Here is a 72,089-nt window from a genome sequence, read left to right as displayed (position 1 = left end):
CTTCTGATTTTAATATGCGATTCACTGCTCTCTTAATATTTTTAAGTTCCTGAGATGTGGGAAGATTTGATACTGTATTTTGCAAAGATTCAAGTGCCAATTTTACATTGTTTAATTCAGAAGCATCGGCCACATTTTGCATAGCATTTTGGAGCAGGGCTATATCTGCCTGAGAGGGTGTGGATTGTTGTAAAATTTCAAGCTTTGTTTGGATATCATCGATCAAGTGATGAAAATGAGATAGTTCAGATTCAGTGTTGAGGTTTTCAAGCTTTGTGATTTGTTGCTGGACACTAACAAGAGTATCTACAATCCCAGGCAGGCGAGTTTCTTGTACATTTGCCAAATCACTTTGCACTGCTGCTATGATACCTTCAAGATGGGTTATGGTACTTTGAATTTTTCCAAAATCTTCATATGTTTCAAGTTGCAGCTTAATGTTTGCTACACTCCGAGTTATTGCATTCAAAGCATCAGAAGATGGCAAGTTGTTCATAAAATTTTCAAGTGTCTCAATTTTTTCTTTAACCTCGGCTATGGCATTGTGCAGAGGGTCCAGATTAGGTATCTGGAGTGACTGAATCTGTTCTTTTAGAGTGGAAATGACTAGATCAAAATCTTCTTGTGATTTTATGCTTTTGACAATTGTTTGGAGCTGTGTCTGGACATTATTTATCTGCTCTTCCAATTGCTGTTTCAATTGCTCGGAGTTGGTGGCCTGGGTCTTAAATTTTGCTTGAAGAGCTGCAACAGCTTCTTCCAAACTTTGAAAATTATCTAATGTTGCCAGGTCAGTATATTTCTGAAGCAACAATTTGAGTTCAGAATCAATTTTAAGAAGAGGGTCCATGCATTGTGATTGTAAATTTGTAATTTCTAATTGAAGACTGGCATTGAGTGTGGTCTGTAAAGCTTGTAAATCACTTCTCAATTTCTTGACTCTGACATCAAGCATCAGAATCTCATCACTGTGATCTTCATGTCTTGTATGGCCAAATATATCATTAGGCATTTTCTTTTAGTAGTTATTTATTATAGAGTATCTGATTCTTAATTCTATAAAAAAGGGTATAAGCTTGTCATAAGATCCAGGGACCTCAATATATAAGCAGTCACCAGCAGAAACAGTATATACAGTGCCAGAAATCATGTTTGAGTGCTTAATTCTGTAAATATTTCTCCCTACTGAAATCTTGACATCACCCTCAGGGGTTGTAATAAATTGCAATTGCCCACCTACAGGTAATTGGTAATGATTTAAATTATTGTTAAATATGTACAATGTTTTACCTGTTTCATCATCAAGATCTGTAAGTATGCTGTTCAGATGAATAATTAACAAGCCACTCAGTTTAGACATTACAGATTGTAAATCAGGAGAGGGTTGTGGTGTGGGCAGGTCCATAATAGCCTGTTTTTTGAACCCAAATAAGTTCATAGGCATGTTTATTTATTTCAAATCATGCTCTGTAATTGGGCATTGTTTCCCACTTTTCAAATCACAATGCCCCCAAGGTAAAGTATGCATGCCACATGATAAAATGCATCTCTTATCATCATGTGGGTCCAGGGCCACTTTTGTTACAATATTGCTAGTCAGCAAGTGATTCTCACTCTGAATTCTATTTTCTGATGTTCTAATTGAATTCTGTGATTTGATGCAATTTTTATAATCTTCAAATACAAGCTCTTTTTCAACAGTAACTCTGCCAATGCCCTTGGCCTTTTTGACAACAGCGCCACTACATGTTTCAAAACTGTACATCTTGGCTCTTAACCCAGCAAATTCCACAATAACATCACCAAGTGTCTCATCTTTTAACTTGCCAGGCACCTTTTTGTTGTGGGGTTGAATTCTTGTATGTTCACTGGTATCAAAGTATTGAAACAATTCAGGCTGTGACATATCTTGATAAACATCTTCTGTTTGAATTTCAAGAATAAAACTATCCGTGTCCATGTACAATAATTTTACACGATCACCATAAAAAGGTTTCAGCACGTCATAATACAATATTAACATATGTAATTTGGACAATTCCAATATCACAGCCCCTACATAAATAGGTTTATCAAACTTGATTTTAGTTTTCATCATGTTGAAAAGTGCCATGTACTCATCATAAATTCTTCTGTAATTGAAGTTGGGCTTTGCAACCAATTTTTTGCTCAGGCTGGGGTCAGTAATTATTTTAACATCGGTATGTTTTCTGACATTTTCAATTGTTTTGCCATACACTGAATTCACCATCAATTTAAACAAGCTCTTATCAAATTGGCTCTTTGCAGATGTTCGAAGCTCCGTGTTTGTATCAATGTATGGTTTCAACCATTCTGAGTGCCTGAACCTCAAAACTTTTCCAACTTTGGTCACTTGAACACCATGTTTCATCAGGAACTGGAGGTTTTTATAATATATGACATAACCCTGTTTCGGCTCCAGGGTCATCGTGAGCTTCTTCTGTTTAGAACCAGGTGAGCACTGAACCTCGGGAATTGGGGGCAGATCAGAAAATTTATTGTGTAAATGATCTGGAAATATCAGTTCAGTCTCTAAGAAGAGGCCATATTCACTGTCATCAAAATCCTGAAGATCCTCAATATTGAAATCTTCTACCCACTCAAGCCCTGCATATGGCAGTTTATCCATCATAGCGTGACCATAGAGGTTGTTTGCATCTACATACGTTATATAATTTGATGGCCGTGCTGGATCATAATCAGGCATATACTTGTTATTTGCTCTGGCATATCTCTGGGAACATTGCACCATCCCCCCTCTTATACATTCCTCCATAAACAGATACTTTTCTTGATCGTGGATCAGATCCAATTGCATTTTAGTGTTCAAAAACATTGCAGCCCATGCTAGACCAGGGGCACTGTAAAAATACACTGGGTCCAGTCCATAATTTTGCATGGAAGATTTTCTGAATGCTTGCAATATATCAGCTGAGAGGGTGACATCAAGTTTCAAATAAGCCATGTGGTAATCACCAAATGTCTTGCATTTTAAATTGTTCCACATCAACTTGGCATGGTGATAATCTTCATCAGTGATTCCAGATCCTCTGATTTTGCTGTAAAATGCTTCTTGTGGTGGCAGGGAACACTCATCAAATTTAGAAAAATCTGTAACATAGTCATATGGATATACACCCTTCCGCCTAATTAATTTCAGGTCCTGATTTGGAAACAATACACGTGTGATTTTCAAGTCATCATCAGATAATTGAGAGGCCAGTGTAGCCAGGCTAGCAGGTAAAAATCTGTAAGAATCAAGAAATCTTATGTGAATAGGAACACCATCAACTTTAATTATCTTGCTAATAGATATATATTTTTCATCATTTTCAGCTAAAATATTTAAATTCTGCTTCTCAAACCCCTCGTACCTGATCAGATGATGGAAATCATAATTGGATGCTCCATGGCAGAATATGGGGACAAATCTTGGTCTCTTGATCTTAATATTACAGCTATTACACAGGGCCTGTTTATATCGACCATCTGTATGAGAATGGTGTTTCACCTTGATATTTGTATCTGAAAATTCACAATCACATACCGGGCATTTTTCTGCATTGTTGAAATCTTCAATCTGTTCCTCTGTTAAAGGCAACATAGGCTTTGATATTAATAAGATGTTAGATGCTATGTCACGGCACATATTTTCCATTCTATGTGCAAATTCTTTGATGGCATCTTCTCCCATGTATGAATCTATTTTAATAACAACACCATCCTGTACAACCACATAACAAAAGCTGGAAGGTTCATGTTGCTGGTATGGTGTAATTGATGATTCTTCTGGATCTGGGCTACAGAATGCAATAGGTTTGAGGTTCGATTCGAAATCACAGACAATATATGCTGGGTGTTCCAACAAGGCTTCATACTTTTTGAATTTGCAATTTTCACTTGGATTGGGCATCACCATATGAACAGGTTTATGGTTGCCACAGTATTTCAGATGCTCAATTAACTTGTTTTTTGCAATTTCTGCATTCACTTCCCGAACCCCCTTCACTATTTTTTGACCATCAAATACAGTCAAACATCTTCTGCACAACTTGAATATTGTATGAGTTTTGTCTAGTTGCGTTCTCACTAAAGCTTCAAGACTGTGTATCAGAGTGTAATGGTATGTATCATCCCCTTCAATTAAGAGCAGATCAATCGGAATAGCAGATTCATCATCAATTGTACTGATTCTGAGAGGTGCTATCGGACAATTGCCAGTGGAACAAATAAATACATTAATAGATAATTGTTTGCCATTGATGTGCTTGGCCCTTTTTTCAAATTTATCAATATTCTGAACTGACATTGGATATTCCAAACCCTCCATTACATCGTCAAAATCGTGCTCATGTTGTTTGTAATAAGTTATTCTCTCAGGATTCCTTGAAACTGGATACAAAGCAGCTAATATACACCACAAAAAGCATTTCTGGTCGGCATTTTTTATATTGACCACGGCTCTTTTGTTTTTGATATTAGCAGGCAAAGGCACATAAGTGGATCCTTGTAATGGAGTGAATTCAGAAATATTAACATATAACTTGTGTGATGAACCGCATAGGCTCCATCCTGACTCTTTTGCTGCAAATTCAGAGTGTTTAATATTCAATTGATCTATCAAATTGCTTATTATTTTGTCTGAATTTGCATTTGAATATACCGGTACAGTTTCTGTTATGTGGGGCTGTGTAAATTTTGTGCCGTTTGGTTTCTTATATTGTACAAACAATTTGAGGGAGAGCTTATAAGAGCCATTTTGTGCATTAAGAATTGCCTGCAGATCAGAATTTATACTGTTCAAGAAATTCTCAATGCCGCATCTTAGCTCTGATACAAACTGGTAATCCCTAAGTTGGGCATTAAAACTGCTACGGGTAGGTTCATGGCGTGGCTGTTTTGCTGCTCTGGCATTAACAGGTGCTTCGTGCTTTCTTTTCAGACCAGATGTAGATGGTTGAGAGGGCAATGCTGATGACTGTGCAGAGCAAGTATCTTTATGTTTATATGTGAAATATTCCATGTTATATTTTCTATTGCATTTGGGGCAAATTTTTGTGGGAGTTTTGTATTTGTCTGGATTACAAATTTTTTGATGTCTGGCCCAATTAGAGCTAAATATATTTTTATTGCATTGATTACAATATTTTTGATTCGGCATTTTTGCTGTTGTTTATTATATACAATTTCCTGGGTTTCAATTCAAAATTCTATACTGGATAAAAATATCAGTTGGGCTTCAGCACTGTACTTTGTGTGTATGTATGTGTGTATGTGTATTAATATTTTTGGCTTTGGTATTTATATACAATTTCTTGGGGTTCAAATCAAAGCTTTATGCTGGATCAGTTGGGGTTCAGCACTGTACTTTGTGTGTGTATGTATATATGACCTTACTTGTGTTATTCCGCCAATCCAGCAATGGTGAAGAATCTGCACTGTGCCCTGGCTTTTATAGTTTTACAGAGCCAATAGAAACACTGTGGGGGTACATTCAGAAACATGAGCTATTCTCTAACATTTTTGCCGAAGTACTTTCTTCTGAATGTATCCCGTTTTTCTGCTGAGCGTGCATGCAATCGAGATCGCAGCGCCTCCACGCTTAGGGGAGCGGAATTGTCTGGAACTAATTTGTAAAGGATCGCTGCTCCAAATATTGATCGACACGCCGGTGCTGGGCTCGAAATGAACTGATCGCTGTGCAGAAAGTATCGATCCCGCCGCTTTGGGGCCGTCATGCGCACATATTGTTCAAGTATTGATTTTATACCCTCTCGGCGCATGATTTTATATATGAACAGATTACAACAAAGAAACTGAATATAACAAATGCAAAATATCCTAGTTTCTATTCAATCCTTTTATCTGAATTGAAGAAACCAACAATTCACATATCCCCATACCGCCATATGCTTGTCCTATTATTTTACTAATAGGCAATGTTCTTGAGGAGTCCTAATAGGCAATGTTCTCAAAGAGGCCTAATAGAACAAGATACAGCGGTATGAGAAATATGTGAATTGAAAATATTTTAGTAATATACGACGTCTAAGAAAAGGAATATTCAGCTCCAAAGTACTTTGTCTAATGCTTGCTACCATTTCCCTATTACTGGCAAAAGAAGTTAAAAATGTTGACATAATGAAAAAAATAGACTTGTTCCCAAGTGTTCACCGAGTTCAGGCATTTGCACATAGATGGCTCTGTTGTCACGGAGCAATTCTAGAAGAATTGCATTGTTTTAATATTAGATAAACAAATTAAGCCTGGTATCCAAGAACTTAAACCAGAAATAAATATGTGTGTGTGTATGTGTGTGTGTGTATGTGTGGGTATGTGTGTGTGTATGTATGTGTGTGTATGTATGTGTGTGTATGTATGGGTGGCCTAGTTTTAGGTATGGCCCAAGAGGGGCATATTTTTAACAAATTTATAGACAACAATCTCACAGAAGTGCCTTTTGCAAGTATAAACAAATCAATCTGAGGAAGCTCTTCGTTTCTGAAAAATTCCCGAGGGCATTTTTACAAAAATCTTGAATTAGACAAGATTCCACACTTGCTCAAAAACTCATATGCTCATGTTAAGCAAGTTTTAAGTGTAGCAAAGCTGCTTGAGGGGATGCTCTTCCTTTCTCGCACTGTCCGTATTGTATTTACTACTACTGTGGGTGTGTACTTTGGACAGTAAACTGTAGAAATTAAAGCTGCTCGTCAGATTTCGTAACGTCAGCTGGCTTCATGCCTATCGTTCTGTGTACCGTATCATTATAGGTGTCGACGAGTTCCGGCAGGATGTCGACCCATTTGTAATTTCCCCGAAGCGTGAATCGTTTCCACATGTGTGTTTTCAAGGTTCGATTGAATCTTTCCACGATGCTGGCTTTGATGTGACTGAAGGTCGAATAATGTCGAATCTTGTGTTTTTGAATAAACTTTTGGAATACAGCGTTGTAAAATTCCTTCCCCTTGTCTGTTTGCAGAAACCGTGGTCGTCTGCCGCCGCTTTCGCGAAAAATTGTCTTGAATGCTTCCGTGACGCATGTTCCCGTTTTCGCCTTCAAAGGTAGAGCCCATGCGAATTTCGAAAACGTGTCTATGACGGTGAGGAGGTACTTGTTGCCCTTGTTCAATTTATGTACGTTTTTCAAATTGCCGCTACTCATCTCCACGAGGTCGCTTTGCCAGAGGTCGTCGATGCCCTTGGTTACCACAGCCAAACGTTCGTAGTTGCGGCGTGCAGGTTTATGCAATTCTTCGACGATGGCTTGCCTAGACATTTTTTTGTTTAGAGATTACGTTTTAAGAGAAGCACAAGCGTGATGGGATTCAAAGAGGGTGGCACCTCGCTCGTGTTTTGAATGATCAGCTTATCGCCGCCACTCACGTCGAAAACAGTGAGATCTTCGTCTTCGTGTATTTCATATATGTTGCGCGTTTCGTTCCAACGCGCCAGAGGAATGTTTCCCGCTTTCTGGACACCACGATTCGATATCAAGGTCATGGTGGGAACGCTAGCTTTTCTGCCGTGAGACCAGTACGAAAATTCGTTTATCTGAATCGTGCCATCGAGGAGAAACTTGTAGTACGGATGATAAGGATGCAACATGTACAGTTTGTTACCTTCGACGAACGTGGAGATTCTCTGTTGATTGGGAACGCTGTTGATTTCGATGGCTTGCAGAGAATGCAGTTTAGCGAATTTAGTGTCGACGCCGAGCAGATTACTGTGAACTTGTCCGAGTTTATTTTCGATGGGCAGCAAATGCTCGACTATGGTATCCGTTACGGCAGAAAAGGACGGTTTGATTTTCACTTCCACGTTCAACTGCTTGTAGTTTTCGTTGAGTTCTTGCAACTTGGCACCGAAAGAGGTGAGCGTCGATTCCTGCGTGGATTCCAGCACTCCAACTTGATCTCTGATGTTGACGACGATGTTCTGAAGGTTCTCGACTTGATTCAATTTCGAGCTCTTCTCGGTAAGATCGTTCACGATGCTTCGCATCTCTGTAAACTGCGTGTGAAGGTCGGCGACGCTCTGCGAAGTGGGCAGCGTCGACACCAGCGAACTAATTTCGTCTCGAATCTGTTCCACGTTCGCCGTTTCCGTTTCTAGTCGTTTCAGCATTCGAGATATGTTTCTTTTCAAAGCGTGCAATTCTTTGGAGGTGGGGAGATTGGCCACCCTACTCTCGAGATCGCTCAATGAACTTTTGATGTCGCTCGATTCGGATAGTGCCGTCACCGCCGTTTTCAATTTTTCCAAATCTTCGCTCGAAGGCACGCTCGTCCGTAACGATTCCAAGTCACCCTGTATGTTGTCGAGTACGTGATGAAAATGAGCGAGATTCGTTTCGACGTTCAAATTTTCTAAATATTCGATCTTCTGCTGAACCGTGCTTAACGTGTCTTGAATGCTCGTCAACGCTCTTGCTTCAGCGTGAATATTTTTAATTTCTTCGTTGATCAATTCCAGAGACGCCTGAAGCGTAGCGATGGTGGTTTGAATGTCTTCGAAATCTCGATACGCCTCCAATTGAATTTTTATGTTCGCGACGCTTTTACCGATGACCTGCAGTTCGTCCGACGATGGTAGGTTCGTTATGGTATCTTCCAAAGTCTGCAACTTGGATTTAATTTCTTCCAACGTGCTGGTGAATTCTTCTTGTAATTTGGAAACGACGACGTGCAAGCGTTCTACATCAATATCGTTCACCACGGTTTGAAGTTCGGAGAAATTCTTTTCTATTGCGGAAGTTCGTTCTTCGATTTCGAGTTTCAATTTTTCCAAATCTTCATTTTTCGATTGAAATTGCTGTAATTTGGCCAAATCATTTTGAAGCGAATCCACGCTCAACTGTATATTTTGAACGCTGTCGTAAGAAGGTACGTCGACATAATTTTTTATCAGCGTCTTCAGTTCGGAATCGATTTTCAGAATGGGGTCGAGACATTGCGTTTGGAGTGTGGCGATTTCCGACTCTAAACTTTTGTTTAAGGTCTCCTGCAAAGCAATCAAATCGCTCCTCAACTTCTTAACTCGAATGTCCAACATGAGAATCTCTTCTGCATGGTCTACACGCTTGGTGTTGCCGAAAATGTCGTTAGGCATTTTTTGGTTAACGGTTATTTATAATAGGATAGACGATTCGTAATTCTACGAAGAGAGGAATAAGTTTGTCATAATCTCCGAGGAGTTCCACGTAAAAATAATCTCCTGCGGAAACATCGTATGCCATGTTAGAAAGCATTTTGTCGTGCTTGATTCGAAAAATGTTCTTGCCGGTAGATATTTTGATTTCGCCTACGTTCTCCGGATTCACGGTGATCCGAAGTTTCCCCTCGATCGGAATTTCATAGAAATGTAAATTGTTATTAAAAACATAAAACATCTTGCCCACGTCCTCATCCAATTTCGTCCAAATGCTGTTGAGGTGAATAATCAACAGACCGTTGAGTTTAGTTAACGCGGAAGGTAAAAATTCATGATCTGTCGTCGTGCGGTGTACAGTCTCCATTGTTTGCTTTCGGAAACCAAAAAGATTCATGTTGGTTATTTAAGAAAAAATTGAGATCGCATCTAATATAAATAACACCACAAAAAATGTGTGCAATTTAGTAACTTCATCTTTTTTTTCTTAGCAAAAAAAATGGAGAAGAAGGAAGCGAAACGTGCATGCGACCAATGTGGGAAATATATATCCATTTCTAACTTGAGAAAACATCGGAAGGATATGCATGGCGAAGGATCAAGTAAGAGAGAGCTCGATCTTGACGATCAAGCGCCACGAAAGAAGCAGAAGAGTGCCGGCGAAAGTATTCGAAATATTTTAACCGAGGAGACTTTCCGATCTGAAGAAACATCTGATCTAAACAACTTTTTTCCCTCGGTCAAAAGCAAGTTAATTTCGTCTATCACCGAAGCTTTGTTGCAATGCTCGTTGAAAATCCACCTCATCGTTTCCGTCATTTACGAAAACATGAAAAAAGAGCGAGAAACTTTCCATCATTACACTGGTGTAAAGAGCCTCCACGCCGCCGATGTCGATGAGGTGGATGCCATTTGCAACCAGATGTTTGACGCTTTGTTGAACAAGCACGAGACTTTCGAACAACGTGGATCGGGTTGGACACTTTGCGGTTCGCCTCACACTTTAACTTTGAAGGTGGCACGATACAACCCGATGGGAGCATCCAGCTACATCGATTTGCCTCGGGAAATAGCCGCTAAGAAAGCCATCATCAACATTCAAAATGAAGATAACAGATGCTTTTTGTGGTGCATCATTGCCGATCATCACCCAGCCAATAATAACAAACATCGTTTATACCACTACAACAAGCCAGAATATCTCTCAGAATTTGAAAAACCTATGGCTGGCATTAATTACCCCGTAAATCTACGAGACATTAGTAAATTTGAGGCACAGTACAAGACAGATAAAAACAAAAGTATAGCAGTACACATCTTCGGATTAGACAAAAACAACGCCATCTACGTTCTCAGACATAGCAACATTAAAAGTAATCGCGTCATCAGATTACTTCTGATCGAAAATAATGATAATTATCATTATTGTCTAATTCAGAATCTTCCAAAATTAACAGGAAGTCAAATTACCACACATCAACATAAAATTCGAGTATGCGACAGATGTCTGAGTATATTCTACGGTCGAGGAAAAAAGAATGCTGATGAAGAACTCCAAGATCATCATGAAATGTGTAGTAAACATCGGGCTACGGCTATCAAAATGCCTTCTCATGACATGACATTTTCCAACTACAAGGCGTTACTCTGGCATCCCTTGGTGATATGCGCCGACTTTGAAAGTTTCCAACTTCCACTCGCCACATGCGAACCGAATCCCAGCGTATCGAGCACCACCGAAATTCTACATCACGAAGCCTGCGCTTTTGGATTGATGGTCAACAACACAGGCAATGTTATTTTACATCGTGGCAATGATGCTCCACAAAAATTCATTCAAACCTTGAAACGGATGGCCATACAATTCGCTCCTCTACTAAGAGAAGACAAAGCAATGGAGCCTCTCACCCAGGAAGAGAAGGAAGCATACGACCTTGCCTCTCAGTGTGGTGTGTGCGAAAGTAACTTCACCCTCGAAAATGTCAAAGTTCGCCACCACAATCATTATACGGGAAAATATGTGGCCCCCGTGTGTAACAACTGTAATCTTCAAATCAAAAAACCAAATTTTATTCCTGTATTCATTCACAATTTGGAGGGCTACGACGCCAAAATCTTCATAAAGGAGATGGGATGCGACGCTCAACCCATTAGCGTCATACCTCGCACCAACGAGAAATTCATTTCATTCAGCAAGATGGTGGACGTTGGAAATCGCAATCGCGTAGAAATTCGCTTCTTGGACTCCTACAACTTTCTGTCTTCGAGTTTGGCGACACTCGCGTCTCAACTCACCGACGATGATTTGGTCGCCACCAGGAAATGTTTCGGCGACCAACATTTAGCACTGTTGAGACGCAAGGGTGTTTACCCGTACGAATACATGACGGATGCTTCCAAATTCTCAGAAACATCGTTACCACCGAGAGAAGCATTCTACAGTCGCCTTAGCGACACCTGTTGCACCGAAGAGGACTACCATCATGCTCAGCTCGTGTGGTCTACATTCTCTTGTCAAACCATGGGCGACTATCACGATCTGTATCTGAAACTGGATGTTACGCTATTGAGCGACCGTTTTCATCTCCATCGCTCGAGAGGAATGGCAGCATATGGTTTGGACCCCGCTTTCAGCTACACCACACCGGGTTATTCTTGGCAGGCGATGTTAAAATCCACGAAGGTGGAGATAGAACTCATCAAAGACGTCAATCAACTTTTGTTTGTCGAAGAGGCAAAACGTGGTGGAATCGTCCAGTGTCCCCTTCGATACGTCAAGGCCAACAATCCATATGTCGCCGATTTCGATGCAAAAAAACCGACAAACTTCTTGGCATACTGGGACATGAACAACCTATATGGTTATGCCATGTCCGAGCCTCTGCCCATCGGAGAATACGAATGGATGAGCGAGCAGGAACTTCAAGATTGTTTGGAATGGAGCGAAGATCATGAAAATGGATGTTTTCTGAAAGTAGATTTGGAATATCCTGCATCGCTTCATCGAAAACACCATGGATTTGCGATGGCACCTGTGATGGAATCGGCTCCGGAGAAGAAGCTGATGCTCACCTTCAAGAGCAAGGAGAATTACGTGGTGCATTATCGTCTCCTACAATTCTACCTCCGGCATGGATTGGTTTTGAAGCGCGTGCACTCGGGATTGAAGTTTAGACAGACCAGGTGGCTAGCACCCTATATCGACGGCAACACTCAACGTCGAGCATCAGCTTCTTCTTCCGCAGACAAAGACCTATACAAATTGATGAACAACAGCATCTACGGCAAGAGCATGGAAGATGCGAGGAAAAAAAGAAATATCAACTTCGTCTCTGACCCGAAGAAAATAAACAAGCGCGTCGCTCAGCCCACGTACAAAAACTTCACGATACTGAGCGACACGTTGGTATTGATCGAACGTGCTCTCCACCTCATAACATTCAACAAACCAATCGCCGCGGGAGTCGCGATCCTCGAGTTGTCGAAGCTGGCCATGTACAAGTTTCACTACGACATCATGAAACCACGCTATGGAGAGGCCATCGAGGTGGCGTACACCGACACGGACAGCTTCGTGTACAACATCCACACCGATGATCTATACGAAGATCTGAAAAACATGAGCCAGCATTTCGACTTCTCGAACTATCCAAAAGATCACGCTCTCTTCGACGACAGCCAGAAAATGACGATCGGGAAGATGAAGGATGAAGTCAACGGCCGCATCATCACAGAGTTTGCGGGTCTTCGAGCAAAAATGTATGCCATCAAAATTCAGGATGAGACCGAAATAAAAAAAGCAAAAGGGGTGGGGCGTTCGAGCACAAACAAACTAACCGTAGAAGATTACAAGTCGTGCTTGTTCGACAAAAAAATCAAACGCATGACCGAACATCGGATCACGAGCACCATCGACCAATTGCGTACATCCACAATCAACAAAGTGGCGCTTGATCCCCACGACACCAAATTGAGGCTACTGGACTGCAACATCCACACCCGAGAATGGGGATACCATGACGAGGAAGAAATCTGCTCGCACCATTAGACTTCCGCATCAAAAAAGTACGTATTATTTCTTGCACCACTTTTTTTAAAAAAAAAACAATTATTCACACTAATTTTTGCATTCACACTTTTTTTTATATTTTTCTATTACTTTTTTAAAAAAAAACAATTATTCACACTAATTTTTGCATTCACACTTTTTTTATATTTTTCTATCATATTATGTACACTATTTTGAGGATATTTTTTTTATTTCTTTCAGATGCTGCACCCCCTACGGAAACTTTTTTAGTTCTTACACATTCCATTCTTAACCAAAAAATTTTTCTTCTCTTCAATCATAAAACACACACATTACACACGGAGGTCCTCTGTAGGGAGTCATGGGGGGGTTTAAAAAAAAAAACCATGAAACTCTACAAAGGCATGGCTTTGTTAGCCGTGGCCATTAGAACTGTGTTGGGCACCACGCACCCCTGGCGGGATATTTTCTTTTTTTGGGGGCCAGGGATTTCCTTAACAAAAAAATAAAATTTTGATTATCACACACACACATTGTAGAAAATCACACCTGAGAGTTTTAATAACAAAACATTGTGGCAGATTACGCTGAGAGTGCAAGGTTGTGGTAGATTACACTGAGGGACCTTACAGTAAAAGGAGACAGCCTTATAGGAAAATATCGTAAGTCATTTCAAATATAGGTCAAAGAACGATGTTAGCAAAATTTTCAGAAGGTAAAAAAATAGCTTAAAAAGTGATGCCAGAGCTTTTCTTCTGCCTAATTTTCTTTTATTGTAGGTTAGTTTAGTGCGTAAAACGGATTACGCCGAGAGCAAAAGCCTATTAGCAGGTTGTAGTAGATTACACTGAGGGGGGGGGGGCCTTACAGTAAAAGAGAGGCGACCTTATAGGAAAATGTCGTAAGTCATTTCAAATGTAGGTCAAAAAGCGAGGTAGCATAAGAGCAAGATTTGCAGAAGATAAAAAAATAGCTTCAAAAACTGATGCCAGAGCTTTTTCTTCTGTTTATTTTTCTCTCATTGTAGGTTAGTTTACCCCGTAAAACAGATTACGCTGAGAGCAAAAGTTTATTAGCAGGTCGTAGTAGATTACATTGAGGGGGGGGGGCCTTACAGTAAAAAAAAGCAGCCTTATAGGAAAATGTCGTAAGTCATTTCAAATGTAGGTCAAAAAACGAGTTTAGCATAAAAAGTAGCTTAAAAAATGATGCCAGAGCTTTTTCTATCCATTTTTCTCTCATTGTAGGTTAGGTTATACCCAAAAACAAAAAACCTTGGTGATTTTTCGAGTGAGGAGTTGGCAACACTGCTCATGCCTTACGAGAGAAATCCATTAAGGTGAGAAAGTAGGTCAAAGGACCGTTCTAGGATCGGCCATTCCATCTACTTATATATATATATATATATATACAGGGTGTCATTTTAATGGCGGCCACGGACCACAGATTCGTATAGAGGACATCAAAACAAACAACTTTTCCCAGTAACATTTTTCTCATTGGTGCGTCGATTCGACGCTACAGCCGTTCAAAAAAGACCGTTTTGCCGCCTGGATGCTGACAACCCAACACAACATTTGATCGTACATGTGACGTCATATTCTCCGGCGAAACAGCGCACGGCAGGGTTGCAAGGAACACACAAATGTTGTGAAAAATGACAAACTACCAACCACATTATTAGCTGTAAAACGAAGCGAGAAACGCGTCCAGTAGACCAAACATCATAGCCTACCAGCCAGAAGATAAGCAGTCATCTCAGGGGAAGAGGGAAGTGAACCAACGATATGAGAAATGGTAAAAAACTTATTTAAAATGAAATATCAATGTCGGATTTTGTCTCAGCCTACATCTAAAATATCAACAACTATAAATTTTATTGGACTTACAGCTTACACGTGGCTGTTTACGCCCAACTACATGTCAAATATTTGCAAATCTCGTTGCAAGGTTGATATCTACAGGTTTGTGTCCAGATGCCATGCACCTTTGTGCTGATAACGGAAGTATCCGAGGTTCACGTTGTTACATTACGACTAAAACACGTACAACCACAGTAACAATCTAATGATGAATCAGTACCGAATATACTGCCCTGTTCACAGATGCAAACTACTTCATGTGTATCCGGTGCATAGATAAACACATAGTCGTCTTAGAGCTTGTATTACTACTACTTATATCCCTGTATTTTCAATCATTTTTGCCACTTGGCTCATAATGCTCTGAATATACATTATATTATCTGTTGCTTACGTTTGGAATTTTGAGTTCTTTCATTTCTATTTTGTCATCTGTTCAGTGTGTCACAGACAACTAGTATCAGAAGGACGAAGTGGATAAACTAAATTGTAGATGCCAACTTGGATTTGCAAATATTTGACATGTAAGCTGAGACAAAATTCGATATGACCACTTCCACTTGTATTCTATTTTCTTTCTACCATTTTTCGTATAGTTTGTTTACTTCCTGTTAGGTTACAGAACGTGTTTTCTCGTTTTGTGTTACGGTACATAATGTGGCTGATTGTAGCTATGTCATTTTTCACAGAGTATGTGTGTTCTGGCAACCCTGGAACGCATAGCTTCACGACGGGATATGACGTCACAAATGCAATCAAATGTTGTGTGTGGTTGCCAGCATTCAGGCGGCAAAACGGGCATTTTTGAACGACTGTAGCGCCGAAATGACGCACCAACGAGAAAAATGTTACTGAGAAAAGTTGTTTGTTTGATGTCCTCTATACGTTTCCGTGGTCCGTGGACGCCATTAAAATGACACCCTGTATATATGTATATATATATATATACACACACACACACACACACACAGTAAAACCTCGTTAATTCGGACCCCGATAAGCCGGACTTCACTTAATCCGGACAGGCAAAAGGCAACAAAAAAAAGCAGAATGCAAGGTTTTAAATGTTGCTAGAAGTCAACAATCGCATTCGTCGTACGTAGTGCATTGTATGTACAGTATTGCTTTACATTTTACTGTACTGTATAGTGTATTTATAGGCCTATGCTCTTTAATTACACCATAATACACATGTTTTGTTGCTATAAACGGAGTTTTAATGCACTTTCTACTGTTCTTTTAGGTTATTTAAGTTAATCCGGACTTTCGTTAAACCGGTCAACTTATTCCCCCCATTAGTCCGGATTAACGAGGTTTTACTGTGGTGTGTGTGTGTGTGTATATATATATATACACACACAGTATGTATATATATATATATATACACACAGTATATATATATATATATATATATATATATATATATATATATATATATATATATATATATATATATATATATATATAGACACACACACACTGGTGTCCAAAATTAAGGTGACAAAGGGAAAAAGTGGGAAAAGTCGCAAATACGTGCATGAAAATGGATAACACTTTCGGGAAATATACAACACGTCGCAACACTTCTATCGAAACACTCCAGGGAAGGATAGTGCGTGACGTCATTGCACAATTGTGGAAAGGGAACAGCTGCGCCGCAGGTGAGAAATTTGCAGACGGCAGAAACCTCGTCAGTAGACAGCTGTAGGTGGGCAAACGAGCATGATGGCTCATCACCAACGTCTGGACGATGCAATGCGATGGCGAGCAATCGGTCGAATGGAAGCAGGGCAGTCACAGGCCGACGTGGCAGGGTGGTTGAATGTGTCACGCCAAATGGTCTCTAGAATGTGGAACCAGTTCCAGAGGACAGGAACCATAACAAGACGACCAGGGCAAGGGAAGCCACGACGGACAACACCAGCCGATGACCGTTATTTGACAATTACGGCCCGTCGCTATAGAAACAGGACTGCAACTCAGCTCTCCCAGGACCTGTATGCTGCGACTGGAGCCTCAATGTCGCGTCAAACTGTGTACAGACGACTCAATGCGGCAGGACTCTTTGCAAAACGACCAGTGGTGTGCATCCCCCTCACCCCCTATCACCGACGCGAGCGATACTTGTGGTGTCGCGAACACGGACAATGGACCCAAGAACAGTGGTCATCTGTGCTCTTCACAGATTAATCGCGCTTCAGTCTCCACAGTGACTCGCGGCGAATGTGTGTATGGCGAGATCCTGGGACGCGTTTTCATCGATCTCGCATCCACGAGGTTGACCAATACCGCGGTGGTGGCATCATGGTCTGGGGAGGGATAATGAGTGGTGAACGTACGCCCCTGTATGTGCTAAACCCCGGCACACTCACTGCCCAGAGGTACAGGGATGACATTCTGGAACCAATAGTGCGACTTTTCCGAGGGGCTGTTGGCCCAGAATTCTTGTTCACGGACGATAATGCCCGTCCACATCGTGCTCAACTTGTGAATGAGTTCCTGGAAGGTGAGGATATTCGACGGATTCCATGGCCCGCACGTTCACCTGACCTAAATCCGATCGAACATGTGTGGGATGCATTGGGGAGGCGGCTTGCAGCACGTCCTATGCCTCCACAAACCCTAGACGAGCTTCGATGTGTTCTCTTGGAAGAATGGGATGCTTTGTCCCAGGAACTTATTGACACCCTCATGAACAGCATGGGAAACCGTTGTGCGGCATGTATTGCTGTTCGTGGTGACCATATTCCTTATTAAGGGGCAGTGCCTGGTCACCAGAATGCCAAGGATGGAATTAAATCGTTGTATCCCTTTCTATGAGTTTTGTACCCAATCCAGTAATACAGGTTTCATTTGGTGCATCCTCTCTCTTCTTTATTGTTTTCTGTCTCCTCTATCACCCACAACCCCGTTCAATACATCATTTTGTTGTTCTCTTGCATTTTTCATTTGTCACTTTAATTTTGGACACGAGTGTATATATATATATATATATATATATATATATATATAGGTAAGGAGATTTTAGTCCTCAGAGTCACGTATTGATTTTAATTATACTTAGAAGCTTTACCTCGTTGATATCGAAAACGAGACAGACCTACGCACAGACGAGATAGGACAAGTCTCGTCTTGTCTCAATCTGTATTCTAAATTTGTATTATACGGCTTCCCAGAGAAAATGCATTAATAAAACAAGCTTCTTTGAGACATCGACTAAGGGTTGGAAGATTAACACAGTGTAAATGTGCATCCGAACATACTCAATTTGCCAGCCAAGACATGGTAGAATCCGAAAGGAAGCTCACTGCGGGGGTACATTCAGACTGTCGTGGTTTTCTTAACGGCCACTGACCGCACACTACATCATACCTCCCGTCGCGGAGCTGAAAAACTCAACCTCGAGATGGAGACATTCATCAAACAGTACTTTATCGCATGATGGCAACTATCGATATCAGAAATAACCAAGCGTCCATATTGGAGCCGACATGTCATTCATCGTATCCCATCAGGGAAATTGCCAAAGAGAGCACTCCGACCCTATCCAGAGGAACCACATGGATGAGAGGAACCGTCATGGGATTCCAATGGAAGAACATGCCATGTTACTGTGAGATATAATATTTGTTTTTACTTTGCGATATCCTTTTATGACATTCTTTCTTTCTCTTAGTGGGAACGTTATATCCTTAGTCAACTTTCTAAGATTCCTACATTTCTGCGAGAAAATCTGGGATCTTTCCGGTAGCGGAATGGTTAATGCTGCCGCTTTGTAATCAAGATATCCAATTTTAAATTCCCAGTGGTTTATATTACTCATCTATTACCCATTGTTAAGTATACAGAAAAATCTCTCAATATTTGGATAGCAAGAGTTTAATACAATTATCATTCAACCATATCTCAACTCTTGACTGCTCTAGATATACCAAGAATTTAGGTTAGGTAAATGTACCATTACAGGCGTGCTTCTAAGAAGGTTCCATTGATTTTTTTAATGCATGGATAAAATATCTACTTTTTTTCATACACCTATGATTTTTTTAAATGATATTTTTAGCAAGAGCTATAATGTACTAAAATTAGATCAATTTTGTCATCTTGCAATGGAACCAGGTATCTTCTCTTACCATCACCATAATCACACCTCATAGTGGTGTTTTTCTGATGTTGGCTGGCTGCTACTTCAACATTTCGGTTGCATGATAAGCGGATAGCGAAAGCCTTAGCAACTTGAAAATACATGCTAACAGCTCCAAACCTGACCTATATGACCTATCCACGAATGCATATGACACCTTAAATAAACAAACCTTAACCTGTCGAACCTATTTACATGCTTATTTCTGCTATTATATGCTTACGTCGATAAGTTAGGCAGGTCAGGTTTATTGCTGTTAGCATATGTCTCCCAAGTTGCTATGGCTGTCCCTAGCCGCTCGTGTCTTAATGCATCAGCTGTTGAGTTCTCTGGATGCACCCACTGTTAAGAAGATATGGCACATGGTGTAGATGTTAAGAAACCACACTGGCAGCAAGTTCGTACATTGATATTGTTTCTTAGATCACCTTCAGATTTTGAGTGGTCTGGATGCACCAGTACTTTTAAGTTGTTGTTTTTTTATCCTATGTAGCATATTGAGACTGTCTCTTCGAAACCGAAACGAGAACGATTGATTGATTGATTGACTTGTTGTTTTAAGTCCAACTTATGCACAGATAGGTTAATCGGGACTGGATTTACAGTTTAAAGTGGGATCCGCCGAACCACTGTGTGCCTCCACCGGGTATCGAACCCGGGACCCCTAATTACAAAGCGGAGACGTTAGAAACGAGAACGAGACAGGCTTTTTCGGAACTAGAGACTAGACCGAGAACGAGTACGCTTTCTAAAATCACAGGACAAGAAGAGGCATGTCGAGTCTCGTCTCGGTACCATCGCTGTGCTTGTAAAGATGGTGGTTGCTAGGCATCAAGTCTCCTTCAGCTGTTGACTGCTCCGGATGCACTCCGTATTTCACGTTTTAGTCGTCTGTTGAGGTCGTAAGCAGGTAACAATCTTTTGCCGCACCATTCGTATCCGTCCAGTTTCCACGGTTGCACAGATTTATTCCGGGGGTTAGAGCACACAAAGTGGGGTTTTTCGCACCTGCGCCTTTCCCCCCCAAAAAGAAGACGCAATCGCGGTACTTAGCGAAACCGTTTGCGGTGCAGACTGATGCGGAGGATTATGAAATTAAGTTTATAACGCCCCGTGCTGGCCCGGACTAGTAGCTGCGGGCAGGGGAGGCGACCGCACAGAGACCGCAGATGAAACCGCACAAAGTGTCATGAATTTTGCATGGCCTAAACGGACAGGTGAATTGCAAGCAGTGGCGGACCGGGAACTCTGGCGTTTCTCTGGATTTATCAGGGACGGGTCCGCAATTCCTTTTGGTCAGAAAGGCGGTTATCCGTTTAGCGGAGTGTGAAGAAAACGCGCCACGAATTCTCGATGTACACCTATTGTGATGCGTTGGCTTTGTTTAACCTTGCCAGAGAGTTAATTAAACGGTAGTAAATGCCAGGATTGTGACCTTCATTAAATATACTATTCTATAATTCGCCTAGAGTGAGTGAGGAATGCCGTGAGAAAACCACAAGCAAGAGAGCTGCTGCGGGATTTAATCCTTTCGAACACAAGATACATTCACAAATTTCGAAACGTGAAGATATATAGACTAAGAGAGAACATTGATACAACGATGAACGTCCCAAGAGTACTAGAAGGCATTGTCCCCCCCCCCCCTAAGGAATACGAGTGTTTACCCAAAGTAATATGTCAGAGATGTAATTTTATTTTATTCACGGCAATTGTCATTAATTATAAGGAATTATAATTAGATTATAAGACTAGTATAGATCGTTTCAGGAATATGATAACTTAAAATTAAAGCAATGTTTTAGGAGGAAATGGCTTTCTTACCCTCCTGGTGGGCCTCCCCGATGGCGCAGTTGTAGGTAGCGTCGTCGCCTTGTACTCAAGGCGTACCGGGTTCGAGACCCGGTGGAGGCACAAGTGGTTCGGATCCCACTTTAAACTAAACTGTAGGCCCAGTCCCAATTAGCCTTACTGTGCATAAAGTGGACTTAAAACAACAAATCAATCAATCAATTAATTACCCTCCTGGAAAAATCCTGTGAATGCCCATGAGATCAACTAACACAACACAAAGCACACACACACTGCGGTAGAGAGAGAGAGAGAGAGAGAGAGAGAGAGAGAGAGAGAGAGAGAGAGAGAGAGAGTTATATTAACTTTCATTCCAGACGCCAGGGCCCCATTATAGTGCAATTGTTGGCAGTTTTCGTAACATTTGAGGGCTATTGGAATTTATACCACAAAACCCAATACAGTAAAACCTCGTTAATCCAGACTAATGGGAAGGGGTGGTTAAGTTGACCTGTTTAACGAAAGTGCGGATTAACTGAAATAACCTAAAAGAACAGTAGAAAGTGCATTAAAACTCCGTTTATAGCAACAAAACACGTTTATTATGGTATATTTACACTATAGAGTACAGTATAAAGTCTGCGGGAAACAGAGTTTCATCAGTGGTTGACTGCCTTTGCTTTGGGAAGTTCTCTTCTTGACTTCTAGCCACATCTAAAACCTTGCATTCTGCTTTTTTTTTGCCTGTCCGGATTAAGCGAAGTTTGGCTTATCGGGTTCCGAATTAACTAGATTTTACTGTATATTTAGTTTTTGTTTTGTTTTAGTTTGGTAACAACTAATATTTTAACAAATTGGAAATCATAACTGTGAAGATAATGGTATTTGCCATTTAATGCTACCATTTGGTGAGGTGCTTAATAACGAGAAAAATCTGTAAATAGGCCTTTTGGCGCCAAAACGTCAAAGTGGGTATTTTTCTTGCAATGAAAACAATTGTTCTGTTGCACGATAGAACACCTCAAAATCCGACAATTGTCTCGTCTTGACTTCGAGATCGATACCGATTCTACCATTGAAATATCGAGACTAGAATTAGGTAAGATCGAAACTTTTCCTTCCAAACCGAGACAACGAAATGAGAGTTAAGATATGGAGACGAGACGATTCAAGACGAGAACAAGAGCAGGAAAATGATAGGTATTTGAAACTCAAGACAATACCGTGAAGAAGACAAGCATTTGAAACCCGAAACGAGACCGAGAACGAGACAGGCATTTGTAACTGAAGACGAGACCGAGACAGGCTTATTCGTTCGTAAGACAAGACAATACGAGAAACCTCGCTTATCTCGCCACCACCGCTCCTAATATTGAGGGGACGAACACAACGATTCCACATTCAAAAGAAAAACTGCGAAAGCAGGAAAAAAGGGTGAGAGAGAAAGAGGTGTGGAAGTCGCGGATGGGATTTCTTTCACTCCGAACTTCTTCAAGAACGAGCAGAAGAAGCAGAGAAGAGGGGGAGAAGGAACATCCTCGAGAAATAAATTGAATTTTTGTTCCTCTTTCCTCGCTGCGCCCTCCTGATATTTCCAGGTGAAATATAGTGCCAGTATGGGAGACTAGTTTGCGGACTAATTACATGAGGGAATTACGCGAGGGAGGCGAGCGTGGATAGTCCATGTGCATAATTAATCAGAAGGAAGTTTAGTATGCGCGCACTGGGATCTTGAGACGGGATAAGTCTCCAGGTGACGTGGAAGGGGTGCTCTAAGAGGATATCGACCGGAGACCCGGATTTCCTTCTTATCCGAAGCTTCGGCAACTTCCGACGACCGCTGCGATCTTCTTCTTACGGTGTCCAAGTGTCTGTTTGATGTGAATACTTCAGGGTGATCCGAGGTGATAATATAATCATATGTTACCAAGTAGAAGACTGGGTAGGCTGGTTGATTGCAAATTCAAGTTGTGCTTGCATACAACCCCTGTCAAAACGTTTTGTTTGTAGTTCATGGTTTTGTCGAAGCGACGTGTACCGTTGTTTTCAACTGTCTACCTCCTTTCCTCGGGACCGAGTGATTGAATTTACTTCTCGCTACCGAATTTCACGTGTTCTAGTCCCGCCTTGGGCATGGCTGTCCATTCTAAGTCGTATAAAAACCCTACGGTTCTTATTTCGGATCGAATCTCACGCTATGTGAGAGCCTGGTGCGAGAGGTACACTTATGGCTTGGGGTAATACCCAGGAGAAACAAGCAAAGGAGGCTCGCCCCTCTGAAATAAGAAAAACCTTTAACATTTGATATTAACTCTTCGGGATTGACTGGTCTGGTAGGATTGTGAGAATAATAGAAAGGGGATAAAGGAATGTTCGTTTACCTGTAGATCTGGATGCGAACACACGGTCCCAGAAATTAAACTTCGATAGCGCACCACTCCCCGCGGTAACTCTTTACGTATCGATCGGTAATCAACCCATAATTTGGGGCTGAGAAATATTCTCTCGAAATATTTATGTGGAATTCGAATTTCTGATCGTTAAAACCGTTGGCGAGTCTGTGTCCTCCGTAACGGTGTTTTGAGCATAAGGCTGAATTAACTTTATTTTTCATACGATTTCCGGTAGAATTCGTGTCAGCGGATTTTTCAAGATCCGCTGAAGATTGCCGGTGTTATGTGCTTGTATGAAGCTCTTTTCCAGCGCTTTAACGGGACCCCTTTGGTGGAGTGATTAGACTATCGAATTATGACGCCAGGAGTCCAGGGTTCGAGTCACGTCTTCGGCGTGATACGAAGTGTCCTGTTTATCAATTTCATGTAAGCATCTCTCACCTCTATTGCCGCGATTAGCAAAAAGTGGAAGCGACGCTAAACAACAACAATACATTTACCCTGTATACTACATCAATGCAGACTAACGAAGCTCTGACGCTTGAAACAACACACCCTGGTTCTCAGCTTTAACGTATAAGCATTAATTTCAATAAAGAAATGGCGAAACATCAATTACAGATTGCAACATTCCATGTAGGGATGAAGGTAGGGCCCATGTGTTCATTATCTCTGACATTTTTCGTGGTTGTGTGATCAGCACCACGCTCCGGTCGCCTTTACCCGCAAGATACACATTTTTACAGACTGGGTGAACAACAGAGCACCACGAAGGAATATTTCTGAAAAAAAAAAAATCCAATGAAATCATCCACCCCGGCCAGTGGCGGCGAGTGGGGGCAGTTGCCTCCCGCCGCTTTTTGCCACTTTTGTTCCCGCACTATGTTAAACCTTATGAAACAAGGGAAAGGAAACTGTTCTTGCTCCATCAGCTTTGGCACCTTCCCCCCTCCCCCAGTATTTGAACCAATCGCCGCCACTGACCCCGGTAGTAAAACTAAGGTCTCCTGCGTGACAGTCAGACACCCTACCAGCTGGACTATCTCGTCTCCCTTTATTTTCAATAATTACTCCCATTACTTGTATGTTCAGTGTAGAACGCCAGAAAGCAGCGGCTATGGGAAGAGGTGCGCTCTCCGTACGTCTATACCCTGTCCCAGCTAACTGTGGAGCAAGGCGGCGCATAGCGTCAGAGAAGCGAAGGAAATAGAGTGACCAGAGAGAAGCAGTAGACGCTGCTGGGAAGGCTTGTAACTGCAGTCGCTTTCCCCCACTCCACGCAATTCCGTTCCTCTCACGTGTTCATTGGTGGAGCCGTCTCGCGTCACTACTTGCGCAGAGACTTGATTTCGTTTTCCTGCTCTACAGTTAGCTGGGACAGAGTATACACACTGAAAGGCTGGCTGACAGAACTAGACTTTCAAAGCCCGGTACAGGAGATTTATCTTCAATTTTCCATTAGGGTCTATGTAAAAAAGATCATAAATGGGACCTCTTTGAAAATGTTTAGGCGAGTGTTGTGAAAAATTTGGCGGGAGGCTGTTAGAGGTGGTGGAAGATAAATCAATGGCTACTTAGATTAATATTTTATACTCTGTCCCTGCTATCCTGGAGCAAGGCCGCGCATAGCGGCAGATAAGGAGGGGGATATCGAGTGGACAGAGCGAAGCAGAATATGCTGCTGCGAAGGCTGGTAACTGCATTCACTTTCTCCTCTCCACGCAGTCCCGTTCCCTCTCACGTATTCATTGGTGGAGCCGCCAATTATATATTATTATATAGTATTATATATGTTTCTCTTTTTTCTTCTCTCTTTCTGACTTTTCTCTCCTTTTTCTATTTCTCAGTTTTCAATGTATTGCCTTTCCCTCTTTATTTCCTTTTCTCTATTTTTAACCACTTGGTTTATGTAGTTCCCATTTACTTTTCTTTTATATAATAATATATTACCTCTATTTTCTTCCACGTGGTCTATGTATTTCCCAATAAAAGTATACTACCTCTATCTCTCGTCATCTCCCTTATCATCTTCTTTCTATTTCTCACATATTACGTCTATTTAATTCTTCATCTCTTCTCAGTATTCCCCTTCTCTCTCTTTCGCATGTCTTTTCTCACCTTCCTCCCTTCCTTTTGATTTTACAAGAAGCAACACCGATATATTGCACGTGTAATATCAATGCCCTGAAGTTCCAACAAGGACCACCTAACAGCGAGCACAATTTGAGAGCCGCTGACTGCATGCACTGAATCAGCCTCAGCGCTGACAACCTACAGATGCTGGGGGCAGCTCATAAATGACACCGAGCCGGACGTAGACAAATGGAAATCGATTCCGGATCCACCTCCAGGAGCAATGACATGGGCAGATGAGCATCGACAAGTGCCTCCTCCTCCTCCCCCCTTTGAGGAACTTGCTGCCCAACTTGAGTCGTTAACGCATTGTAATTAATAGGGCCATTTTTACCGAGGAAGCTAAGGTTTCTTTTGCAATCCCAGATGCCAATTCTTCAATGTCGACAAGAGGTTTTGCGGTATTGGGGAAGCAGCTCAATTTACTTCCCCCTTTCTCTAACTCCATTACTGGTAGCCATCTTTAAATGCGACTCTCTGCTACGAATGTATGCCCAACTTTCACTTAACGACGGGGTCTCACCGGTGATACTTTGAATTTTAACCAATAGATGGTGCTGGCTGTAGTAGTGCCTTAAAAACTGCTAACAAAACATAACTCAAATCACAAACATAGTTACTCACAGTAACAGCTACCTCACTTAAAATGTTTATTTTGTAGTAACTTCATTTTGGTTAAGTTATAACTCGCAGAAATTGCATGCGTACTGATTTAACATTAATTTCATAAAAAGAAAAATAAACCTCATAGTTTGAATATGAAAATATTGAGGCAGTGGGAACGTCAACGCCTTAAAATTAAGAGATCTGGGCTCAATACCCTGTGGAGGCACATAGTAGTTCTGATCCCACTTAGAAATGTAGGTTCAGTCCCGATTAGCCTATCTGTGCACAAAGTGCACATAAACTAAAAAATAAAGTTGAAGAAACTCATGAAAATATGGAGGCAAGGAAAAACTATATATATCTGGAAAAAAATTACGTCACGGAAAATATTTTTTCGTAACGAATTCATGTATGCGAAGGTTAAAATTTGCTTTCCATTTTTTTCAACAAACCATGATTTTGTTCATTACTGTTGAAACTTTAAAAAAAATAACTGCAAAAATTTTAAAAATACATATTTTTCTTTCTCGTTACTTGTAACAGTTACAATCGTTCTGTTCAAAAAGTAAGTAGTTTCAGTAGCCTTCCTCGAAGTAATTGCTTCTTGTAACTGGGCTCATTTATCGGTCACTCCTTTCAGCAAACTTATATCAGTATAAGGATAGTAATTTGTCTGCTTTTCTGCCCAGAGATACTTTTGTAAAGGACTATCTCGTTACATTCCGCATAGTCATATCCACACTGTTAGAATTTGATGTAAAATTTAAAATATTCTACCATTAAAATTTAACAGTCTCCCAGTTAATGTAAAAGAAACGGGACACAATCGTTTTTTTTTGTTTCTTTTTGGTGAGCGCATTCGAATTCATGTCGTCATTTGTCTGTGATGTGGCTCGAATGAGAAGTAAAAATGGCGTCGGTAACTATACTTGGAATATAAAACGTAGACAGACACTCATAAATACTGCATAGGATATACAGTATGTCCGAGAAATCCCTGTACCCAGCGGCTCGTGCCTAAAATAACAGGTGAAGAAGTACATTTATAGGCAATGAAAAACAAATAGTAAGTGTCAGTGGGCCCCCACAATTTAAAACGTCTGTTTTGTCTTCATCCGTCCATCTGGATAATGGTGTCTGCTACAAATTACACACCAAGTCATTTACTGGGTTCATTGTACAAACCACAGCTCATCACATGAACACAACACACGATAGGAAACGCGAAACACACACGCGGAACAAGATCTCGCGAGAACGCAACGATTTTGCCACAACCACTGGATGCAATGTTTTCTGTTGACGAGAGAACTGCTGCACATAGATGGCGACACCCGTTCAATTCCAACGCTAGGTGACGTCACCGTTGCCATGACACCGGCTAAAGTCTTCCGCAACCTGGCGGCGTCTGCTCTTGGTTTGTTTATGCTACAACGAACTCTTCACGTGTGCGTTCTGCTGGGAAATAGTTTAATTTAACAAGCAAATGAAAAATTTCAATATTAATTTGAAAATTAGGTGAAAACATCTGCACTTGTTGCACTTGGCCAGCCGCCACTGCCTATTTGCATGCATCCTGTTGCGACCGTGTTGAATATTAGCCGGTACTCGGTTGCTTGGGAATGATTTCATTTTCGTGGTTGAACCCCTGCTCTCAAGGTCACATGGAACGCTCGCTAGAATTGTATGTCAGTTATTGAGCAATGACTGATGTGAGCGGATATATACACTGTCCCGGGAATCTGTGGAACAAGGCCGCGCATAACTATAGAGAAGCGGAGAAAGCGAGTGGACGAAGTGAAGCAGTACACGCTGCTACTATCAGCTAGTAGTTGCAGCTGCATGTTCCTCTTCATTCACTCACGGCCCCTTTCACGCGTTCATTGGTCCAGCCCTCTGGAGTCACTACTTGCGCAGAGACTTGTTTTTGTTCGCTTGCTCCAATAGTGTATATATATCTAGGAGTAATATAGGGTAAAGTGACTTCTCAAACACCCTGTATATTAGTAACAACACACACATATAAGAAGAGCTTCCGAATTTAAATTTGAATATTTTATATTGCATAACACGTATTTTTTAAAAAATTATATCATTAATATTATATGAATTCTCGTTTAGTATGTAGTAGCCGTTAATACTTAAAAACGGTGAAAGTAATTTTTCAACGGTAGTTGTATGGGAGCGAAAAATTGACGACCCCAGATCGTCATTTCTAAAATTTAAAAGGGGGGCAGGTTTTAATGTACAGTTTCAAAGCTCTAAGCAGCTCATACGAAACGACTGCTGTAACGATACAGACAAACTACGTGGCAGATGATGACGATCACCATTCTAAAAAACGGAAACGAGCTTTGAAATTAAATCCTAATTATCAAGAGAGAGCGAGCACTAATTGCAAAATTCATAAAGAAAAATCTCAACAGCGAGCGAAACACCTTTCTGTAACTTCAACTTTTATTTACCACCTCCTTGAAGCCTATGTAGCATTTCCTCTTTTTCTTTCCCCCTTCGAGCGGCTACTAAAGAAAAGCAGCTGCAATAATTCCTCCTTTACGGAGCCCAAGGTGCCCCCGGGGGCCTGTTACTGCTTGCTAACTTACATCAAGTTTTAAAAATTAAAAGTAAACGCCTGTTGTATTTTAAGGGTTCACAGGTCCTCCGCACAGGGGTAATCGGTACGAGACCTTATAAATAGGTTGCAGGGAGATGGTTTAGCGAAACTTGGGGTATATTTATCTAGCTCCCTTTTTTTAAGGTGTGCGCAAAATACCGGGTGTTTCGTCCAATAACTCGCTGCTATTACGGGTGGGAGGTTCCAAAGGTGGGCCCCGGAGGAGGTTAAAGGATTGAGGGCACGTTTGCCGGCCCCGGCGGACAATAAAGGAGTCCTGGTGTGGAAAAATTTACGAAATTTGGAGGCATTGAGTTCTTCCTCTCTCTCGTGTGTCTCTCCCGTTTCAGACGCTGGATCAGGAAATTTTTAATCTCTCATGGACAAAGGAAATCTATACGGGGAGGGTCAAGTGGGACAGGGTGCTTACTCCACCCTGGAAGTTTTGGTGCTTGCTAATTCTTCAATTATTTTATAGTTTTATTCAATTTGTCTCCATTTCTTGGTTTCTGTCTTAGAATCTGATCCTTTGCTTACTTCATCTTTCTTGTTGATTATACCACAGATAAACGGATTATAAACATATTATAATACACTCGAATTCGTATGTCATTTGTTGAGCCATGGCTGGTGTGAGCGGATATAGTTACAGTGCTGAGGAACAGTTATTGATTAAATTGGATTGATTGAATTGTTGATTGAAGTCCACTTTATGCACAGAAAGGCTATTCGGGACTGGACATACAGTTTAAAGTGGGTTCCACTATGTGTCTCCACAGGGTATCGAACGTGGAACCTCTGACGACGTTATCACTGCGACATCGGGGAGGTACATAATCTTCCAATGCTCCGTAATAAGACAATTTCTTTATCGCATTTGGATCATTTCAAATACCTCACTGAAGATATGGTCTTGAAGTTTCTGACAAGATATCTCTCCAAACTTATTTTTGGAAAGAAACAGATCGAAATAAAGAGCAAAACTCGGTCCCCTATCCAAAAGATACCAAAAGTCCAGCGAATTAACTGTTTTTCTTGCAAAGTAAGTACGAGAAAAGGCAAAGCTACGTCCTGCATATTGCAATATGTCGTGAAGTAAGATCCTCACACGCTCACAATTTCCGCCATCATCACCACGCTCTGGCTACCTTTACCCCTCCGTCCAGATACTCATTTCGTCAGAGGTGAGTGGCCTCCCCCATGGCGCAGTGGTAGCGTCATTGCCTTGTAATCAAGGGGTCCCGGGTTCGATACCCGGTGGAGGCACAAGTGGTTCGGATCCCACTTTAAACTGTAGGTCCAGTCCTGATTAGCCTTACTGTGCATAAAGTGGACTTAAAACACGAACTGAAACCAATCAAACCAACTCGTCAGAGGTGAGCGAGTCGCTCCACGAAGCGATATTGCCAGAAAAATTTCCCACCTGAAATCACCCATCGTGAGAATCGAACCCGGGTCCACCGCATGGCAATCAGACGTCACACCTCCTTTCCCTCAACGTAATTTCGGTTAATTATCAGTAATTCGATTTACACTTTCGTAAGCGAACCAGCTTTTACTTCAGAGTTGACAGCTTCTGCTCATCTCGCGAGCAATTTCATCCTTCATTTTCCCCCCCCTGATAATTTCCCAGAATTCCCGTTCGGAGCCACCTTTGAGTTTAAGCTCACGAGAGAGAGAGAGGGATCTGTAAAAAAAATTCATGTACAATCAAGTGTTTACGCCAGCAAGGAACAAAACAAACGAAAAATTAATTTAGAAAAGGTGACAAGCCTGTGGAATCCAACGCCGCTAGTCCGTAGCATCCCATAAAGGTATTAGAGCTTGATCCCAGAATGTGTGTTCCCGACTGATCGCCGACTCATCTTTTACTTTGTGATGTTCTGAAATATTTTTTTTTCCTGTTCACCCATCGTGCTCCCAAGTTTATCCGTAGATACCGGAGGCTTTCAAACATCACCACCAACCAGCCGCCATTACTCATTTATTACCAGGAAGGCAGGTTTCCACGCTGATCCTCGTGGTGTATCCTTTACAGGGCGGCGGGGAAAATAAGCAAGGGCTGGAAGATATAAGCCGGCGAACGTTTGCGATGCTGTCCAAATCTCATTAACCGAGAGGGAGTCAACGGCGACATGGCTGCTTGGCAGGTATGAGGGATGTAACGCTGGAGTTAGGATAAAAAAGATATTTTTTTTTTAGAAGGGAAGGGCCGACAAGAACTGGTCAACGTAGATTAGCAAACGTTTGCAGCATCCCTTGAAATTATTTCGGACATGTAGTTCAAATTGCCGACACCAGGATTACCTGATTACAAGGTCGGCTTTTATCTTATTTTGGATCTCTGTTTCGCGCGGTTGAAGCACAGAAATTTCATAAAGGGAAGAGAGGGGTGTGGATATTTTTTTGATCGCTGTTGTTTTCCATCTTTCAATGCATCACTCTTGTTTTTTAAACATCTAAGAACAGAATGGTGGGTTTAACCTCTGCTATAGTTAACATCACCCAGAAAGGAGTTCGAAAAATTATTAGGGTCATAAGGAGTAATCCTTTCCGAAAAGCCATCAATCAACGTCTCTTCCACTAGTACAGCCTGCACGTTCCATTGTAGGCTAACGAGGTTCTGGTGCTTGGACTCACAGTCAGCACAATTCTCTGTGAGCACGCAGAATCCAAAATGAGTCAATTAATAATCCCAGTAGCACATTAAAGTGCATAAACTTCTGATACACCTTTGATGCATGAAAATACAGAGAAATGCATCAAAGGGTACTTTTATCGGATACTGTTCTGTAGGATGCACTAAAATGCATCAATTAGTAACGATCATTTCAAAGAAACCAAAATTACACATCTAATTGTGTTAATTTATGCACCAACCATTTTGATGCATTTGGATACATGTGTGTTACCGGTGTACACACAGAAAACTAAATGCATCACATCTATTTGATCAATTTTTTAGAGTCTGATGCATTTTTGTATTTTATTTGTAAAGGTAACGCCTAAGTGCATCATGATGATTCAAGTGAGAATATCCATTTATGTCGAGCTGTACTAATACATGAGTTGCTGCGTATTTTTAATGCACCTTCCTGCATCTTTCTCGATAATGAACTTAAACATTTGGTTTGACTACAGACTTTATGCATTTTTTGTTTCAGTTGATGCATTTACTTTTCATTATATGTGGCGCAGCCAGAATTTTAATTTCAACCAATCGAAATTGGTGAGAAATTAAAATGTATCCTAACAGAACACAGAAACACTTTAATCGTTAATTTTCTTGGTTCTCTTCCCTTTTACTTCATTGATGTATTGATGAAGGAGACTATGTGCACCATAATGAGCAGTTCAGTTGCCAATTATATTGGGTATATTATGCCACAGAAACCTTATCTTGCAAGTTGGGAGGAGCTTTCTAGTGGATCCGCGCCTGTCTGCGATGGTTTGACTTCCACAGGCCAGCTGGTTTCCACAACTTCAAACACTTAATTGCGCTAATTACAGTGAGAAGATAACAGAAGGACAAGCTCTGAAACGAATCTACTCAAGGGAAGAATGCAAGTGAAATTGGGTTGCCAAAATTTCTCAGGGCGGCGCTCTCTGTAGGAGGAGGGACATTGCGATAGGTCTCTATTAACCGCAAGGGCTGCAATTAGAGGATTCCGAAAGGGCAATACCTGCCCCTTTTCCCTTAAGAAAAAACAGCTTCCATCAACGTTAAAACAGAGGTTCTTGAAATATTGTCACCGGATTCCTTCCACCAATATAGCAATTACCGGTGGCTGCAGCGGTGGCAATAACAGTGTTACCTCAGTGGTAACCAATTTAAGTTGCTTATCCGAGGGGACGAGAAGGGGAGAGGGAAGGTTTCAGATTGGTTCTGCCCGCTCTCAGCCCTTGCGGCTTCTTGCTCGATGAGTTTTCAGATTCCCAGCCGACCGACAATTGACGCCGGGTAGCAATTTTCTTGCTTCGGCCACTGAGGGACTGTTCAGAAGACGGAGGAATGAAACCAATATCTGTGCAGACCCAACTAAATTCTGCAATACTCCTGGGTGTCGTGTATCCCTTCCCATGCATGGAGTCAAGGAGTTAAGCTGCTTCTATTTCTCCAAAAGGGGGAGGGGGGAGATAGGTAAGCTCGACCAAGCGATATCAAAGAAAAAAGGAGATCTTTTGAATCGCAGCTATCCATGCGCAACATTGACGTCACCGGATAATTTTCATCGACGTTCTTCTACAATTATATTTCTGTGGGTTCCAATTACACCAAACTTTTAACACAATAATTTAGCACATTAGTAGAATACGCCATCTTAACGTATTTCTTTGGTATCGGTTGCTCATGTGGACTTGACACTATACTAACAGGGCTCACGTGTGTACAAAATATTTCCAGGTTGACTATTTTAATGCTCATGGCTGCCAGGATTCTATTTCTCTCTCTCTCTCTCTCTCTCTCTTTCTCTTATACATTATCTCTATTTTCTTACACTATCTTTCTTCCTTTCACTTTAAATCCATCCCTCCTTCTTCCCTGTTTTCTTACTTTACATCTTTCACTGCCTCTTCTTCTCTTTCTATTACCCCTTCACCATCTATCACTAATTCACTTTCTCCTTCTCTCCCTCAAGGGGGCTTTTCATTATAGGTGAAGCGTCGTCTGGTCAGGGCATCGAATCCCATTGCCACTGTTATCTGGTTTTCTAGAACGAAGCACTCTATTTCTTCTATCAAGTATCTAGTCACGTTCGAAGGTTAACATTGAATTTTGCTGGGATCCGCAGCAAGAGTCAAACCACAGACCGCTTGTGCCGTCAGCCATTGGGTTATTGTGAAGAAAAGAAATACTTTGTTTTAATGTTTTTCTCACTTATTTTTTAAGACTTGAGACGGGTTCCAGACTTTCACGAGATAGGGACAGGATTTGAGTTTCAATAACGAGATGTGACCGAGAAGGAGACATACATTCGTACCTATAGACAAGATCCACACCTTGACATACATCAGTACTCCGAGACAGGGCGAGAAATACATTAGTAACTCGAGAGGAGAGCGAAAAATACATTAGTAACTCGAGACGAGAGCGATATCGATGTACATGTGTGTGTAATAACTCGTGAACGAGAACGAGACAGGCTTCACAATCCACGAGACGAAACTACCATCCCTAGATTAGTTAGAAGCAGTGGAACACGGTGCCGAGAATCCCCTCCCCCTAGTACACATCCGAAATCCAGATTGTGTATCCGCACTTTCGCAGTTCGAATGTGCCTTCGTGGCGGACTGCTGCAACCCGTGCCTCGAAGCTCGCATTAATCACGAAAGCAGCAGGCAGCCATCTAATCAAACAACTTTTCACGAGATGCCATTGTCCTCTTCAGTCCTCCTGCTCCAGTAGGTACAGACTCGGAGCAAGTTTGACACCTGCTTTGCAGCCCTCTTTTAATTTTTTCCATTTTAAGGTCAAGGCCGAGGGACCAGGGAGGAGGAGGAGAAGGGAAAAAAGTGGATGAGATCCCTGTCTTAAATCTCAAAGACCCTGTCTGGACGGGCCACTGACGCGGTAATTGTGCCGGCCGAGATAATAACAACTCTGGGTCCTCGCAGGGTTAAATGTCACCTCCCGAAAACCCGGGTATTTCGGCGGTAATCATCTTTCCGGGGAGCAACGGTTTTTCCTTCTACCTGCGCGCGCATCGCCTGTGACGTCAACTAAGATGGCTACTCTCTTTTCTCGGCAACGGACACTATAATTCAGCCAATTTATTACACGGCGCCGTGATTACATCTTTTGCGGATGATTTATGGTTTTGGGTCCGAGCAGCCGCGCCCACAAATCGGGAACAACCCCCCCCCCCCGCTCCGACATCTCACATCCTGCTCCCCCCTCCCTCCGTTTAAGTTGCATCTTCCACACGACGCAAGGAGCGACGGTAATGAATAGGGGTGGCAGATAACCTGTGTTTGGCCACGAATGGTTTTTGTTTTAACTAAATGTTGCGAGACACGATTTTCATTATTTTAGAATTGTTTTGTTCTACGGATCACATTCATATGACATGCCTGTTAAGTCAGTCTACCACAGAACTAAGCTTTCTGGACGCCGTACTAGGCACCAATTTGTTACCCAGATTTTAGTTTTGGAGTGTAGGAATAATAATTCGTGCGTAAAATGTACTTACGATTGTCAGTAAAAGTATGGAAATTTAAGTTACAATAACTGCATATGAATTTACAGTGGAAAATAGCACTGTTCGAACTTCGTGTTGTAACTGCCGATATTCGAGATCACATACGTATTAAAGAAATTTCCTTGAACATGGAAATCTCTAGCAGATCGGCGCCGTTCTTATTTATATAAGTAGGTAAGCGGTGAGGAATACCGTATTGTAAGCCTGTAAACTGTATTTATGTGAAACTGCTTTAGAAGCAATTTTCGCCTTGACAAGGGATACTTACGTGTAGCAGGGATTGAGACATTGCTGTCAAAACACATCACCTCAGAGTGGACTGAAATCGCGAAACGTTTATTGCGAAGTATAACGCTACACTTATTACCCATTTCTTCCATCCTCAGTATTACAATTGGCCTTGTATCATTGTCAAAATTTCAAGTTTCACAAGCAAGAGCGCTATGCCCTCATAGGGTATGGAATTTGGTAGGCTAATCTGTCATTTCTCATCATGTAACAATCTATACATAACAATTCAATAAATAACAAACTTTTTCAATAAATTATACATATATTCAACTTTGCAAATTCATAAGCACAATTATAAATAATTATTGGCCAATAATAATAAAAAATAACAACCTTAACACATAACATTCACATGCTCCAATTAAAGTTCTTATATATATATATATTGTGATTCTCCTGTTAAATAACTAAGTCACTTATGCCTGCTTGTAGTATCCAAATACTTTAAAAGTCTTCACTATCACTTATCATCAATTTTTACTCAGTAGAAAAGTACTTATCTGCTGAATGTGCAAAAACTTGCATCTGTTGAAAATACTCTTGTTCTAACACCATTGACTTTAAATTCAAGCAATATATTGGACTTACAGACAGCCAAATGTACCCACACACATTTTCGGGGTGTCAGTATATCATTTTCCAATACTGAAAATCTAGTCCTTGAGCCCAAAATTAAGACTGTCTTCAGGCTACCCCAAAATATTGCATCTTTTTTTTATTCTCCAGCCTCCCCGATTTTTTCTTACTATTATTAGTGTTGCCAAACCTATAGTTAATTCCCTATTGTCACAGCTGACTTTGAAAATATATGCATATGTGAAATCCAATTGTATACGCTGTAATATATATATATATATATATATTTTTTTGTATAAAACATTATTTGCACAGTATAAATATACTTTGATACACAATCAAAGGATTTTATATTATTTTTCATGTTTAAAATGTTAAATATAATATTTTCAGTTATAGAGGGAAAAAGGTTTCTTTACATGCCTATTAGATTTTTCCCATATAGAGATATGGCTACAAGAAATTACCTAATATAAGAGTAGGATTAAAGATTAGGATTAACCTAGAATATACGGCGCATTTTATGAATTTATCATTAAATTAAAACCTAAACCTGCTCTTTTCAGTCAAATCTGAATGCTGATCATCAAGAATATCACCTGATAGCATAATTATCTTGCAAAACTAGATAAATCCTGACTTTTAGATGTTTTTATGTATGATTTATTGTGATTGTAAGCACTTTATATTCGTACTGTAAGCACAAATCAATGTACGTTCTATTTTTATACAGGGTGTTCCAAAATGTATATCGGGGTTTCAATGAAGTGTATCTTCTATTACATATACATTACAGAAATGAAACATACCTTAAAAGGAAAGGTAACTCAAACAGTTTTTGTTTCTACTTCGCAGGTGATGTTTCGTAATTCCGCCGCAGCACGGCGGTAGTAGTAAAGATGGAGATGACTCCTGAGCGTAAAGCCTTTGTCTCTTGGAATTCGCAAGGTGTAACTCAGCAATTGGAGCGCAACGTACTTTTCGGCGGGAATATGGATGTGATCCCCCATCGGATAACAACATCCGAAGATGGTACAACCAATTTAAGAATACGGGATGCCTGTGCAAAGGGAAGAGCTCCGGAAGACCACGTCTACCAGATGAGCAAGTGAAACAGGTCAGAGCAAGTTTCGGTCGGAGTCCCAGGAAATCTGTAAAGCGGGCGAGTCGAGAACTGTCAATGCCGTCCACCACTGTTTGGAGGGTGTTTCGAAAGAGATTGCACATGAGGCCGTACCGTCTACATCTGTTGCAGGCCCTAAAGCCTGAAGATAATGTGACCCGTGCCAACGTCTGCGAAAATGTACTGGACATGGAAGATGATTTTCTTACAAGTGTGATCTTTAGTGATGAAGCCTCATTTCATCTTAGTGGACGAGTGAATATGAAAATCCACACCAAACAGTGCAGCACATGAGGGATTCGCTAAAAGTGAACGTCTTTTGTGCTCTATCCAAAAAACACGTGTATGGACCTTTCTTCTTTGTGGAAAACACTATCACTGGTACTGCGTATTTGGACATGCTCTAGCAATGGTTCTACCCTCAACTGGATCGTTAGCAAAAAAGAAACATCATCTGGCATCTGCCCCCACACTTTCATCGTGAAGTACGGAATTGGTTGAATGTTGTTTTTCCCCAACGATGGATCTGTCGTCATTGTGAGGATGCCGTGGCTCTTCTGCAATGGCCCCCAAGATCTCCCGACCTCACCCCCTGCGATTTCTTTTTGCGGGGGTATGTAAAGGATAGTGTATAAGTGCCACCGCTACCTGCCGACCTCCCTGAATTGCAACGCGGGATTGATGCAGCTGTGGAGTCTGTTACAACAGACATGCTAGCTTCAGTGTGGGAAGAAATTGACTACAGACTAGATGTGTGCCGTGTCACAAGGGGATCCCACATTGAACACTTGTAACTTGTGACAAAAAACTGTTTGAGTTACCCTTCCTTTTAAGGTATGTTTAATTTCTGTAATGTATATGTAATAGAATATACACTTAATTAAAACCCCGATATTCATTTTGGAACAAGGTGTATATTTTCAAACTTCAAGGCAGTACTGCAATTTACATAAAAATTATAATCTGTTAAGAAATACACTGAAATAACACAGACACTTTTTTGACACCACTGAGGGTAAATATTGACCAAAATGTGGTGTAGACTTCCAGGGACCACACTCTGTGTCGTTTCAACACCAACATATTTTACAGTGTACATGTCAGATTTGATGCACTATTTTCAAATATCCTGCGAGGACAACATGTGAATGATGCCAAAATGTAACTGAGGCGGTTTCGGGCGGTTGTCATTTTTAGAAAGGTTCTCTAGACAATGAAAACACTTGCTCAATTAACTAGTAATGTATAATACTTTCCCTGTGTTTTATCCATTTGCTTTCACATGGCAATGCAAGCACAGATCAAGTAGTTCCAAAATTTAAACCGCAAGTAGAATAAATCTGAAGATGATGTTATTACTTGATGATTCATAATTACACTGTAGAGGGCCCATTTTGCCTGTCACCGAAATTGAGATGTGATTAAGGAAATTAAAGAACAGCCTCATAAAGGTTGGAAAATATTCTCCTTTTTGTAAATTCCTGAGAACAAAACAAACCTCACATTTGTGAATGACGATAACAAGACCACATCAGTATTCCTTGAGTTTTCTGGTCAGCATCGCCAAACACTGAGCTTAAAGCCGTTAAGCTAAAGTCTGCAGCAGCCGAGTGGCATTTCCTTGCAGAACCTTATCCACTGAATGGCTGATTGCCTCATGAAAGAGCGGTTGGAGATCGTGATACTAGTATTTCGGTGTTTTGCCCCGCATTTCAGCAGTTCCTCAAAAATGTTTGTACGAAATTCTTATCCTCAGTAAAGTGGTTTAGAAATTCTAAATTCTCGTTCACTTCCTGCCCTACAGCTGCTCCTCCTTGCAGACAATGCAGGAATCGCACTGGTATTATTTTTACTAAAATATTATAATTTGTGTTATTTATGTTTTTATAGCAGAAATTTACTTCTCTCAATTTACTTTCTTTTTCTTGCATTATGGCGAAAATTATTTCACACAATTTCCCATTATAACAACGATTCTCTCGCTTGCAGGATATCTCTCTTTTTCTCTTATCTTTTCCCTCTAACTCCCTTTCCCACGCCCTTTCTTCATTCATCATTCTTCTACCTCTCCTTCCTTTTTATTTTGTCTTTCTCTCTTTTATTCTCTGTTTATATTTCGTCTGCATTGTTCTTCATGTTTATATCTTCTTTCCTCATCCTTTTATTTATTTTTCTTCCTTCCTCGTTTTTCCTTACTTGATCTGTTTTCCTTTTGTTTCCACTCTTCCTTCTCTCTTCATTCTATTCTACGTTTTTATGTTTTCTCCTTCCTTCTCTTTCTTCTGCTTTTCTTATCTCCTGTAACCAGAGGCGAAACCACGATTTTTTGTCTGGGGGGCAAGTACCAGGAAGATAAACGTGCCAATAATATCAACAGGAATAATAATAATGGCATTATTATTGGTATTTTCTCCTGGTATTTTTTCAAAATGTTCAATTTTACATTAGCTAATGAAAACAAGCACACAAACTGCATTTATGAAAGATAAAAATGACAAATATAATTCTTTCTGTACATAGGCTATGACATGTTTTTTTTAGTTGGTGTTTTAAATCCACTTTATGTACAGTAAGGCTAATTGATATTGGACCTACAGTTTAAAGTGGGATCCGAACCACTATGTGCCTCCACTGGGTATCGAACCCGGGATCCCTTGATTACAAGGCTACGACGCTACCACTGCATCATAGAGGAGGCACATATGCCATGTGTAACGTTCATGTAGAACATATGATTTACCCATATGCAACATGGAGCGACGTAAAATAAGATAATACATATATGCAACATGTCAAAACTAAATAGTGTACGTATTCAATGATCTTTAATACATATATAGACTATATTATTTAAATACATTACATAATCAATTCATCCACCTCATCTCATAACAAACCAACAGCAAAAATAGTATAAATTTTCTCTTACATGTGTGTGCTCTTTTTCCTCAGAAGATATGTTCATACATTAAAAACAAAACTATTTAGCAGAAACAGTCTGAAGTACATATCTGGTCTTACTTCACCCTCTAGCAATTTACAATACATCACAGAAAATAATGATACTGCTAGCGAAGCGAGCAAGAAAATTTTTAAATCCAATTTTTGCAAACTGAAAACAATATTGATTTAATAGGGCGCATGGCATTCTCTCTATTACCACTTTTTCATTTATATCGTTCGGTGCACAAGTCCGACTCCTGCCACCCCCTAGCTATGGCTATGAACTTGATGAGACAGTAAGAAAAGCAGGCATTGCAAGCGAGGAGAGCAAGAAAAATTTACGAAAGGTATTTTTATTTGCATACCATTTGAAATCGAGGGAGTCAATTGCGCCTCTGTGCTCCCCCTTCCCCCCCGTCGGTGCCTGGAAGAAAAATTCAAGAAATATATGGAAACTAATTCCACCTTGAGTATCATCTTGTCCTGCTAATCTCAAATTCTGTTAGCCTTGCATTTCTATACTTCAATGTTTGCCCCCCCCCCCGCCCTTGCCCTCCTAGGTTTCCGTCCAAGGTTTGGGGGGTGGCAATGTTCCCCCTGCCATCTGTGGTTGCGCCACTGTTTCTAACCTTTTATCTTTCTATTGCTTTTCTTGTCTACTAAAAAATGTTTCCGAAAATTTCTTCGTGGGAAACACAATTCCACGGAAGGCTAGAGCCCTCCTCGGCTAACCGGTGGCTACGCCCCTGTCTCGTATATGTCTCGAGGATGTACATCGAATCACTAATTGCATGTCGAAATATGCCAAAACGGTAACAAAGGAGTTGCGAGCTCACACAATGGAAGTCCTTCCACGAGCGATCGCTCCGAAAGCTCACGACTCCTTCTTATCTCGCCTCGACTAAATTTGCAGATGATTCGATTCGATAGTAACCGATGACAATGAATTATTCATGAGTACTACTCGTTTGCTGCCGGGCTGGAGCAGGCCTCGTTGGAGTCGGAAGAAATGAGAGTCGGTTTTCGATCTGATTGACCGGAAAAGTATTCAGTCTGATGGTCAGTAGTAGGTACATTAGATAACGTCAATCGCTATTTAATATTCGCAATTCATTTGCACGTACTTATAACTAATTTGCACGGGTTTTAATTAATTTGCACGTACTTAGAACTAATTCGCACGTACTTAGAATTCATTTGCATGTACTTAGAGTACTTTACATTTATGTATTTGCATGTTTATAACTTTTTATGAATATATATTTATTTATTTTATGAAAAATATGTATATAGCAGGTAATTAGAGGTACTAAACGCTATGCATATGTTTTTATATTCATTACTGCAAAGTATGTAATGTATAAATCGATAATAATTAATGTTTATAGTATTGAAAATAAGTTTTCTATGGTTTATGAACAGCTATGAACGGTGGTAATGGTACGATTGGGGACGGTCCCGGTACTCGAACCCGCGATATGTAATGTTATTAATTAGTACTATGCAGTAATTTCATCATGTTATGAAACACGATGGTGCAACACGCTAGACAGAATACTGTCTCCGAATTTCGACTCCGCTCTGATGCCAGACAGAGAGAATGAATTAATATTCCACGCAGGTAGAGAAGAAAGGAATTTTGGGGAAGAGCGGTCAAGGTCAAATGACGTCAGAACGTCAGAACAAAGGAAGATCCTGATTGACCAATCAGAGAACGCGTCGGTAGATTTTCAGAACCATTTTTTTCAAGGTTAACCAGTACGCAAGAACAGGGGAAAGCTATGCAATACTGTAGGGCAGGGGAGGGATTGATCCAGACAACAAAGGATGTCTGAAGCTATGCGTCGCTTGTAGAACCGGTTTCAGCCGCCAATTAATATTCCGCTCAGGTTTGCCTCCAAGGCACAGGACGCTTTAGCGCAGGGTTTTCTTTATCTGTACTATGAAGAAGGGAGAGCTATTAGGGACGGGGCCTACAGTTTTCACCATTTGCTTTTATCACGGGGTAACGAACCTAGGACCCTTTGATTATTGATTTAGGTAGTAAATGTATGTTACTGTGTGCTATTTAACTTAATTTTGAGTTTATTTTTTACCAAACTTTGACTTTATGTCAAATCTTTTACAAGTTTTTATGTATTTTTACAAAAATAACACTATTTATACTATTCAGGAAACATTTTTCATTAAATCTTGGACACACAAAGTGTGTCTTGTCAACTTTTAACTTATTATTTTACCAAAATAACACTATTTATACTATTCAGGCAACATTTTTTCATTAATTTTGGATTCACAAAGACATTTTCTCAACTTTTAACTTATTATTTTACAACTTTATGTTAATTTTTTACCAAAATAACACTATTTATACTATTCAGGCAACATTTTTTCATTAATTTTGGATTCACAAAGACATTTTCTTCAACTTTTAACTTATTATTTTACAACTTTATGTTAATTTTTTTTACCAAAATAACACTATTTATACTATTCAGGCAACATTTTTTCATTAATTTTGGATTCACAAAGACATTTTTTTCAACTTTTAACTTATTATTTTACAACTTTATGTTAATTTTTTACCAAAATAACACTATTTATACTATTCAGGCAACATTTTTTCATTAATTTTGGATTCACCAAGACATTTTCTCAACTTTTAACTTATTATTTTACAACTTTATGTTAATTTTTTACCAAAATAACACTATTTATACTATTCAGGCAACATTTTTTCATTAATTTTGGATTCACAGACATTTTTTCAATTTTTAACTTATTATTTTACAATTTTATGTTAATTTTTTATCAAAATAACACTATTTATACTATTCAGGCAACATTTTTTATTAAATTTTGGACTCACAAAGACATTTTTTACAACTTTTTAATTTATTATTTTACAATTTTATACCTATTTTTACCAAAATAACACTATTTATACTATTCAGGAAAGACTTTTAGTTATATCTTCGACACACAAAGTGTGTTTTTCAACTTCTATCTGTTTATTTCACAAGTTTAGGCTTATTATTACTCAAATGACACTATTTGAACGTGTTTTTTATTACATTTTGGACTCTCAAAGACACACACACACACACACACAAAGAGAGAGAGAGAGAGAGAGAGAGAGAGAGAGAGAGAAAGAGAGAGAGAGAGAGAGCGAGAGAAAGAGAGATTTTTTCCAACTTTACAGGATTATTCTCTAGTTTACTCAAATAACACAATTTAGATGTGTTTTGAATTATATTTTGGATGCAAAAGTATGTTTTGACAAGTTCTACCCTTTTATTTTACAAGTTTAGGCTTATTATTACTCAAATAACACAATTTAATCCAGCCAGGAAGGATTTGTTATTATATTTTGGATGCACAAAGAGATGTTTTCAACTTTTTTACTGATTTTTTTTGCAGGGTATGTATTAATTTTTATTTATTTTGTTTTGTATCATATATACATTTACAAATTTTTAACTTAGAGTTTAGTATTTATTTAATTTTTTTCAAAAACACTAAAAAAAAGTACTTTTAGCTAAAATGTAAGCCACAGAATATATTATTATTATTATTATTATTATTATTATTATGGTTTACTGATTTCCACTATGCTATTTTTGGTTCTGTATTTCTAAATGTATTTATTTAGGGCAGGTTACGCCTGCCACGTAGGAAAGTTTGTTTATTTTAGAGTTTGCTGAGTATTTTGTTACTACTAGGTAAAAGTTTTCTAAATATACCAGATAGAGTTCTATATACTTTTGTTTTTGCTATTTTGGAGATGATGCGATCAGCACCACTCTCCATCTGCTTTTTATTTTATGTACCCAATATTATTTTGAGGCTTAGTGAATTCTAGAGCCTATTTATGCAGGAGAGAGGGCTTGAAAATTTTGATCTCAGACAACCCACAACTATTTGTCAGAGTATTTTAAAGGATATTTTATACTTATTATGTGCCACTAGAATATCAAAGCTTGCTTAATTTTTATGTCTGTAACGCATTTATTGTATTTCTAGCTAAGGCTTACTGGATAAAGTACACGAAATGTTTAACATTTCAACTATTTGCTTTTATACGAGGGCAATTTTTTAGTGTAACGAAAATTATGATGTGTCTATGAGGTCTGAAACCCCTTTACCGAGGGTCCATATTTGGACGCTTACTAATATTGTTTTTTCCCCTTACATATAACAATTTAACAATATAATTACAATACGAAGTTAACAGACGGCTTAGGGGCCTAGTTCCACTTTCCAAACTTTTTTACTATTCTAGAAGAATTATTTAGCTTTATAGCCTTTTTCAAGGTATTTTTGAAGTATTACTGGCTTCTTTGGGTGCATCAACACTTGGGTTATTTCTATTTGGTTTATTATACGAGGCTACAATCACTATCTGAACACTGAAATCCTCAGATTGAAACTTAAAGCTTAGGCTGTAACTAGGGACTTAGTATGTATATCGACAATTTATAGGACAACACGAACCTTACAAAGGATTATAGGTGACGTAGGACCACACGCCAGAGCTTTGTTAATCTGCAAGAAGCAGTTGCAACTAATGCTATGAGGATATAATGTTGATTTTTTACTGTTTCACAAGAATGCTATTTTTTACACAACCAATATTTGCTTTTTCAAGTAACTACATGTACCAGAAGCACACATGCCAACACTAACTAGATTTTGATTTATACTATCTCAGGTGCTAAATGTATCAAGAACACTGATTGTATATATTTTTGAGAATCCAACTATATCAGGATTTTTCTATGTAAGTATATTTTTATTGACTGGCTTATTTAACAGATCAAACATAAAGACTGCAAAATTCACTAAATGTAGGTGGTTTCAGAGATATAAAAAGAACAAATATAAGATTTCGCTTTTTTTTTTGCTTCTGAGGCTAATCGCGACGCTAAGGGTAAATGGCCAGGAAATGTAACGGAGGAGAAACAATCCCAAAAGTTATGGGCTGCATGTAAGTTAATACCACAGAGATATTACAGTAGGTGGAGGTTCTACCACCAGAACTTTTCTATCATAATAATTATGGTTATGCTGTACTGTTAGCTAAAGATGCTGATATTTGAGAAACTTAAAAACTTATTTGCAAAATTTTAGATAAATAATAATCTGTTAGACTGTAAACATATTTTATATCCATTCTGCAAAAGATCCGATGACAAAATTTAAAAATTGTTATCGTCCAGACAGGGACTCGAACTCTGGACAGATAGGTTAAAAGCCTAACGCTATACCAACTAAGCTATCTGGGCACAAGGTATTCTTTTTTTGAAAAGTTAGTTATTTTAAGAAATATATTGAAACACTTGAGAACACTTTTGGTCTGGTTCGACAGACAAGGAGACAACATTTCTAAATTTTTACAGACTGGGTGTATTTTTCCACTATAGAGGCCTTCACTATATGTAATTCGAAACGCTAAAGTTCAGCTAGCTTCCAAAATTGAGGTAAAGATTGTGTTTGGCGAGATTAACAAGTTACAATTATATCCAGTTACGGACAAATAAAGCTAAAACTCTTAGATTTACTGTACTAGCCAAGTTTTAGTAATATTTTCTGCACTTTAGTACAAATACCAAAGAAATAGGTATATTTTATTTATAATTTGACAAAATGTACTAGTATTTAATTTACAAAGTTAGGTAAAAAGCAGTATTTTTTTAAAAATATTGTTACTGCCTTCAAATTTTATGTTATTTAGCCACTAACAACTGATTTACACTGTTTGGAATTCTTTAAATAGGAAAAGAAGGAATTATTTGTTTATTATTTTTACTTTATATTTATATTTATTTAAGAAAACAATTCTACAGTTTAACTTAATTTTAACAAATTGTTACTAATTTATATATCAAAGTTATGTTATTTAGAGTGTATGAAGGCGTATAAAGTTAATATTTGTACTTATCAGTTCAACTAACAATTATATTTTACACACAAAAGATAATGTTTACAGTTAAATTACTTGAATCAGAGAATAATATTTTACAGTAATTGATTCATTCACCACTAGTCAGTACTTTTATGCATCAGAAAGTTTTCTTAATTTTCTATTACGCATGCTATTTTGGGCTATTCTTAAAATGTATTTCTAGGGCAAACTGGTTTAATTTTCTGCTTATAATGCAAAGTTGACAGTTTTCGCACAATGCATTGTACATTTGTTATATTCTCTACTTACAATCCAAATATTATGCTTATTTAATGTATAACTAACTAACTCTCTAGACTTCTTAAACCCGAATGTTCATGGCTGCAGCAACTTATGCCTTTCATCTGTCCCTGTCCTGAGCAAGATCTATATACTTCTTTCCTTCCCTACCAATTTCCTTTAGGTCCATCTCTATATTATCCCTTCATCTTTGTTTTGGTCTTCCTATTGGTCTTTTTACCATCAGGTTTCCCAACAAGAATCCTGTATACTCTTTTTTCCTCTCCCATTCGTACCACATGATCTACACACCTAAGTCTTCTTGATTTAATTATTCTAATAATATCTGGACATGAATACAAATTATGTACTTCTAAATTATGTAATCTTCTCCACTCATCTGCCTCCTCATCTGTTTTAGGCCCAAATATTTTCCTAAGGATCTTATTTTCAAATATTCTCAATTTATGTTCCTAGCTTATACTGTAGTTATTATATCTTTTTCTATCAGCTTATTTTGAAATTAATATTATTAGGTATAGTCTTTGATTTATAACTATATTGCTTTTTTTTTATCAATTTATCTAAGAGTACACACAGACAAACACATGTGTACACACTTTTATGTACATAGATATGCCTTTTTCAATATTTTAGTATGAAGATTGCACTTTAGCTATTCAAGCAAGGGTAGGAAAGGTAGGATTTCTGAGAATTTGATGCAGGATTTTGTTGTCCAAGTATAGATGAGAACTGAGCTGAGAGACTGTTTTGAACCTTTTCATGAGAGTTTGCATGTGAACTGTATTCAAATTGACCACTATTGACTGTGCATGCTTCTAAGTTTTGCTGTTATTTTACATCAAGTCTGTGAGACTGCAGACAGTTTTCACTTTTCAAGTAGTTTTTATTGATTGTATTTGTATATGTTTTGGGAACTTATCAGTTTTATGTTATGAGGCAGTTTGTTGTAGAATATTTTTACCTGATTGCTTTGAGATATTGAGTGTCTGCTGTTTTACTTGTAATTATTTTCCTTCTTGTGTTTTGTATTTGACTATATTTTGTCCAAGTTCGTAGTATTTAGAATAATTGTTATTGACTTGTAGATGTAGGGAGTAATAATCCTTTGCAAGATGCCCTATACTTGTCTGAACATTATTCTTAGTGTTCACTTTTGAAGCCTTAGTATTCTGGTAGTATTATTAATGTAGAGGTAAATTAGGCTGAAATGTAGGCATTTTTCTGATACATTATACTCACTTAGTTGTTTCAGCAGGTAGAAGTTGCATGATGGTTTACTGCTGATGATGTTAATTTGCTCTTCGTATGTACTACGTATGATGTAGCTTACTTGAGTAACTGGAATTTTCTACTGAAAAAAGGATTGCTTGTCTATTTTATTCCTATGTTGTTGAGTTTGTCCATAAGCAAGCCATGTTTTTACTCTATTCTATGCCTTGGAAGAATCTAGATATATTGTGTTTGCAGTTTTATGCTTCTCTAAGGTTTCAGCTATGTAGTTTTTTAAACTGTGCTATGGGTGTGACTATTGATTTCTCTTTCTGGATGCCATGTTGGTTTCTGTGTATTCCTCTTGCTGCTTGAATTTGACTTAGGTTGTTTGCTTTTTTTCTTAGATCTTTATATGTTTATTTGTTCAGTATTTTTTATTTTTTTGAATTTTAATTATTTTAATTTTACATTAACTAACATATTTTATTTTAACAACAAAATAATTTACTCTAGTAAAAAAAAAACTTCTACTAACAAAAATGTACTATTATAACTTTTAATTTTAGAAAATTGTATTTTTAAAGCTTTAACTTTGAAAAATTGATGTTTAATTACTTTAATTTTACATTAACTTACAAATTTTACATTAACAACAAAATAATTTGCCCTAGTACAAAAACTTCTAGTAACAAAAAATGTATTATTATAACTTTTAATATTAGAAAATTGTATTTTTAAAACTTTAACTTTGAAAAATTGAATTTTAACACACTTTGACTTTAACAATGTACTTTGAATTTTTTATGTAAAAGAATATTTAAAAAATAAAAAATACTGAACAAATAAACATATAAAGATCTAAGAAAAAAAGCAAACAACCTAAGTCAAATTCAAGCAGCAAGAGGAATACACAGAAACCAACATGGCATCCAGAAAGAGAAATCAATAGTCACACCCATAGCACAGTTTAAAAAACTACATAGCTGAAACCTTAGAGAAGCATAAAACTGCAAACACAATATATCTAGATTCTTCCAAGGCATAGAATAGAGTAAAAACATGGCTTGCTTATGGACAAACTCAACAACATAGGAATAAAATAGACAAGCAATCCTTTTTTCAGTAGAAAATTCCAGTTACTCAAGTAAGCTACATCATACGTAGTACATACGAAGAGCAAATTAACATCATCAGCAGTAAACCATCATGCAACTTCTACCTGCTGAAACAACTAAGTGAGTATAATGTATCAGAAAAATGCCTACATTTCAGCCTAATTTACCTCTACATTAATAATACTACCAGAATACTAAGGCTTCAAAAGTGAACACTAAGAATAATGTTCAGACAAGTATAGGGCATCTTGCAAAGGATTATTACTCCCTACATCTACAAGTCAATAACAATTATTCTAAATACTACGAACTTGGACAAAATATAGTCAAATACAAAACACAAGAAGGAAAATAATTACAAGTAAAACAGCAGACACTCAATATCTCAAAGCAATCAGGTAAAAATATTCTACAACAAACTGCCTCATAACATAAAACTGATAAGTTCCCAAAACATATACAAATACAATCAATAAAAACTACTTGAAAAGTGAAAACTGTCTGCAGTCTCACAGACTTGATGTAAAATAACAGCAAAACTTAGAAGCATGCACAGTCAATAGTGGTCAATTTGAATACAGTTCACATGCAAACTCTCATGAAAAGGTTCAAAACAGTCTCTCAGCTCAGTTCTCATCTATACTTGGACAACAAAATCCTGCATCAAATTCTCAGAAATCCTACCTTTCCTACCCTTGCTTGAATAGCTAAAGTGCAATCTTCATACTAAAATATTGAAAAAGGCATATCTATGTACATAAAAGTGTGTACACATGTGTTTGTCTGTGTGTACTCTTAGATAAATTGATAAAAAAAAAGCAATATAGTTATAAATCAAAGACTATACCTAATAATATTAATTTCAAAATAAGCTGATAGAAAAAGATATAATAACTACAGTATAAGCTAGGAACATAAATTGAGAATATTTGAAAATAAGATCCTTAGGAAAATATTTGGGCCTAAAACAGATGAGGAGGCAGATGAGTGGAGAAGATTACATAATTTAGAAGTACATAATTTGTATTCATGTCCAGATATTATTAGAATAATTAAATCAAGAAGACTTAGGTGTGTAGATCATGTGGTACGAATGGGAGAGGAAAAAAGAGTATACAGGATTCTTGTTGGGAAACCTGATGGTAAAAAGACCAATAGGAAGACCAAAACAAAGATGAAGGGATAATATAGAGATGGACCTAAAGGAAATTGGTAGGGAAGGAAAGAAGTATATAGATCTTGCTCAGGACAGGGACAGATGAAAGGCATAAGTTGCTGCAGCCATGAACATTCGGGTTTAAGAAGTCTAGAGAGTTAGTTAGTTATACATTAAATAAGCATAATATTTGGATTGTAAGTAGAGAATATAACAAATGTACAATGCATTGTGCGAAAACTGTCAACTTTGCATTATAAGCAGAAAATTAAACCAGTTTGCCCTAGAAATACATTTTAAGAATAGCCCAAAATAGCATGCGTAATAGAAAATTAAGAAAACTTTCTGATGCATAAAAGTACTGACTAGTGGTGAATGAATCAATTACTGTAAAATATTATTCTCTGATTCAAGTAATTTAACTGTAAACATTATCTTTTGTGTGTAAAATATAATTGTTAGTTGAACTGATAAGTACAAATATTAACTTTATACGCCTTCATACACTCTAAATAACATAACTTTGATATATAAATTAGTAACAATTTGTTAAAATTAAGTTAAACTGTAGAATTGTTTTCTTAAATAAATATAAATATAAAGTAAAAATAATAAACAAATAATTCCTTCTTTTCCTATTTAAAGAATTCCAAACAGTGTAAATCAGTTGTTAGTGGCTAAATAACATAAAATTTGAAGGCAGTAACAATATTTTTAAAAAAATACTGCTTTTTACCTAACTTTGTAAATTAAATACTAGTACATTTTGTCAAATTATAAATAAAATATACCTATTTCTTTGGTATTTGTACTAAAGTGCAGAAAATATTACTAAAACTTGGCTAGTACAGTAAATCTAAGAGTTTTAGCTTTATTTGTCCGTAACTGGATATAATTGTAACTTGTTAATCTCGCCAAACACAATCTTTACCTCAATTTTGGAAGCTAGCTGAACTTTAGCGTTTCGAATTACATATAGTGAAGGCCTCTATAGTGGAAAAATACACCCAGTCTGTAAAAATTTAGAAATGTTGTCTCCTTGTCTGTCGAACCAGACCAAAAGTGTTCTCAAGTGTTTCAATATATTTCTTAAAATAACTAACTTTTCAAAAAAAGAATACCTTGTGCCCAGATAGCTTAGTTGGTATAGCGTTAGGCTTTTAACCTATCTGTCCAGAGTTCGAGTCCCTGTCTGGACGATAACAATTTTTAAATTTTGTCATCGGATCTTTTGCAGAATGGATATAAAATATGTTTACAGTCTAACAGATTATTATTTATCTAAAATTTTGCAAATAAGCTTTTAAGTTTCTCAAATATCAGCATCTTTAGCTAACAGTACAGCATAACCATAATTATTATGATAGAAAAGTTCTGGTGGTAGAACCTCCACCTACTGTAATATCTCTGTGGTATTAACTTACATGCAGCCCATAACTTTTGGGATTGTTTCTCCTCCGTTACATTTCCTGGCCATTTACCCTTAGCGTCGCGATTAGCCTCAGAAGCAAAAAAAAAAGCGAAATCTTATATTTGTTCTTTTTATATCTCTGAAACCACCTACATTTAGTGAATTTTGCAGTCTTTATGTTTGATCTGTTAAATAAGCCAGTCAATAAAAATATACTTACATAGAAAAATCCTGATATAGTTGGATTCTCAAAAATATATACAATCAGTGTTCTTGATACATTTAGCACCTGAGATAGTATAAATCAAAATCTAGTTAGTGTTGGCATGTGTGCTTCTGGTACATGTAGTTACTTGAAAAAGCAAATATTGGTTGTGTAAAAAATAGCATTCTTGTGAAACAGTAAAAAATCAACATTATATCCTCATAGCATTAGTTGCAACTGCTTCTTGCAGATTAACAAAGCTCTGGCGTGTGGTCCTACGTCACCTATAATCCTTTGTAAGGTTCGTGTTGTCCTATAAATTGTCGATATACATACTAAGTCCCTAGTTACAGCCTAAGCTTTAAGTTTCAATCTGAGGATTTCAGTGTTCAGATAGTGATTGTAGCCTCGTATAATAAACCAAATAGAAATAACCCAAGTGTTGATGCACCCAAAGAAGCCAGTAATACTTCAAAAATACCTTGAAAAAGGCTATAAAGCTAAATAATTCTTCTAGAATAGTAAAAAAGTTTGGAAAGTGAAACTAGGCCCCTAAGCCGTCTGTTAACTTCGTATTGTAATTATATTGTTAAATTGTTATATGTAAGGGGAAAAAACAATATTAGTAAGCGTCCAAATATGGACCCTCGGTAAAGGGGTTTCAGACCTCATAGACACATCATAATTTTCGTTACACTAAAAAATTGCCCTCGTATAAAAGCAAATAGTTGAAATGTTAAACATTTCGTGTACTTTATCCAGTAAGCCTTAGCTAGAAATACAATAAATGCGTTACAGACATAAAAATTAAGCAAGCTTTGATATTCTAGTGGCACATAATAAGTATAAAATATCCTTTAAAATACTCTGACAAATAGTTGTGGGTTGTCTGAGATCAAAATTTTCAAGCCCTCTCTCCTGCATAAATAGGCTCTAGAATTCACTAAGCCTCAAAATAATATTGGGTACATAAAATAAAAAGCAGATGGAGAGTGGTGCTGATCGCATCATCTCCAAAATAGCAAAAACAAAAGTATATAGAACTCTATCTGGTATATTTAGAAAACTTTTACCCAGTAGTAACAAAATACTCAGCAAACTCTAAAATAAACAAACTTTCCTACGTGGCAGGCGTAACCTGCCCTAAATAAATACATATAGAAATACAGAACCAAAAATAGCATAGTGGAAATCAGTAAACCATAATAATAATAATAATAATATATTCTGTGGCTTACATTTTAGCTAAAAGTACTTTTTTTTAGTGTTTTTGAAAAAAATTAAATAAATACTAAACTCTAAGTTAAAAATTTGTAAATGTATATATGATACAAAACAAAATAAATAAAAATTAATACATACCCTGCAAAAAAAAATCAGTAAAAAAGTTGAAAACATCTCTTTGTGCATCCAAAATATAATAACAAATCCTTCCTGGCTGGATTAAATTGTGTTATTTGAGTAATAATAAGCCTAAACTTGTAAAATAAAAGGGTAGAACTTGTCAAAACATACTTTTGCATCCAAAATATAATTCAAAACACATCTAAATTGTGTTATTTGAGTAAACTAGAGAATAATCCTGTAAAGTTGGAAAAAATCTCTCTTTCTCTCGCTCTCTCTCTCTCTCTCTTTCTCTCTCTCTCTCTCTCTCTCTCTCTCTCTCTCTCTCTCTCTGTGTGTGTGTGTGTGTGTGTCTTTGAGAGTCCAAAATGTAATAAAAAACACGTTCAAATAGTGTCATTTGAGTAATAATAAGCCTAAACTTGTGAAATAAACAGATAGAAGTTGAAAAACACACTTTGTGTGTCGAAGATATAACTAAAAGTCTTTCCTGAATAGTATAAATAGTGTTATTTTGGTAAAAATAGGTATAAAATTGTAAAATAATAAATTAAAAAGTTGTAAAAAATGTCTTTGTGAGTCCAAAATTTAATAAAAAATGTTGCCTGAATAGTATAAATAGTGTTATTTTGATAAAAAATTAACATAAAATTGTAAAATAATAAGTTAAAAATTGAAAAAATGTCTTTGTGAATCCAAAATTAATGAAAAAATGTTGCCTGAATAGTATAAATAGTGTTATTTTGGTAAAAAATTAACATAAAGTTGTAAAATAATAAGTTAAAAGTTGAGAAAATGTCTTGGTGAATCCAAAATTAATGAAAAAATGTTGCCTGAATAGTATAAATAGTGTTATTTTGGTAAAAAATTAACATAAAGTTGTAAAATAATAAGTTAAAAGTTGAAAAAAATGTCTTTGTGAATCCAAAATTAATGAAAAAATGTTGCCTGAATAGTATAAATAGTGTTATTTTGGTAAAAAAAATTAACATAAAGTTGTAAAATAATAAGTTAAAAGTTGAAAAAAATGTCTTTGTGAATCCAAAATTAATGAAAAAATGTTGCCTGAATAGTATAAATAGTGTTATTTTGGTAAAAAATTAACATAAAGTTGTAAAATAATAAGTTAAAAGTTGAGAAAATGTCTTTGTGAATCCAAAATTAATGAAAAAATGTTGCCTGAATAGTATAAATAGTGTTATTTTGGTAAAATAATAAGTTAAAAGTTGACAAGACACACTTTGTGTGTCCAAGATTTAATGAAAAATGTTTCCTGAATAGTATAAATAGTGTTATTTTTGTAAAAATACATAAAAACTTGTAAAAGATTTGACATAAAGTCAAAGTTTGGTAAAAAATAAACTCAAAATTAAGTTAAATAGCACACAGTAACATACATTTACTACCTAAATCAATAATCAAAGGGTCCTAGGTTCGTTACCCCGTGATAAAAGCAAATGGTGAAAACTGTAGGCCCCGTCCCTAATAGCTCTCCCTTCTTCATAGTACAGATAAAGAAAACCCTGCGCTAAAGCGTCCTGTGCCTTGGAGGCAAACCTGAGCGGAATATTAATTGGCGGCTGAAACCGGTTCTACAAGCGACGCATAGCTTCAGACATCCTTTGTTGTCTGGATCAATCCCTCCCCTGCCCTACAGTATTGCATAGCTTTCCCCTGTTCTTGCGTACTGGTTAACCTTGAAAAAAATGGTTCTGAAAATCTACCGACGCGTTCTCTGATTGGTCAATCAGGATCTTCCTTTGTTCTGACGTTCTGACGTCATTTGACCTTGACCGCTCTTCCCCAAAATTCCTTTCTTCTCTACCTGCGTGGAATATTAATTCATTCTCTCTGTCTGGCATCAGAGCGGAGTCGAAATTCGGAGACAGTATTCTGTCTAGCGTGTTGCACCATCGTGTTTCATAACATGATGAAATTACTGCATAGTACTAATTAATAACATTACATATCGCGGGTTCGAGTACCGGGACCGTCCCCAATCGTACCATTACCACCGTTCATAGCTGTTCATAAACCATAGAAAACTTATTTTCAATACTATAAACATTAATTATTATCGATTTATACATTACATACTTTGCAGTAATGAATATAAAAACATATGCATAGCGTTTAGTACCTCTAATTACCTGCTATATACATATTTTTCATAAAATAAATAAATATATATTCATAAAAAGTTATAAACATGCAAATACATAAATGTAAAGTACTCTAAGTACATGCAAATGAATTCTAAGTACGTGCGAATTAGTTCTAAGTACGTGCAAATTAATTAAAACCCGTGCAAATTAGTTATAAGTACGTGCAAATGAATTGCGAATATTAAATAGCGATTGACGTTATCTAATGTACCTACTACTATGGTCCCGTTCGCTGGTTTAATTGTCCGTAAGTGATTGCATTGGAGCAAGATGTTTGCTATAACCAGTGGTACAGTTAGATGAGAGCCACCCGGCTGTGAAAAAAAAAAAACTTGTTAGTAATTGAGTGTATATAATAGTCTGTGATAGGAAAACTTCGCTGTAATAATGTTGCAAATAAGATGATTATAATTACTCGCTAGTAACTAATGTAAATAACTTCCTCTGAAAATACAGGGTGTCCGAAAAGTTCCTCACCACAGGCCGAATGGGAAGATTTGCAACACAGGCTGCTTATCTGGTTTCCGGAACACTGGATGGGTGGTAGAGGACCTATTGAATGGGCCCCCACGCTCGCCAGATTTGTATCTGTTGGACTTTACATTCTGGGGTCACGTATCTGAAATCCCGGATGTAGTACAGCGTGAAGAGTGCCATGCCATTGTCCCGGATTATGTTCCACAATCCACGTGTGCTCAACAACCTGCGATTCAGCCTACAGACCTCTGTGGAATTCTCCGGAGGACATATTGATCAAATACTATGATCTGACTTATGATCGTACATACTATAGAAAATGAAATGGGTTTCAAGCAGGCAGGTGACTGAAAATAAATTTAGGGAGGAATCCTCGCACCTCAAACGTAATAAAATAATAATAGCTTGTACCGTTAAGATTAATTATTATTATAGACGAATAGGTACAATATGTTGCAAGAATTGAGATGTAGCATCATGAATTCATAATGTAGCTTGTGTCTTCACGAAAATTCGTATCGCCAAAGAAATTAATGTCAAGAAATATTAAAAATAAAATATTTATAGAACAACAAGAAGGATGTAAGTTACATCTGCTGATAAGTGAAGCGCTTGATTGTTACTTTAGCTGTGAATGTTATAATTATTATTACTATTCCTTAGTTAACGCTGTTTCCATGTCCGCAGACAGGGAAAAAACTTTAGAGGAGAGGTTAATCCATAATTAATCATATACTAAACAGCATCATATGCACTGCACAAGCACGGAATTTGTTATGGAATTGTAATATGCGTATAAATAGGTTAAATCTATGTAGGAATATTCTACGTCCACCGATGGGGAGCGGTGGGTTGATCGTGACGCGCTACAACAGTTCGAACTCTTGTCAAAATAGGATTAAAACACATTGCTCAACAACACAGGGATTTTAATGGCCGGAAAGGGAATTTTGAGACAATCATAAGGGAAATTTCAGTCTAAACCAGGAACACCAGTGGAAAGAGGACGATCAGAAGTGAACGAGAAGGGGTCGTAGGCGGGATATCATTTCTAAAATTAAACCTGTTTCGCACAAGGTTGAAGAATTTCAAATGTTTGAAAATTCTAGCTCGATTGTCCAAAGAAAGGCTTCTACCTGTTGTATTTTTTTTTAAAGCTGTGATTAAGTATGAAAATGAATTGCCGATTTTCGTTTCTGAACTCGTATTAATCCAATATGCAAGAAGCTTCCGATGAAGGAGGCTGAGTGAATCCTAACCCTCCCTTTAGATACCCACTTGGATCGCTTTATGTTGTCATACGTCTCTGAGACATGGACAGTGTCAAATCTGATGAGTATTTTCAAGAGAGAAGTTGTACGCCGAATATTTGTCCAATTATGAATAGAGAACGCTTGTTTAATACAGAATTGTATAGCGTTTACAAAGACAGGACATAGTCATTGTGGAAAACACACACACACACACACACACACACACACACACACACACACACACACACGTATATAAGAGGACAGAGAGCACTTTGAAGAACAAGTGTTATGCTCCAAGACAACCTAACCTTGCAGCAGGGTCTTGTGATAGGGGAATCTCCCGTGCCAGTGTTGCCTGTACCGTGGAGCCAAGTATGTCGTATAGGGCCTGATAAATCGCCAGTGTAGCCAACCTCAGAAATCATCAAAATCCGAACGTGCCTCTCAAGCAGAGTGTACTTTTTTCTTTCTATCTCTTGAGTCATGAATTCTGTTTTTGAGAGATTCCTGTGAATAAATTATACTTGCTTGCTTTCAACGGTTGAAACAGTAACTGATTCATTGTGCACCTGCAGTCACAACGATTCCGTGGACGGAGACAACGACGAAGACTTCTTGTGAAAGCCAAGACGCACCCCGGGTTCTTATCCCGAAGAGTAGTATGTGAGCAAGTAACACTGTCATCCGGCAAATTCGATCTGCCATCTTACGCTATCAGGACTTTACTTCTGACAGTAAACAACAGTACGACAATCAGACCACCCACTAATAATCATGGCATAATTGGATCGTCTAAGAAGTATCTAGATGTTCATCAGAGAAATGTCTGTTTCCTGCACCGTTGATCAACTGAACAAGCTTTTCACGACTATGAGGATGATATACGCAGACAAAACGTTACTTCAAATGCACGCTGGTACCATGATTAAATGTTCACTGTACCTGACTAGGGCATCGAGGTCCACCGAATCGCCTAATAATAATTGCTGCAAAGTAAAACCGTGTTATTACCTCAAGAGTCGTGAAAACTTCAAACCCATAAATCTTTCAATTGGATAATTGTTTGGACAAGTTGCTGGGTGGAATCTACAAAGGGGCCACTACGCAATTAACAGGGGTTTTCGGAACTAAACCAGCCGCAACAGGGAATGTTATTCTATTGCAACTGCAATGACGTAAGTTGAAATGGCATCTATTAACCGCGTTTAGTTCAACGTGTTACCTTTCCCGCGCTTGCGACCGCTCGGCAGTTCCTGCGCCAATTGGAAATGAGGACGATAGACAACGAGCGAATGGGACGCAAAGAAGCAGCGCTTACGTGTGCGCTGTAGCCAGTTCGTAGTATAATTCTCACTTTCTTAATGTATTGTGGAAAAAGTTCGTTTTGCAGTGTTAGCAGTGTGTGTTGACGTGTTCTATGCACATGTTGTACATTCCCATGTAGCTTATTCGTGACCTGGCTCCCTCCCAATCTGATGTTGACGGTAGATAGTGACAACACCACATGGTTTCTGCAAGCACGGGAATAACAACAGCTTAGGCCAAACGCGACTTAGGTAGGTCTCATAACAGGGATAGCATCGAAGGGAGATTTGGAATTGTCCCAGTCTTGTCTCGACTCAAACACCCGTCTTGCCTCTAATCTTGATTTTAGGTCCCGCAAGTTGTGCAGCATATCATCGCATAAACTTTCATGGCATATGTCATTAAGGCAAATAAACATTTTCTCATGAGACTTTCATATTGCACACCCTGCTTCGACCCTACGAGAAATGAGGTAGACAGGCATGGGCTCACCGGGCCCGTGCCCCTCCAGAAATTTTGCCAAATTACACTGCACTGTAATGAAATTTTTAAAGAATCAAAAGTATCCGTTTTTAAATAAGCTTCTTGGATGCTGAATTATAAAAATGCCATTAATATTTCATTTAATGACAAAACATGTAATGAAACCCCATGCATATGCTGTATCATATGTCGCACAAGCAGAGACCTTAATTTGCACAATCGTGTTAACACTGAAAAGCGTCAATCATTATCCGAAATTGCTTAAAAGTGGACAAAATTAAACGAAATGCAACTTCAATATATTACATTATTTTTGTGTTCTCCCGAATTTCGCTAAATTTTAAAGCCTATTCTATGAAAGGCAACACAAAAATAAAAAAAGAAATCTGTTCGAGCACAGAGATTACCTCAGACGTGGGAAAACTATAGAACATATGATTGAATGCCATACGAATCTACACAGTAGTCAACAGGTTCTCTTGTTTATCACTCAACTCTGTTACCACTAATAATTGTTTCAATGTATGTTTTACACTAAAATAACGCTAATGGAAATAATCTTGAACTTAATTTCTTCAATTGTTGCCAAAATTCTACATACAAGATAAAACAACAATGAATCAGCATTCTGCACATATCAACAACAAATTTCCTAGTAACCGAAAATTTACAAGTTAGTCAATAACCATTTTGTGATATTACAAAATTGTGTCATCCACTGTACACAGATCTCAAAACGTGTCAATCGACACAAATATATTGACTTTAGTACCACAATAAAGTGCATAATGTGCACTGCACTGCACACAAAATACACACAGAAATACATCAAAGGGTACTTTTCATCCTCTGCTGTTCCGTGTGATGCACTAAAATGCATCAGTTGAGAAGACCAGATACGATAATTAAAAAAAAATACACTGTAACTGTGTCAATTGATGTCATAAAAGTGCATTAATTTTAATTAGATGCATTTAGAGTTCTGTGTGAAGAATTGTCATCATAACGCTTGAAGAATATTCTGTTTTAATCCTTGCGTTGCACTTTATAAACTCAATTGACGTACATAGCGACGAGAAAATTGCAGGTTATTTCAGTACAAATTTACAACACAGTTTTAAAAAAAATGAAAGGTCGGACTCCACTCGAGAAGAAATCACCGAACCCTCCAAAACGGCACTTCGCTTGAATATACGAGGGGCGATCAGGTTGCTCCGACCCTAACATAGAAGGAATGACGTCACGATTGATTTTTTATTTTGTTATTGTTTATTGATCCTTTATATGCTTTCAATCTGAATTGCAAGTCTGAGTAGCGTACAGTTTTCTTTTTACAGGGGTTTAACTGAGTGAAGTTGTGTCAATGTGCCAGAATGGAGAAAACTGAGGTGAGAGCGGTGATCAAATATTTTGTGAAGAAGAAGTGAACGGTATCGAAAATTCATGAGGACTTGGTGGATACATTAGGGGACAGTGCTCCTTCATACAGTATGGTGAAGAGATGGTGGCGTGAGTTTAATTGTGGGAGAGAGTCGTGTGAGGATGAACATGCAGGTGGAGCACCAAAAACTGTCATGACGACCGAAAACATTAACAAAGTCCACGATATCGTGCTGAAGGATCGTCGAGTCACTATCCGTCATGTTGCTGAGATGTGTGGCCTGTCATATGGCACTGTGCAAAACATAATTACCCAGGAATTGCAAATGAAAAAAATTGCTGCAAGATGGGTCCCTCGAAACCTCACCCCAGATCAGAAGCGCACCCGAGTGCTCATCAGTCAAGAACTTCTTGACAAGTTTCGTGCTGATATAGACGATTTCCTTGCCCAATTTGTAACTATGGATGAAACATGGGTCCATCACTTCGACCCAGAAACAAAATCACAAAGCATGGAGTGGAAACACCCACATTCTCCACCAACGAAAAAGTTCAAGGTGCAAACGTCAGCCAAGAAGGTGATGGCCTCAATTTTCTGGGACTGCAAGGGTGTCCTTCTTGTGGACTATCTACAAAGAGGCCAAACCATCACTGGCACATACTACAGTGACCTTATCAAGAAATTACGTGATTCCATCAAGAAAAAGAGGCGTAGGATGTTGACCCGTGGTGTGCTCCTTCACCAGGACAATGCACCTGTCCACACCTCACGCATTGCGAGGGCCGCTATCGCAGATGCATCGTTCGAATTGCTGCCCCACCCAATATATTCACCAGATTTGGCCCCCAGTGATTTCCATTTGTTCAAACATTTGAAGAATGACATTCGTGGGCAAAACTTTTCTGATGATTCTGGGGTGATAAGAGCTGTGGACTCATGGTTGGAGGACCAGTCGGAAGAATTTTTTTTGCAAGGTATCCACGCGTTGGAGCATCGATGGGAGAAGTGCATTGGAGTTGCAGGGGAGTATGTTGAAAAATAAAAAAAAAAATTGAAACCCCATTGCCGCTCTTTCTATGTTAGGGTCAGAGCAACCTGATCGCCCCTCGTATGCAACCACGCTGTACGGGCTCGCAGTTGCTACTAATAAATTGAGTCTTCAGTTACAATAAAGAAAATACTGTTATGGCCTATCGATAAAAAGTCAGTTAGTCAGAATTATGCGTAGGTGTAACCAAGTCTACGTTTTGTTCGAATGGAGCACTGATTGCAAACACGCTCGCTCCGGGTTCGATTCCCAATAGAGATGGTTGCTGCTGTTTGTTAGACAAACTTTGCTCTTAGACACGCGACAGAACCAAAAACTTCCCCACTTTCTTATATAAAGTTTCCCGGAGCGGGAAGTCTGCATATATCCCGACTGCCATCCGTCCCCATCAACCAGCGACCCGAACGACCTTCAGAAGCGCCCGGGTTTAATGCGGGGCGCCGCCCGGAAAATGAATGCCACCATAAAAATCCGCAGAGACATTATCCTTTCATTAGGGCGAAACCCGGCGTTCGCCATCATTACATTGCGGGGCGCCTCGCACCGCATTATCCAATCATGATTCACAATTTTCGCTCCCCGAGGCGAGAGAGAGAAAAAAAAGAATGTTCGCGGCATGCCTTATTGCAGCTATATTAGCGAATTAATGCGATTATGACTCGATTAGGTCGTAACGGCTCCGTCTTCCGCCTCTGACGTCACAAGAAAAAGACAAAGTGAACTTCCTTCTCTCTCTCGCTGCCTTTAAAATAAAAGGGGAGAGAAAAAAAAGTGGATGTGTGGGGCCACCTTATTAGCACATTCTCCCCGCTGTGCGCGGCGTCTAATGCACCTCACTATATTAGCCTGCTCGGGTGTCTCGGTGTAGCATTACGCGGACGCTGCTCCTTCATCCTCCCGACGGTGATTTTATTATCACTCTCGTCCCGTTGGTAATGAAAAGAGCCACAACTCCCTGATTTATGCAAGGAACTGTCTGCGAAGGATAAAACCCCGTAAAAATCAGAACGCTCCCTTCCAGCGTCTTCCAGGCTTGGGAAAATGTCTTCCCGCCGTCTTCGCCCGGCGAAAGACCTGATGAAAAGCCTGATACAGATTTATGGCTCCGTGACAGGGCCGGATAGGTAGCCCTTATATTTTCCAGAGCGGATGAAGTTCTCGCGGGAACACAATATCCTCCTCTCCTCTCTCGCATCGCAACACCTCCTTCCACTTTTGACATTGATTATTCCGCGTGTTCAAGCTTCCTCTGTGAAATCTTACCGTTATTGCTTTGCAATCCTGAGACCGTAGGTTCGATTCTTGGATACCTGGTTTCATCCGGAGAGATAAAATTTTACCTATGCAGTTGGATTCTACGTTAAGTTGCGTGTAAATATACCTGATACCACGATATAATTCTTTTTTAAAAAATGGCAGTTTTTTATTATCTAATGTGATCAGAACGATGGCAACTTAATTACGATACTTGAGAAAATATAATTTGCCTTATTTGTTTCGTCTTCTGAATAATTTCTTAGACAGGTATATATGTATGTGTATGAATGTATGTACGTCAGGAGCGTATATTCTAGGCTAGCTAAGCTATCTGCGAAGCCTGACGTCTAGAGAATAAAATTCAGGAGAAAAATCGATCAGAAATTGTAAATATTATTATTCATATCAGTGAGATCATGATGCTGATTCTGGAGTTGGCAACCTGATTTCTAGGGGTTGGCAACCTGATTTCTAGGGGTTGGCAACCTGATTTCTAGGGGTTGGCAACCTGATTTCTAGGGGTTGGCAACCTGATTTCTAGGAGTTGGTAACCTGATTTCCTATGAGTTGACAACCTTATTTCTTATGAGTTGACAACCTTATTTCTTATGAGTTGACAACCTTATGTCTTATGAGTTGGCAACCTGATTTTTTATGAGTTGGCAACCTGATTTCTTATGAGTTGGCAACCTGATTTCTTAGGAGTTTGTAAATTTATTTCTATTCATAGCCTAGGAAGACCACGTGACACAGTGAGATAACCCAGATCTTGGATTCAGTATACGCCACTGATGTACGTATGTATGTGTTGATAAAGTGACAGAGAGATACAAAAAAAAATGTGAAAGTTTGTTTTGAAACTACAGACTAACTGGTATTGGACCTGCAGTTTGAAGTGAGATCCGAACCACCGTGCAAAGTACATCCATGAGGGATCAAACCCGGAACCTCTTAATTACAAGGTGACAGCATTACCACGCCATCGGGAAGGCCCGAGCGCGCACAAGAGAGAGAGAGAGAGAGAGAGAGAGAGAGAGAGAGAGAGAGAGAGAGAGAGAGAGAGAGAGAGCACAATATTTCAAAGAAACAAATGTTTATTTTTAACAAAGTTGATATTGAAGAAATTCTATTATTATTTTTCAGAGTTCGAAAACAAAATACAGGAAGACGGGGATTTTATATATTTAGATACTTTTTATGTTATAATACATCCACTTAAATTAATTAAAATAGTGTCCCTACCATAACAATAGCAATAAAATGTATTATTAAACATATATTTATTAATATTTTTTTTAAAAATAAAATGTCATGTAAATATAACTTATTATTCCACGCTTCCTTCTGTAACTCACGATTTGACATGCCTCTAATACAATGCATCTCTTTACCACCACAAACTAATTTCTAGTTTGATGAATGACCAAAAAATATAACTAAAGTTAGTAATATATTATATACATTTATCTCCCGACGAAAATTCAGAGGAGAGAATCTCTGACGCTTCGCTCCAATTCGAATACTAATTTTTCCCATTATCACAAAAGTGCCTTTTGATTTCACCGTAATTCTAACCTTGGACTTTTAAACATTGCGATTGGGACAGAGCTCTCCTCGTGCCCAAACTCAAAGAAAATCATTTGCGACGCCACCGTTACCTTAAAAAATTAAGATGACGTCAGCGTTGCTCCATTGCTGCAGCCGGGGGTTAACACTGGTGGGATCGTGGTGATGCATAACCAATCTTCCTTCTGCAAACAGAATCTGTCACAAAGGCACGGGGGCACAGAGTGCCAAGAGGCACTGGGAGAATCTTCTTGTCGTCCTGGTAGTAATTGATCGAATCAGGAAGCCCAGCCTTTAAAACAAATACTCCACGCGGCACATAGAATCCGGGGCAAGGTTCCTTTTTATTTTTTATTTTAGCCGCAAACTTTTAATTAAAACGAACAGATCAAAGAGCTTGAGTTCTCTCTCTCCGGCACGGCGGCAAAGAACACTGTAACTCTCGCCTCCTCCCTCCTCCCCTTGAAAAAACTAACTTTTGCGAGTTTGTTAAAGAACAAAAACCCCTTCCAACAGCTTTTCTTGCTCCCCCGCCCCCGCTAGTCTCTTTGGTTGTGCAATGTCTCCATACGGGATCGATCTCCCAACATATTATGGTTTAATTTCTGCCAGGAGACAGACCCTATCCTGCACAAAGGGATCCGTCCTTTTGCAATTAATTACGGGCCCCCACTTTGCGGACTTTGTCGACGGCCCCGACGCCCGGGGGTCAAAAGATCTCTGCCCTCTTGTCAGAGAACTTTATACCCCCCCGTCCCCCTTTCCTCCGCTTTTCCTTATACCGACGACTATAATTGCTTGGGATGAAACGGGGTCATTCCTCGGTTTCTTGGAACGTTACCCGCAAGGACAACTAATCACGACCCCCCTCAGTTTTCGACGATGGATTAGGCTAATTTCCCTGCTCTTCATCTCCCTTCCAGTTCTCCTCCTACTGCTTCTCGGCACCGTCTCGTGATCGAATGGGAGTCGAGATTCCCCGGCGGAAGTCAAGTGGAATGTTTCCGGTTCATTCAACATCTGCTCTATTGGGAGGGTTATCCTAAGGGAATCAAAGCTTGATTTACGTCTGATATGGCAATTGACACATATAGGGTGTTTCTGTAAAGCACCGGTAAACTTTCACAGCTTGTAGAGGACAAGAACTACTTTTATTGGTAGCTTGTTCCTCGTTGAAGCCTCGTTTCGATCACATAAATCCTCGAAAAAGTTCTATCATGGGGTACATATTTAGGATATTCAAGTGTGAGTTATAGTAATAAAAAACTGTGTTTCTTAAAACAAATATGATGTGCGTCTTATAATAAATGTACCTAATGTTGTACGTCTACACTTTTATTGTTACTGTGTTGGCATAATTTGAATTGACTTCAGTCTACTTATGCTCAGTAAGGAAAATCGGTGATTGATTGATGTGGTAACTTTACGAGGCTTTTCTTACTGGAAAATAGGGACTGCACCTACAATTTAAAGTGGGATGTGGGATCTGAGCTACTCTGGGATTGAACCAAAGATTACAAGACGTTTTAGTTGGGACTCACCATATAGATTTCAATCTGAATTGTTTTAAGTTTCACTTTATGCACAGATAGGCTAATCAGGACTGGGCCTACAACTTAAACTGGGATCCGACCGACTATGTGCCTTCATCACCAGGTATCGAACCGGGGAACCCTTGATTACAAGTCGACGATCGGGGAGGCCCCGACTGACCATACAAATAGTAGTCATTTACTCTATACTTAAGTTTTCTAGTAGATGTGACATAACATGAGACTTCGAGGTAAAACAATTGAACAATTTGATAGGTTCAGATAGCCTACCTAGGAGGCTCATTAGCTAGCGGAATGAGCTGCAGTCATGAAGTCAAAGCTAGAAAAGCAAAAGCAAAAGCTTTGGAAATGTGGTTATGGCGAAGAATAGACAACCAAAGTGTTTCTGAAAGAATAAGGACAATGCTGGAAGTGATCAAGGAAATCAGAAGAAATTGGGTGGAGAACTGGTTAAAATGGTAGCTTGCAAGCAATAGAAAGGGTCTGAGAAACAAGATGATACCAGCCAATAGGTATCTTAAGCGTACGGCGAAATATCGAAAAACCTGATGGTTGTAGTGAAAAAGTGTCCATTGGACAAAAACAATAACTGAATGTCTTTAGGAAGGTTTCACTTCATTGCTCATACATGACAGTGTACTTTACTATCTGCATAATGCGACAGTGCCTCTCCAAGAGAGTATTAGTTAAGACTGTTATTTCAAGCAATGATAACTGAAGTCCACATGCTGCTGTTGAAGGCATTTACTGGCGGAAATCCTTGCTATCGTCTCAGTTCCTCCTTCACCCCTTGCGTACACACACGCACTCACACTCGAAGAGTTACAAGGCAGAAGCAGAAACCAACTGCCCGTGATTAATAGAGAGTTTGCTCGTGGGAGATTCGGGAGTTAAATTGGCCATTAGCGCGTGTTTGCCCAGCGGATCCGGGCGAGATCCAAAACCCCCTCAGTGCAACCGGAGCGGAATCATCTCAAACAGGACCAGCCATTCTTTTTCCCGTTGCTTCTGCAGATCCCTCGCCTTGGAATGGCTAAGCTACATTTCAGCATTCGACCCTGTGTTCCCAGAGCGTCATGGCTGGATGCAAGTTCAAGATATTCATAACGTGCTCGCAGAGTCCTTTGTTCTTTTCCCGCCAACATGTATGACGTAATGGCGCTGACGTGAGCCTAGGAGCCAATCACCTCCAGTTATCCACTGTTGGGGACTCATTGACTCTTCTCCTGCCGCGCTTAATCTACCAAACGCTGTTTCTACTGACGGCTGACCCTGGCTTCCATCATCTTAGAGGGTGCTTGCGCTGGAGCGGGTGGCAATCACAGTTGTGGAGACATTCTAAGAAGACGAACGGATGTCCTGTAGCTACGTTACCAAGCGTAATCATGTCTTTGGCTTGTTGCCGTGATGGTCCTTCGACCTCTGAATTTTCCCGTCCCTGAGAATCTAGTCGTAGGCTCTTCAGCAATCCTCGCGTTTACAATATGTGTGGCAACTCTTACATATTTGGTTCCGCGAGCAGCGTTCGGTAGAAAAGCTCATCAACATTAGCTGTAATAACAGAAGTGGTGAACTCCCTTCCCATAGAAGTCTAACATTATCAATGAAAAAAAAAATCATTCTCTCCCTTTTGACGCTTAAAATGTTGACAGCTTTCTAATATACGTCTAGGTTTCAATAAATTGCCAACAGTCATACGATACATTTCGTTATCGTCTCACCTTGTGAACATTTAAAAATAGATGATAATCTCTCTTACGCATACCACTTTTGGCTAACCACACGGAGAGAAACATGGATAAATAAATAAATGATGTGGTGTTTCCAAAATTTTCAACCTGAAGAGGTGCGAATGTATTTTTAGGAGAATGTGACGGCAAGTTTAGCAACCTTTTTTGGCTTCTTAATTTTCGAAAAAAATTGAGGCGGAATTTTGTTGCAGTGTTGCGAAGGTGTTAGCGATGTGTTGAGGATGTATGGATAAATCACTCTATGAAATTGATGAGTGACAACCACGGAAGGGAACCCATGCCCAGATCGAGAATATTAAACGCGCTCTGCCACAGTCACTTGAAGAGTATTTTCTTTAAAGCTGGTGCTCCCAGACACAGCTTGGATTTCGAGTCCCTTACTCCTCATCTTCGCGATTGGAAAAAAGTGGCAGAAAAGCGAAGTAAAATAAACCCAATCAATCAACCGATGCCGCAGTGGTAACGTCGTCGGCTTGTAATGAAATGGTCCCGCGTTTCGTACCCGGTGGAGGCATGCTTTAAACTGTAGGTCCAGTCCCGATGAGCAAACTTAATCTACAACAAAGTTTCTACAGTTGCCTGTGGAGATGCCTTTTATTATTTTTACTCCTCAGTATCGTCCCTGTAGTACCTTCTTGCATGCTTATTTTTGCATTTCGTAATGTCCATAAATCCGGGATCTGTTCATCCATTATAAAGATTGAATTGCAGTGAGGTTGGTAACATCATCAGGATAAGAATGTTAAGGTCTGAAAGGCATTGTGTTACTCGTGAATTCGTCGTAACTACTCCCATACGAGAAAGAATCTTCCTTTCACTTACCCACCTCGTTACCGCATTGTCCTTCCCAATTGGTCGCTACAAAGCCACCAGAATGGCAGTTACAACAGTTAACGACATTGGACACACGATATTTCGTAACTCCGTGCCACACACACAAAAAAGAGACCTCAGCTACTCAGACCACCCACATGGCAAGCTTGTATGTAGATACACACAACCAACCTCCAAGTGCTTTATGCAAATCCAATGCGAGGACAACCATCCTCCCTTCCCTCATCTCCCTCCCTCTCTCATCTCGTCATAACCACCCCGCCCCTACCGCTCTAATGTTTGATTCATAAAGTATTCTGACAATGTGTCCCGCAGTAGCGGTTCTAGCGGCGGACGCACAAAGCACCGTTGGCATTCCTCGCTTCAACATTTGTCAATGCTCGGGTTCCAGGGAAGGCCGCAACTTCAATAACCACGGGAAACTCATCGGCTCTTAAATATAATTAGCACTCAGGAATGCGTGGACTCTGTGTGTGTGTGTGTGTGTGTGTGTTTGCAGTGTCTGCGTCGGTGAAGGGGAAAGGGGGGGCTAAAATGATTGACAAGGAGGGGTCGCGTTTTGCATAATATCTCTGTTGCCGATAGTTGCCCTCGTCCGAGGACGACACCCGACCCAGAATTCCATGTATTTCATCCGCGCTGCATTGGCGGCAATATTGCCTTGCTGCAGAGCAATGTGAGAAATTTCTAGTATTTAACGAGGCATCCACGCCACCCGCCCCCCCTCGCTGTTGCGCATCGAATATCCCCCGCACAAAGAGATTTCTCCGGAAATTAAAACTTGGTTCATGGGGAATTCTTTTGGGTTACGCCCAAGGAATATCACTCCACAGGGGAATCGCAATGATTTTGCAGCCTGCAGTGTTATTGCTAGATTGCGAAATCATCATATTTATATTAATTATACAGGGTGTCATTTTAATGGCGCCCACGGACCACGGAAACGTATAGATGACATCAAAACAAACAACGTTTCTCAGTAACATTTTTCTCGTTGGTGCGTCGTTTCGGCGCTAAATTCGTTCAAAAAAGCCCGTTTTCGTAACCACACACAACATTTGATTGCATTTATGATTTCATATCCCGTCGTGGAGCGATGCCTTCCAGGGTTGCCAGGAACACATATATTCTGTGAAAAAAATTTCATAGCTACAATCAGCCACATTATATACCGTAAAACAACACGAGAAACACGTTCTGTAACCTAACAGGAAGTAATCAAACGATACGATGTCTCAGCTTACATGTCAAATATTTGCAAATCTAGTTACCAAGTTCGCATCTACAATTTAGTCTATCCACTTCGTCCTTCTGATACTATAGTTGTCTGTGACACACACACACACTGAACAGATGACAAAATAGAAATGAAAAAACTCAAAATTTCAAAGGTAAGCATCACGTAATATAATGTATATTTAGGGCATTATGAGGCAATTGGCAAAAATGGCTGAAAATACAGGGATATAAGTAGTAGTAAAACAAACTCTCAGACGACTATGTTTATCTACGCACCGGATACACATGTAATAGTTTGCAACTGTGAACAGGGCAGTATATTCTCTACTGATTCATAATTACATTGTTACTGTGGTTGTACGTGTTTTAGCCGTAATGTAACAACGTGAACCTTGGATACTTCCGTTATCTGCACAAAAGTACCACAAGGCATCTGGACACAAACCTGTAGATATAAACCTTGCAACGAGATTTCCAAATATAATTGACATGTAGCTGAGCGTAAACAGCCACATGTAAGCTGTATGTCCAATAAAATGTATTGTTGTTGATATTTGACATGTAGACTGAGACAAAATCCGACATTAACACTTCATTTTGAATACGTATTTTACCATTTCTCATATCGTTGGTTCACTTCCCCCTTCCCCTGAGATGACTGCTGATCTTCTGGCTGGTAGGCTATGATGTTCGGTCTACTAGACGCTTTCTCGCTTCGTTTTACAGCTGATTTATGTGGTTGGTAGTTTGTCATTTTCACAAAATTTGTGTGTTCCTTGCAACTCTGCCGTGCGCTGTTTCGCCCCAGGAAATGACGTCACAGATACGATCAAATGTTGTGTTGGTTTGGCAGCATCCAGGCGGCAAAACGGTATTTTTTGAACGGCTGTAGCGTCGAATCGACGCACCAACGAGAAAAATGTTACTGAGAAAAGTTGTTTGTTTTGATGTCCTCTATACGAATCTGTGGTCCGTGGGCGCCATTAAAATGACACCCTGTATAATCGCCTCTTTGCACTTAGTACGTACCGCCGCTTCAGTCCCTGAATGTGCTGGAATCATGATCTCGGAACCAACTGTGCCAGGTTCTAGTCTTGCCGCGAGCATGAGTAGTGTTCCTTTGTGTGTCTATTTATATATTTTATCTGCTCATTCATCCCCATCGTTGTTAGCCTAAAGAAGCAGAAAAAGCGACGAAAAATAAGGCAAAGATAACCTCTCGAGCTCTATTTTCCCTTTTTCACTCTTCATTCTCTTTCTTTGTTTTTTTCCTTATCCTTCGCTTTATCCTGTCTTATGCCATGGTGTCAGTCTCTTCACCTTTCTCTCTCCCCTTTATCGCGTTTCCTCTCTCTTCTCCCCCCTTTGGCTCCCTCTTTACTCCTCTATTCTCTCTCCGTCCCTTGTCTACATTGATTTCTCTCTCTAACTTTTTGATATCCTCTCCACACGCACACTCTCTTTTGCATGGCAAAGTGATAATATTATCGACATGTAATCAAAGGGGTCCGGATTTCGATCTCCGGTGGAAGCACACGGTTTCTTGCATCGCACTTTAAACCGAAATCGAGTCCCGATTAGCCTACCTGAGCACAAAGTGAACTCAAAACAAACTTTGACACAAAGTAGCGTCCTATCTCTCCCACCTTCTCTGCCTATCTACTTATGTAGTTTTTCTCATTATCTTCCTCTGTATTGAAATCAATTAACTTAGAACTAAGAGCAAGATGCACGCTAATTGTGCATTAAAGGTGGTAACATCATAACTTTATAAATATAGTACTCGAGCATATAAACGTTATCCTGTAGAATTCCGGACATCCATTATCAAGCCCGTTTTCAAACTATGAATGTTTGAAATTACCTGGTTGATCAGATTATCTTGCTTGATTGCTGCCATATCTATTTTCTTTCGGAACAATATAGGCACTGAACCATATCTCACGAAGGGTATGGTAAATGCATACGGGTGAGGGTGCAGGACTCTTGCTTCTTGATGTACACAACATCCGGTCTCCTCCATCTCCCGGGCAGAAAATTCCATAGCAAACTGAGGTGACAAGGGATTGGGCACGGGCTGCTATATAAGCTAAGGATGCCATGAGGCATGGTTCTTTAACGTGGTGTCCATACAGTATAGTGCAATAGAGATTCCACCAACCAGTGCGTCACCACGACGCTGAGGTAAGTATTGACGCACTTCCCGACGTCCTAATTTCCTGATTTTTACCTGCGAAGAGTCCTCTAATAATTCTCTGGTTGGATATTTAGTACAAGGTATGTTCCATAAGACAAAAGTAGCATTGTCGTGACAAGTGGGTGGTGATCAACTTTTTCAAAAAGCAAGTAGACTTCACTGGGACGTCAACCACCAATATTTTCCCTTCTCCCTGGCGATTACCATGTAGGATTCGTGTACCAGAGGATTCAAATTTCTCTCTTTCGGCAGTTCTTATCGGTCAGCCTGAATAAACAAGCAGCAGAGAACAAAATCAACCGCTGACACCTTGTCAGAGAGTGAATAGAAAGAACGGAATTACTGTATATTATGGAGAGAGAAAGGTGGGCTCATCCTTTGTAAAACCAAAGGGATAAACGTGTCAATTCAAAGCTCTCAAAAATATTTAATAATTCACTGTTTGGGGTAGTGCACAAGAACTTCAACCATTTCATTCTTTCAACACACCAGATAATCCTTCTGAAACTCTTTCTCTGTGAAAAAGCATTGCGGGTTTGTGTTGGATTTCGAGTTGGAAGAAGAATGAATCGAGCCTATCATGTCAGAAACTGTTTTTCCTCGATCCATCTACTGGTGCAGTTTCAAACCAGGTGAGCGTAGTGGTGGTGTACGAAGTGGAGAACAATAATACGTAGTTCAGTTGAAAGTACTGAAAATGATCAGGGGATCTACGATGACGAGACTCAAAGGACTGCGTGGCTCCAATTAACGAAAAAATAGTTTTGTCTATCTTTTTTTGGTACCGGTAAACAAAAGCTGCTTGATATCCTCTTCCAAATTGGTAATTTTGACTTAATAACTTGGTATCCAAAGAAAAATGGGAAAAGTTTCAATTTTTTCGAAAAGGTTTTAGCTATTGGTTGGTTGGTTGATTTTGTGTTTTAAGTCCACTTTATGCACAGTAAGGCTAATCGGGACTGGACCTACAGTTTAACGTGGGATCCGAACCACTTGTGCCTCCACCGGGTATCGAACCCGGGACCCCTTGATTACAAGGCGACGACGCTACC

Source organism: Lepisma saccharinum, chromosome 3 (genome assembly GCF_977018435.1).
Source record: "Lepisma saccharinum chromosome 3, izLepSacc3.1, whole genome shotgun sequence".
NCBI lineage: Eukaryota > Metazoa > Arthropoda > Insecta > Zygentoma > Lepismatidae > Lepisma > Lepisma saccharinum.
This window is presented reverse-complemented; position numbering follows the sequence as displayed.